The sequence below is a fragment of the Hylobates moloch genome, unplaced genomic scaffold (genome assembly GCF_009828535.3).
Source record: "Hylobates moloch isolate HMO894 unplaced genomic scaffold, HMol_V3 SCAFFOLD_13, whole genome shotgun sequence".
NCBI lineage: Eukaryota > Metazoa > Chordata > Mammalia > Primates > Hylobatidae > Hylobates > Hylobates moloch.
The window spans coordinates 102,556,417-102,628,505 of record NW_026652288.1 but is presented as its reverse complement, the minus strand read 5'-3'; the positions used below and the strand labels follow the sequence as shown (position 1 = coordinate 102,628,505).

At 45.7% G+C, this 72,089-nt stretch overlaps 1 long non-coding RNA gene across 3 annotated transcripts; it reads left to right on the top strand.

Annotated features, from left to right (window-relative positions):
- The first annotated feature begins 18,851 nt into the window (after positions 1-18,851).
- Positions 18,852-70,656, top strand: LOC131380993 (uncharacterized). 3 transcript variants are annotated; one of them, XR_009209370.1, is made up of 4 exons: positions 18,852-19,014; positions 20,479-20,565; positions 64,808-64,932; positions 70,110-70,656. It is a non-coding gene; the product is annotated as an uncharacterized LOC131380993 (long non-coding RNA). The 3 variants fall into 3 exon arrangements; XR_009209371.1 differs by lacking the exon at positions 64,808-64,932 and having other exon boundaries at positions 18,866-19,014; XR_009209369.1 differs by lacking the exons at positions 64,808-64,932; positions 70,110-70,656 and adding an exon at positions 31,593-31,772 and having other exon boundaries at positions 18,866-19,014.
- Positions 70,657-72,089: the final 1,433 nt, after the last annotated feature.

The following is a 72,089-nucleotide window of genomic DNA, read 5'->3' as shown; positions in this document are numbered from 1 at the left end:
GTAAATTCTGAAGTTCTAAAGATTTAATCCTACTGTCCAACTCCCCTGTTTGATGGAGTAGATAACCAGAGTCTGGAGAAGTTAAGAAACTTACATGAGAGCACACAGTATTGATCTAAGGTAGTAGCTGATAAGGCCTCCCATCTACAAGAGATAATACATTGATCCCTAGCAGCTCCAGGATAAAAGGCTTTTGGGGGGGCCTTGGGGCCATGACGCAGCCCCAACTTCCCACTGGAGTTTCATCTCACTCTTTATTTTCTGATTATGAAAATTATACATGCTCACTCTGTGGAACTTGTATAATACAAAAAGCACAAAGTAAAACACGTTAAAACATTTTAATAATTCTGCTATGTGGACATATCTACTGTTGAAATTAAGATATATAACCTTTTAGCCTTTTCTCTGTGCATGTACATATTTGAACATAATTGGAATATTTCATGCAAACTTTTGTATATTGACTCCTTTTTCACCTGATGGTTTGTTGTACACTTTGCCAGTTAAGTTCATGAAGCAGTATCAAATGCATAATTTTCCACTGTATAAGAACATCACAGCTTGTAACAAGTCCTGTACTGTTGGACACTGAGGGTCTTTCTTGTTTGCTCTAAACAAATGTGTTGAACATTCTTACCTGTGAGCTGTTTTCCTGGCCTGTCTTTAACTCCCAGCACCGTTCATTCAGTGCAGGTAGCTGTCCACCTGTTAAGAAGAGGGATCTGAAGGAAAACCTGCATAAGACTACATCAAATGCTGAAAGTGCTGCCCCACCAACAAGCAATGCTTCCTGTAGTTCCCTGGGGTGATTTTGGCCATTCTCTAAAACTCTGAGTTTCTTGTCTTCTGTAGAGACTCACAAATGTTTGTTTGCCCCAAAGTGTTATAGGTTTATCCTGATAATATGTGCAATATGATATATAGCTGAGGCCCTAAGCCCTATTAAAATATTTTAAGGTATTTTATTTAAACATATGTATTTTACATTAAGTTTTTATTTTTGCCCTGTGTTGCTTTCAGTGATGCTTAGAGTAATGAAGTTTCACTTGTCTTTCCTGATGTAATTGGACATGGGTCCATGTCCTTGTGAAGTCTCTTCCTCCTGAACCTGCCCTGCTCTGTGACTTGCTTTTGACCACTAGCATGCTGCAGAAGTGATGCCGTGTGACTTCTGAGCAGGTCACAGGAAGCCTTGCAGTGTGGCCTGGGTCTTCAGGAATGCTTGTTTGAGGAAAACCACTGTCATGTAAGAAGTATGGCTACCCTGAGACTGTCATGGTGTGGGGACTCCTAAATGAGCCATATGGGGAGGGCCACCTATTCAGGCCTCAGTTCTTCTAGCCATTGCAACTGTGGCCCATGCATGTGGGGAAGAGGCCATTTTTCACGCCCAATCCATTGTTGTATAAAGCCACTGCATTTGGAATGGTCTGTTGTATACTACATAATCAGAACAAGACTCAATCCTTTCTTCATAGCTGGTAGTCTTAAGCATTTATTAATTCATATTTTAGTCACATTATGAATTTTCTATCACAATAAGCATTTATTGAGCACTTTTTATAGAGGGACTATGCTAGGCTTGAAGAATAAAAGACACATAGGACACGGCCCTGCTTATGTTCAGGTAGCTGTGGTCTAAACGAGGATGCACACATAAGGTGAAGACCCCATGGGAAGGACACAGGGATAATGAGCCTCACAGTGGACTGGTGACTTTGCCAGGGGTGAGGCGATTCTGCCTATAAGGTAGGGAAGGACTTTCTGAAAGGGTGACACTGAGTTGCACCTTGAAAAATGCCCGAGAATTCACCCACAGACACAGTGGAAGAGGGGTGTTCTGAGGAAGGGAGATCAATGTGCAGAGAGACAGAAATCCCGGTACACTTATTTCCAACAAGGCAGAGAACAAATCTCTCCCAGTGATGCCCTCCCTTGTTCCCGTCCCCAATCTTTTGATAATAGTGGGAAGGGTTTCAAAGTGAGGGTTGAAAATGGGCTGGTTTTGCCACCCCTTAGTAAGTCTTGGGCAGGATTCTCAACTCTTGACACCCATTAAAATCACCTGGGAAGCTTTTGCAAAACTCCAGTGTGGTACAACTACTTTAGGAACTGGTGTTATCCATTAAAACTAAACATTTGCTTATCTTAGCAATTCCACTCCTAGGTATACAGAGTAAACAGAAACACATACGTGCCTGTGTCAAAAAACATGTATAGGTATGTTCAAGACCACACTGTTTGGCCAAGTGCCCTAGTTCACGCCTGTAATCCCAGCCTCTTGGGAGGCCAAGGCGGGAGTACTGCTTGAGGCCAGGACTTTGAGACTAGCCTGGGCATCATAGTGAGACTCCCACTCAACACACACACAATTTTTTTAATCAGCTGGGTGTGGTGGCGTGCACCTGTAGTCCTAGCTACTTGGGAGGCTGAGGTGATAGGATCCCTTGAGCCCCAAAGTTCAAGCCTGCAATGAGCTATGGTTGTGTCACAGCACTCCAGTATGGACAACAGAGGGATCCTATGTCCAAACCAAAAACAAAAACAGAACAAAAACACACATGCATACACACATTATTTGTAAGATGTAAAAAAAGGGAACAATCCATGCGTATCAATAGAATAGTTATGTGCTGTGTATGCATGGTCAGTGTCTTAATCTGTTCAGGCTGCTGAGTACCTCAACTGGGTAATTTGCAAACAACAGAACTGATGGCTCCTGGTTCTAGAGACTAGGTAGTCTAAGATGCAAACGTCAACAGATTTGATGTCTGGTAAGGGCCTGTTCATCACAGATGGCACCCTTTTGCTGTGTCCTCACGCGGCAAAAGGGACAAACAGGATTTTTCAAGCCTCTTTTATGAGGGTACTAATTCCATTTATGGCGGGAGAGCCTTTATAACCCATTCACTTCCTAAAGCCCCAACCACTTAATACTATTGGAGATTAGATTTCAATATATGAAATTTGGGTGGGACACAAACATTCATACCATAGCAGGCAGACAATGGAATACTGTACAGCAATGAAAAGAAATGAACAACAGTGACCCAGAACAACATGAATAACTTTTTTTTTTTTGACAGAGTCTCACTCTATTGCCCAGGCTGGAATGCAGAGACACAATCTTGGCCCACTGCAACCTCCACCTCTTGGGTTCAAGCAATTCTCCTGCCTCCGCCTCCCGAGTAGCTGGGATTACAGGCACACGCCACCATGCCCAGCCAATTTTTGTATTTCTAGTAGAGATGGGGTTTTGCCTTGTTGACCAGGCTGGTCTTGAACTCCTGACCTCAGGTGATCCGCCTGCCTCAGCCTGAGTGCTGGGATTGCAGGCGTGAGCCACTGCGCTGGGCCCATGAATGAATCTTAAAAATAAAATAGTGAATCAAAGAAGTCAGACACAAAGAGTACAAAATCTATGGCTGCATTTCTATAAATATCAAACAGAGGCAAAACGAATGTGTGGTGTTAGAAATCAGGAGTGTGTTACTATTCTGGGGAGGAAGGAGAGGACCTGAAAGAACCTGAGGGGGGCTTTGGCCTGCTGGTAGAGTTTTTTTTTTTCTCGATCTAGGTGGTAGTTACATACAGATATTCACGTTGTAAACATTTGCCAAGGCTTTAATGTAATTATCTGATGCACAGTATAATTAAAATGGAAAGTTTATTTTAAAAGTACCAGTGCTTGGTCTCCACCCCTATGGACTCTGGTTTTATTGCTCTGGGGAGGAGCTCAGCCTTCTTAGTGGTGTAAAAATTCTCCAGGTGATTCTGATGTGCAGTCAGGCTTGAGAAACACATGCTGTGCTTGATTAGTGGCCTCTCTCTTTGGACTTGGAGAATGCTGGCCTGCTGTTTTCACCTATTGGCCAGTCCCACTCAGCCTTTGGTTATGATTTACATTACAAATGTAGGAGAGAAGGGCTAGGTGCGGTGGCTCACGCCTGTAATCCCAGCACTTTGGGAGACTGAGGTGGGAGGATTGCCTAAGCCCAGGAGGTTGAGACCAGCTTGGGCAACATTGTGAGACCCTGTCCCTACAAAAAAAATTCAAAATTTAGCTGGGTGTGATGGTGGGTGCCTGTGATCCCAGCTACTCTGGAGGCTGAGGCAGGAGGATTGCTTGAGTTCTGGAGGTTGAGGCTGCAGTGAGCTATGATCATGCCACTGCTCTCCAGCCTGGGTGAAAGAGCAAGACCCTGTCTCAAAAAAAAAAAAGAAAAAAGAAAAAAAAAAAGAAACTTAGGAGAAAGGGCAGGGCTTGAGTCATCAGCATATAGACAGTCACTGTCTGAAGGTGACGGAGTTGGGGGATATTGGTTAGAGATTGGTTGGAGATGGATCCCAGAGTTTAGGGTGATATGAAAAGAAGTGAACTGGGAGAGAACTATAGACTAAGAAAAAATGGGGAAATCAAGAAACAAGAGCACTGGATGAGGCTTCTTGGCAGATACAATAAGGTGAAGGTGTGAGGCATGGGGAGAGTAGGAAGCCATGGTAATTGAATGGCTCCAGAGGTTCAAAAGCTGGCAAAGCAGTGCATCACAAATTGCCTTGCTGTCAGTGTGGCCTGCTCTCAGGGCTCCCCAAGCAAAATGCCTGATGTTGACGTAACTGCACGTGCTTTTTCATTGTCCTTCCTGGGCCAGCACAACCTTTGACCCTTTTCCTAACCACCTTATTGACTTACCAAGTCAGTGGCTGTGTTCTGAACGTGGGCTCCAAGGCTGCCACCCGTGATTGAGCTTGGTAAATGGCTCCCTTTATAGGACTCCAAGTGGAAAATTGGAGGAGTTGTGGTTAGATTAGAATCATTTCCAACTGTGCTCTGTGGAAGCCCTGGAGACCACCTGTTAGGTGGCCAGGACAGGTTGGGGGAGAAGGGAGAAGACAACTGCCACCCCCACTCCTCTGAATTTAACCAGAATGGAACTTTTCTGTTTTACACACTGGATTCTCCAGCTAGAAAAACCTGAAATTATGCATTTAATTATCACTAGGGTCCCTTCTACTGCTAAGAATCTGAACTTCCCCTAGCTCCTCAGTTGGACAACAAGTGAGTTAAGACTCCTGGCCCCACCTTGAACACTGCTGTCTTCCCAGGGTTCTTCCTTTTCACCTTCCAAAAGCTACCTCTCTTCCATCTTCTCCCCTCACCACCTCAGCTTTAGAAGGAAACATGTTCGCCGGTGCCTGAGAGGCTGTCTGAAGAAACCTGCTCTCAGAGCACGGGGAAGCCGCGTCAGCATGCTGCCCCGTGCACAGCTTCCTGGAAGGGGTCTGCTTACTTTTACTATTGCACAGAACAAATGGAAAAGAACTTGGGACCACTGCAAAGACCTACAACCAGGGCAGCAAGGATGGTGGTGGGAGCCCAGCTGAGGCTGGGGCTAAGATTAAAAACTGGGCTACTCTTTACTATATAAAAGGAAGCAAAGCCGGGACTTAGCAGAGTGCCTCAAAGTATCACCAAACTGAGGGAACAGAAAAGATTTTCAGCTACTCTCAGTAAAGGGTGTTGTTATTTCAACTTCCAAAAGCAAAATGAAGCTATAGCCTGCAGAGGAATGAAGTCACCTGTTCACAGACCTACAGGTGGAAAATTTTCTAAATAACATCGCTCAGCTTCCCACATTTGAGAACACAAACATTGAGGCCCAAGAGAAGTGACTTGCCCAAGGTTACAGAGATAGTTAGAGGCAGAATGTGTGGTTGGTGGAAGGAGCACTGTCTATAGGGTCAGACAAGCCTAAGACAGATCAGAACTCTATGTGACCATAAGCAAATTCAGTAACTGTATTAGTCTATTCTCACACTGCTAATTAAAGACATACCCAAGACTGAGTGTGTTATAAAGGAAAGAGGTTTAATTGACTTACAGCTCAGCATGGCTGGGAAGGCCTCAGGAAACTTACAATCACGGCAGAAGGGAAAGCAAACACGTCCTTCACACGGCGGCAGGAAGGAGACATGCCTACCCAAAGGGGAAAAGCCCCTTATAACACCATCAGCTCTCGTGAGAACTCATTCAGTATCACGAGAACAGCATGGAGGTAACCACGCCCATGATTAAATTACCTCCTGCTGGGTCCCTTCCACCACGTGTGGGGATTATGGGAACCATAATTCAAGATGAGATTTGGGTGGGAACACAGCCAAACCATATCAGTAACCTTTCATTTTCTCATCTGTAAAATGGGGGTAATAATACCTACCTAGCAATGTTACCATGAAGACTAAATGAGAAAATATTTGTGAAATGCCTGACACAAAATAGTGTTCACTAACTAGTAGGCATTATTAGAATAAGGTGTAAATGCCCATTGTGTACATTGTGTACATATGGTCCCTTTGAATGAGAGGGAGAAACTCACAATGACAGGGCTGTGTTGGGCACTGTCCGGATCTCCCTGGGTGTTTAGAGGAAATACTACCCTTGGGGTGAGATTTTTCTGCAGCTATCTTCATGGTTCAGGAGAGAGAGTCCTTCTTGTCCTTCATGAAGTTTTATGGTGACTTCTGTGCCAATTCAAGAAGAGCTTCTGAATACGTTTGGACAAAGACAACACACGAACCACTGCGGGGCCTCCATTCCCTGCTGAAAGACTGTGTTCGTTCATTCAACAAATACACATCTGAGCACCTATTCCATGTCAGACACTATTCTAGGTGCTGGGGATACAGCAGTGAACAAATAAAACCCCGTCCTCATGGAGCTTACATTCTAGCAGACCCTAACAACTCACAGCAAAGTGGCGGCAGGGCTGACGCCAGGCTCTGAGGCCCTTCTGTTCAGAAGGCTCTTCCCTTACATTGCCCCAGCCCCTTTCTCTTTTTCCTTCCCACAGCCTCGGCTCTCTTTCCTCCTCCATTCTCATAATTCTCCTTTTCTAAGCCACTCTCCATTTAACTGGCGGATTTAAAGCAAATAGCAATTGTGTTAAGAAGCAGGAAATACGATACTTTTTCCAATGATGGAGAAATCAGAAAAATTAAGGCTTGTGTAAATCTCTTCTCTAAATTGTGCCCACATGCCAAATAATTAAGTTGCTTTTGCTTTGTGTCTGTTGCAGCTGATACATTTCTTTCTGAAAATGGCCGGCCTGCATTAGAAGAGCCCTCCCCACTCCCAGGGCTCAGGTTTGGGGTGTGTCTTTTATAGTAAACATAGCACCCCTGACCCCACCTCCTTTATCACTTGGCTCTGGCTGTGAAAAGAAAGAGAAGAAAAGTAGGTTTGTTTAGTGTGAACTCTTTTTCTGAAGCCAACAGGGAGAACAAGATTTGAAACAAGAGGAGACTGAGTTGGGTTCAATGGTTAACCAGTCAGATTAATAAATGCCAGAAGGAGGAAATAGCCAGTAAGTAAAGAGGCAAGAAAAAATGTCTCCCTGTGGTTCAAAAGCCAACTAAAGTTTACCAAAAGCTGTGACCTGTGGTTAAAATGTCCTCAGAGGCCAGCTCTCATCTGATTCCAACGTGAAGCCCCATTTCCTATCAAGAGAGCCATTTGGCTCCTCTCTTAAGCTCAGCAGCCCTGAGGTGTGGTAGCCTCATGCTGACCCATACAGAGCTCAACAGAACTGTCCCTGCTGCAGAAGTCTCAGGGTTCTGCCCCAACTGCATAGACTTCTTTCATGAAACCGGCTCCTCTATCCCCACAAGGCTTCTCCCCAACACAGCTTCTACCTAGAATCAGATGGAGAGCTTTAGACCAGGTAAGAACTTTGGGCCAATGTAAATCAGGAGCACCAGGCTGTCCCAGCCTCTGCCCTGACTTGCTCTATGAGTTTGGCAAATTCCTTAATCTGCCCATGCCTCTCTTTCTGTGTTGTTAACATGATGATGTTGGCCTAGAGCAGGGGTTGGCAAACTTTTTATGTCAAGAGCCAAATATAATATTTTAGGCTTGTAGACCACATGGTCAGTATCTCTCTCAACTATCCAAAGCCATCACTGTAGCATGAAAGCAGCCATAGATGGGTTGTAAATGGAGGGGCGTGGTTGTATTCCAATAAAACTTTATTTAGAAAGACATGTGGTGAACAAGATTGGCCAGTGGACTGTATTTTGCCAACTCCTGGACTAAATCTCTAAGGATCTTTGCAACACTGAAACACTGTACTATCCTGGATTGTTTTACAGAGAAAACTGAGGCGTGGTGATACTAAGTGACATACTCCAAGCCACCGAACATGTTAGTGGCAGAGCTAGAACTCGACAACAAGTCTCCTAGCTTTAGTCCACCGTGGTTCTCAATCCTCCCACATGCAGAGCACAGACTATTTTTGGCACGAGGCTTACCCTGGGAACTGCTCTCCCTCTGTGACTTGGCGCAGGGGGTCAGGGGAAAGGGTAGGGAGGATGTGAGGGGTGGGGAGCAGTGCTCTCTCTGCCTGTTTCAGGAAGGCTTTCTGATTTGGTGAGAGCCCACACTTTGTTAAGTGAGATAAGGGACACTACAAGAAAAGGAGGGGGTGGGTGGCCAGAGGACATCATGCTGCTTCTTTTGAACCTGGGAAAAGTGTGGCTTAGGAGAGGGAAGTCCTGCATATTCCACACTGTGACTTCTTGCTTCCAAACTGCATATGCTGACCTCCTTTTCACCCAGATGGTGCTTCAGGGAGCAAGGCCCCACCAGTGTGTACTCTTCCTGTGTGTCTAAATTTCCACCAAAGAGGGCTCCTCCCAGGAGATTGGCTCCCGAGCCTGTTCTTCCATGGCAGAAGTGGCGCAGCTAGCCCAACACGACTCTGTTTATTGTTACGCTTCTGCCACATGTGTGTAAATTTGTATGGAACTTGCTGTTCCTGGCTGAAGACCCAGGGAGCTTTTACGCTGTTAATCTGTTTTCCTCTTTGCCCCCAGCCTTTGCTCTTCAGGGGAGAGGCCATGGATAAGGTCCAATGGGGTGGGGTGACACCTCTTGGGCTCAGAATCTCAAGGGTCCCAAGGTCCAGTCAGTGAGAGCCTTCTGTCTACATGCCACCCTGTCCCCTCTGTGTGGAGCCCTCAGCAGGACCCTGGCCACAGGGCTCTGGAGGAACACTACTACCCCATGACAACTGTTGTGACTGCTACCTCAAAAAGTAAGACAGTCCTGCCATCTACATTCATGGAGCTCCGAGGAGCAGCTCAGTTCTGTTTGTTGTGACAGGATTTTATAGCAAAATTTGCATGAAAGACATGAAGCTCAGGAATCAGTTTGCGACAGAGGCATTTTCTTGCCAAATGAGGAAGTGAGATGATCAGAACTGGCTTTATCATGAGCCCGGATTGGGGAACTCAGCTGGTTCTGGGTTCATACAACTTCACCTGTGAAGGTATATGGAGTTCATGGTCAGCCCACATCTTCTAGCTGCAGGTTCAGTTCAAGGTGATCCCCACCTGGAGTTCTAGACTACCAGGCCAGTTTCGGAGGGTGCTGAAGGTATGAATAAATGGTCCTGCAAACACCCCAGCCCACCCTCACATATCCTAAAAGAAACTATGGCAGTTGGAGCCTGAGTTTTCTGGGTGACTGCTTCTCTATTTTCGTCTCTCTCTCTCCCCCACACCCCCCATACTGTCAAACTCAGTTGCAAGGATTCCTGACCTATTTTTGCTCTCTAGCCCCTGCCTTTGCTGACAATGTCAGCCTCTGCTTTGAAAGCCCTTCCCTCTCTGGGCTGCTTCCATTAGTCCTTCAGTTTCTGAATCTTATGGCTCTCACCATCCCTTTCCTTTTGTTTCTGTTATTCATGTCCCAAAGCCCTTCCAAATAGTGATATTCTCCAGGGCAAGGATCCTCTCCAATTTATTATCATATCCCTGGATCCTCCTATGACCTTTGGCATATCTGTTGGAGGAGCGAGCAGATGAGTGAGTAAGTCACTGATCTTCTCCTCACCCGTCCTCATAGGAAGACCACGGGACAGGTGTGAGTGGTGCTTCCCAAAGATACTCCAAGTACCAACCCCTAGGACCTGTGGATGTGACTTTATTTGGAAATTGGGTCTTGGCAGATGTCATTAAGTTAAAGATCTTGAGATGAGATCATCCTGGATTTAGAGTGGGCCTTAAATCCTGATAAGGAGACAGAAAAAGAGAAGACACAGAGACATACACAGGAGAGAGCCATGTGAAGCCAGAGGCAGAGATTGGAACGATTTATTTATAAGAAAAGCCAAGAACTGCCAGAAGCTAGGAGAGAGGCATGGGATAAATTTTCCTATTCCTCACACCATTCACAAAAATTAACTTAAAATAGATCAAAGACTCAAATGTAAAGCTAAAATTATGAAAACCCCTAAAAGAAAAGATGGGATAAATCTTAATGACCTAGCATTAGGCAATGGTTTCTTAGATATGACTCCAAAAGCATGAGCAACAAAAGAAAAAATAGTTAAGTTGGATTTCATTTATACTAAAAATATCTGTATTTCTAAGAACACCACCAAGAAAGTATAAAAGACAGCCAAAAGAATGGGAGAAAAATTTTGCAAACCATATATCTGATAAGGGGTTTGTATCAAGAATATATAAATAACTCTTAAAACTCAGTAATAAAAAGACAATGAACACAGTCTGAAAACGGTCAAAAGACTGGGTGCAGTGGCTCACACCTGTAATCCCAGCCCTTCGGGAGGCTGAGGCGAGAGAACTGCTTGAGCCCAGGAGTCCTCACCAATTTCTTTTTAGGCAGGAATGTTGTTGCATGCCGATAATTCTAGTTACCCTGAAGGCTAAGGTAGGAGGATCGCTTGAGCCTAGGTGTTTGAGGTTACAGTGAGCTATGATTGTACCATTGCTCTCCAGCCTGAGCAACAGAGAGACACTTGTTCTCTCTCTTTTTTTTTTTTAATAAAGGCAAAAGATCTGAAAGCTATTTCTCCAAAGACTATATACAATGATCAATAAACACATAAAATGATGAGTCATTAGCTATCAGGGAAATGCAAATAAAAACCACAATGAAATTATATAACACTAGATGACTATCATAAAAAAGACAAATAATAAAAATTGTTGGTGAGGGTGTGGAGAAATCAGAATTCTCATACGCTGCTGGTGGAAATATAAAATAGTGGAGAGACTTTGGAAAACAGTCTGGCAATTCCTCAAAAGGTTAAACATAGAGTTACCACATAAGTCCATTCTATTCTATTTCTAGGTATATAACCAAGAGAAATGAAAACATACACCCATGCAAAAATTTGTGCTAAAAGTTCATATAACATTATTCATAATAGCCAAAAAGCGGAAACAACCCAAATGTCCCAAATGTCTATCGAGTGATGAATGGACTAAAAATTGTGTTAAACCCAAACACTGGACTGGTACTCAGCAATACAAAGAAGGTGCGGACTCACGTTACAACACAAATAAACCTTGAAAATATTACACTAAGTGAAAGAAGCTGGTTACCAAAAAAACCCCCTGTCGCCCAGGCTGGAGTGCAGTGGCGCGATCTCGGCTCACTGCAAGCTCCACCTCCCGGGTTCACGCCATTCTCCTGCCTCAGCCTCTCCGAGTAGCTGGGACTACAGGCGCCCGCCACCACGCCCGGCTAATTTTTTTGTATTTTTAGTAGAGACGGGGTTTCACCGTGGTCTCGATCTCCTCACCTCATGATCCGCCCGCCTCGGCCTCCCGAAGTGCTGGGATTACAAGTGTGAGCCACCGCGCCCGGCCAAAACCCCGCATATTATGTGATTCGATTTATATGAAAAGTCCAGAATAGGCAAATCCATACAAGCATAAAGTAGATTCTTGGTTTCCTACGGCTGGAGATGGAGGAGATGAGGGAAGTAAGGGGTGACAGCTAAAAGGGATGGAGGTTTCTTTGAGAGGCTGGGGAAGATATTTGAAATTGTATTGTGGCAATGGTTGGTTGCACAACTCTGTGAATATAGTAAAAGCCATTGAGTTGTACAATTGAAACCAGTGAATTGTGTGGTATGTGAATTATATTTCAACAAAGCTGTTACCAAAAAAGTACATATCTAATTGACATAAAAATACTGGACTGGAAATACATTTGCCAAAATGTGTGGTAGGTTATAGGTGGTATTTATTTTCCACTTCATGTTTTTCTCTAGTAACCAAATTTTCTCCATTGCACATGGTTTACAGTTTCTTCTCATAATCGTAAAAATTACTACTATAAAAATTAATAAGCAAAAGACTGGATGGTTCCCTTCCCTTCTCTTCCCTTCCCTTTCCTTTAGTGGAAGACTAATTACTTAAATGGCACATGAATTGTACTGAAGTGTAATTAAAAATGCAGATACATCTTAAAAGTAGAGACATCTTCATCAAGGAAACAGATCCTTTCTTTTTAAAAATTTTATTTTATTTTAAGTTCTGGGACACACGTGCGGAATGTGCAGGTTTGTTACATAGGTAAACGTGTGCCATGGTGGTTTGCTGCACCCATCAACCCATCACCTAGGAATTAAGCGCCACACGCAGTGGCTATTTATCCTGATGTTTTCCCTCCCCACTCCCCACAGGCCCTGGTGTGTGTTTTTCCCCTCCCTCTGTCCATGAATTCTCATTGTTCAGCTCCCGCTTATGAGTGAGAATATGCAGTGTTTGTTTTTCTGTTCCTGTGTTAGTTCGCTGAGGATGATGGCTTCCAGCTTCGTGTCCCTGCAAAGGACATGACTTTATTCCTTTTTATGGCTACATAGTATTTCATGGTATATGTACCTCATTTTCTTTATCCAGTCTATCATTGATGGGCATTTGGGTTGATTCCATGTCTTTGCTATTATGAATAGTATGGCAATAAAGATATGTGTGCATGTATCTTTTTAATAGGATGATTTATATTACTTTCGGTATATACCTAGTAATGGAATTGCTGGGTCAAATGATATTTCTGGTTCTAGATCCTTGAGGAATCATCACACTGTCTTCCACAATGGTTGAACTGATTTACATTCCCACCAACAGTGTAAAAGCATTCCTATTTCTCCACAGTGTTGCCAGCACCTGTTGTTTTTTGACTTTTTAATAATTGCCATTCTGACTGGCATGAGATGGTACCTCGTTGTGATTTTGATTTGCATTTCTCTAATGATCAATGATGTTGAGCTTTTTTTCATGTTTGTTGGCTACATAAATGTTTTATTTTGAGAAGTGTCTGTTCATGTCCTTGGCCCACTTTTTGATGGGGTTGTTTTTCTCTTGTAAATTTGTTTAAGTTCCTTGTAGATTCTGGATATTAGACCTTTGTGAGATGGGTAGATTGCAAAAATTTTCTTTTATTCTGTAGGTTGCCTGTTCACTCTTGATGATGGTTTCTTTTGCTGTGCAGAAGCTCTTTAGTTTAATTAAATGCTATTTGTCAATTTTTGCTTTTTTTGCAATTGCTTTTGGCAATTTCATCACAAAATCTTTGCCCATGCCTATGTCCTGAATGGTACTGCCTGGATTTTCTTCTAGGGTTTTTATGGTTTTGGGTTTTACATTTAAGTCTTTAATCCATCTTGAGTTAATTTTTGTATAATGTGTAAGGAAGGGGTCCAGTTTCAGTTTACTGAATATGGCTAGCCAGTTTTCCCAGCACCGTTTATGAAATAGGGAATCCTTTCCCCATTGTTTGTCTTTGTCAGGTTTGTCGAAGATCAGATGGTTGTAGATGTGTGGTCTTATTTCTGAGATCTCTACTCTGTTCTATTGGTCTATGTGTCAAAACAGACCCTTTCTATACAGCATCCTTGACAAAAAGGTCCAGCCTCCACTACCCCCCCACAGTGACAGGAGCAAGCTCACTTCATCCCTCAGCACCATGTTCCTGAGGACCAGCTCTGAAGCTTCTGTCTTGTGTTGAGTTGAAATAGTTCTCCCTAAAGCTCTCCTTGTGGGTCCAGTATTGCCTTCTGAAGCCACATAGAAGCAGCCTGTTTCTCTTCCATACGATAGCCATTTAGGTATCTGTAGATAAGCGGGCAACTCCTGGAGACTTCCCTGCTTCAGATGAAATACTTGCAGCGCCTTCAATCATTCCTTGCTTGATATATGTGTCAGCAAGACCTGAGTTGCAAGCAGTAGAAACCCATGCTAGCTGACTCAGGTAGAAAAGACATTTCATTTGAAGGAAATGGGAGTGGTCATAAGATTGGCAGAACAGTTGGAAATCCAGCTGGAGAAATAGACAGGAACAAGCCAGAAGCACACTGAAACCTATCCAAAAGCATCCCAGGAGGGCACACTGAGTGCCACATGGAGCCTGCACCACCATGGGGAGGATGCAGCCACCGCCTTCCTGAATTGTGAGTCTCAATCAACCATGCAATGGTGGGAGCAGCAGCTATTCTCAAGAACTTATTGGGGAAAATAGGTAATAGAATTTATCTGGACACCAATTTGCCTGTTAGGTCAGCTTGACTTTCTCTCAAGCCTCAGGCATAGACTTATTACGGACTGAGTGTTTGTGCTTCCCTAAAACTCATGCGGAAGCCCAAACCTCCAGTGTGCCTGTCTTTGGAGATAGGGCTTGTGAGGAGGTGGTGATAAAGGTTAAATGAGGTCGGAAGAGTAGGGCCCTAATCTGATACGACTGGGGCCCTTATAAGGTGAAGAAGAGACAGCAGAGCTCTCTTTCTTCCCAGTCGGGATACAGTAAGAAGGCCGCCGGCTGCAAGCCAGGAAGGAAGGCTTCACTCATTACCAAATTGACCACCACCTTGATCTTGGGTATCTCAGGCTTCAGAACTGTGAGCAATAAGTTTCTGTTTTTTAAGCCACCTGCTCTGTGGTGTTTTGTTAGGTCAACCTAAGCTAACTAACGTAAATGAGTTGGTTATCATTATGTGTTTCCAACCATCCGAAATTTCCACAAAACACAGTAGCCCTTTGAGAGACATGAGACCTAGTCATGATCCAGAGTTTTCTCATTCAACCACTGGAGTTGTACTCATGGTGGTGCTTTTGATGTAGTTTATTCTAGGCAGCATCAAACGAAGCAGAGAAAAGATCATTCAAGGAACCACAGGATTTTTGGAGGATTTTAGGAACCCTGTAGGTGCTACCCCTAGTTCTGAAAGGAGCACCAGGCAGACTATGTACAGGTGCTTGGGAAGATTTTTTTTTTTTTTTAGACAGGGGTTTCGCTCTTGTTTCCCGGACTGGAGTGCAATGGCACGATCTCAGCTCACTGCAACCTCCACCTCCCGGGTTCAAGTGATTCTCCTGTCTCAGCCTCCTGAGTAGCTGGGACTACAGGCATGTGCCAACATACCTGGCTAATTGTTTGTTTGTTTTTGTATTTTTAGAAGAGGGGGTTTCTCTGTGTTGGTTAGGCTGGTCTTGAACTCCTGACCTCAGGCGATCTGCCTGCCTCGGCCTCCCAAGTAGCTGGACCAGAGGCATGCACCACCATGCCCGGCTAATTTTTTGTATTTTAGTAGAGATGGGGTTTCACCATGTTGGCCAGGCTGGTCTCGAACTCCTGACCTTGTGATCTGGCTGCCTTGGCCTCCCAAACTGCTGGGATTATAGGTATGAGACACCGCGCCTGGCCTCGCTCCTGGTGCTTTTAATACACGTGAAGGAGAGGTCAAAAAAACACAAGGTGGAAGTGGGACCTTCCTGGGTGATTCAGAGCAGTGGCTGCAGCTTTGACTGTGCTGGGAGTCAGGTGAATAGAGCGTGCTTTACCCCTTCTTATCAGGAATCAGCCATTATGATACAGGCTTTTCCTGAGGGCACAGGCAGATGCCAAGTAGGCACAGAGTCAGATAAGTGCAGTCCCAGTTCATGCCAGAGGCTGTCCCAGGCCCCACCCGCGACCTGACACCACCTCTTGCACACTGCTCTTAGGTCCCAGGAAGGAGCATGGCCTCTTTTTAAGGTGACTGACTCAGGCAGCTTGCACTCTTGTGCATGTAATATGAGGTGGTTGCTGTGTTAGGGTCCTGGAGGATGTCAGGAAGGGAAGAGGTGCTGAGAGATGCTTAAAAACCTTTCACTCTGAAAGGTGGGATGGGCTGCTGCACAGACACATACTGAGTGGGGTGGGATTGCTCGGGGGTGCAGGAGATGCTAGGAACTGTTCTAAGGAAGTTCCCAGGTTCCAAAGGAGCAGCAGTGCTTTCCTGACTGGGTTGCTGAGAAGGCATTAGGGCAGGGTAGCTTTTGAGTTGGAACTTGAAGATGGAGATTTGGAAGTGACCGATGGGAAGAAGCAAGGGAATGGCCTGAAGAAAGGGAGAGAGAACGAACATTCCAGGCCTAACCACCAGTCCTCGGGCCCAGTTCGTCTGCCTCCTGCAGGGACATGAGACAGAGCCCATGAAATGCTTTCAGCATCTCTGAGCATCCAAGCTGTTCAGATCACAGTTCTAGGCGCTGACCTATTTATAAGCTGAGTAGTGGCTAGACCCTGCCTTGTAGGAGCTCAGACGCTTAGGTATTACCAGGATAGCTCTGATTGAAACCAGAGTGGTATTTTTCTCTGAAGGGCCCTGTCCCTCACCTCATCAGGCTTGCCTCTCACGATCCCACACCCAGGAGTCCTCCCCTCATACAATCAACTCCCCTAGCCCTGTAGAAAGCTGTGCTTTCCTTGCCTCATGGCGTTGGCTCCTGCTGTTGCCTGCATCTAGGGTGCCCTTCCTGCCATGTGTGATTGTCCATATCTGCCCATGAGGCCTGAGTTCAGTCCTGGCTTCACTGTGACATGACCATGCTGATCTTCATCCCTCTCCAGCCCACCAGGCAGAAGCATCTCTCCCTTCTTTGAACTTCACCACGCCGTGCATCTTCCTCTGGGTGTGCAATCGTCACCAGTTTACAGGATTGATTCTGCCCCTAACACTAGACTGTGAGTGCCTTGCAGCAGAGCTATGTGTCCTTATCACCAGAGTCTTGCACAGCACCTGGCACTTAATAGACGCTCAGGAAACATCTTTGTCAGCATAGCATAGCTGGATGTAGAAATCTCTGAAAACATAGAGGCCAGAGTTCATCAGAAAGGGTCAGAAGGACTTCACAAGTTTCATTGGAAAGAAGTAAAGTTTAGAGCTCTGTGGACGGAGGCAAAGGGCCATTTGAAAGCAGAGAACAGGTGAGGGGCCGTGCATTAGGAGTGAAAGAGCCCACCGGAGGCCTGTGGACTTGGAATGAAAGGGCCTTTCACTACATATCCCATCCACCCACCCGGGAAGCCCTTCTCCCTGCCCCCAACCCAGACACATGTCCCAACTGGATGCTGGACTGAGGCCTTGAATATGAGGCAGAAAAACTTTGGCTCGGAATAGGAAGGCCCTGCTGGCTCCTGGAAAGGTTTCTAGCAGTATGAAAACTATTTTTAAAAGATAGCCTGGATCATGTCACTCTTTCACTTAAAATGCTTCAGAAGTTTCTCATTTCTCTTAGCATGCAGAAAGAACTCAAAGCTCCGATGGTCTGGGTCTTATTGGTTCATCAAGCTCAGCCTGCCTGGAGGCAGCCAGTGTGTTGTTCCCTCTCTTCGTCCTCCCTCTGCACTCTCTCTTGCCACGGGACATTTGCACAGGCGGTTCCCTCTAACTGGAACACTAAGAAATATGGAAGTAAAGGGGGCTGGGAGAAAAGGCAGGAGTCACAGGTGACTGTGGGATGAGGAGAGTTGTGAAAACTTTTTTTTTTTTTTTTTTTGAGACGGAGTCTCGCTTTGTTACCCAGGCTGGAATGCAGTGGTGCCAATCTCGGCTCACTGCAACTTGCACCTCCCGGGTTCAAGCAGTTCTCCTGCCTCAGCCTCCTGAGTAGCTGGGATTACAGGCGCCTGCCACCGTGCCTGGCTAATATTTGTATTTTTAGTAGAGAAGAGGTTTCACCATGTTGGCCAGGCTGGTCTCGAACTCCTGACCTCAGATGATTCCGCCTGCCTCAGCCTCCCAAAGTGCTGGGATTACAGGCACGACCCACTGCACCCGGCCGAAAACATTAAGAGTAGGTGGATGTTACTTTGGACAGCAAATGAAGAAGTGTGCCGAGCTGAAAGAGAAAAGGAGAAGGAAATGGACATGACATTTACGGGGTTCCTCTTGCAGAGAGAGAACCGTGTAGAAGGTAAGCTCTCACTACTGGGTTCAAGTCCCAGACATAATACTTGCTGGCTGTGCGGCCTTGGGAAGGCACATGACCACTCTCAGTGAAAGTGAAACCGGGAGGTTTCTGCTTTGGAGAGATTTTCTCACCAATGAGATGAGTTATCATATACCAAGCCCTTAGAGCACAGCCTGGCTCACAGGAAGCCCACAGTAAGTGTGAATCGTTATTAGCACTGTTGGTAACTGGGAGGGATAACAGGGGCCGGGGCCGAGAGGCTTTATCTAGCCCTATTTTAGAGGCAAAGAAATGAGGGTGAAAAAGTTCAGGGGCCTGCCTGCAGTCACACAGCAGAGCCAGATATGAACATCGCCGTTTCGGCTTTCAAGGCCCACACGCGCTGTATCCTACCGCACGGTGCCGGAAGGCACATGAAAGACTATTGCAGCCTAACTGCAGCCCAATCTTCTCATGACAAAGACACGGAAATGGAGGCCTCTAAGAGAAAGTGACTTGATCACCCTTATGCTCTTAAATGGTAAGCATCCAGGGATCATCCAAGTTAAGGTGGCCCATACGCAGCTGGCAAGGCAGGACCCGAGGCTGAATGAGAGGTACAGTTGGCTCCACGGTATTGGCAGAACCCACAGCTAGTTTTCAATGCTGAGAACTGTCCATCCTGGCAGAGGCTCACTGCCCTCTGTGCCCTCCCTGGTTGCCTGGGCAGATGGTGAGCTGTGGTTGCCAAGGAGCCTGCGTTGGCAGTTCTGAAATGGGACGCGTCAGCAGCCTCGCTCCAGCGGCTTCCCACATCCTTGAGTAACCGCCACACAAAGGTGCTGGGCATGAGACCAAGGGTGCGGCGGAGATCGAATTAGTAATACACACTCGGTGACCCTCCCCAGCCAGGTTTCACTGTGCGCTTATGACCAACACTCATCCCTTCCTTAGCATATGTGGTGTCTTTAAGAGCCAAGTAAAAAGGTAAAACTGCAGGGAGTCAGGAGGGGGAAACTGGCCTGGGGTACAGATTCCCTCAAAATGAAAATATACGTAATTGGCTACTTGTAGGTCATGAGGCATTAAGTGAAACTGTCAAAGCTTGAAAGTGGGCTACAGTGGGATGGGCAATGCCCAGAGGGAGGCAGAAAGGTGTAAGTAATCCGAGGTGAATGTGGGTCTTGTTGGCATGGTAGATTTATGCCCTGTCTTCATAATGTACCCTTTCATCTTGGGAGCCTGGATTCCAAAAATCTAGTCTAGACAGGAATTGATGGCGCTACCTCTCAGCTTACATCGTTCAAGGTTTCTCAACACCAAAGACTCCTGAATATTGATGGGAACAACCCACTCAGCCAGGGGATGTGGCTCAGAACTCAGGAGGCCAAAGGCATCATTCTTCCAGGCACGGAGGCCCTGCTCCCTGCTCAGGCACAGCCCTACAGGGGCAGAGTCACTCATTCTGGGGGATGACGCTGCCTTTTGTCTTCATCTCCCCAAGTGGGAGACAAGTCCCAGCACGCCTGCCACCTGGCAGTCAGCCTTGCGGCTTCTCTTTCGTCCTTTTCATGTGTGCTCGGTGCCGGTTTCAGCGGCTTTCATCAGAGACTGAAACTACCCCCACTCCCATCACCTCCCAGGGCCATAGGCAGGCCCTGGCTGACAGAGCCAGGCCTAGGAGCCTGGGCAACGATAAATAGGTGGCTGGGAGGACCTCTCCGAGCCCCCTTCTCTGCCCAGGCAGGCTTTCTCCTTGGGTGGCCAGAGCCAGGGCCCAGGAGCCCCTGCTGCACGGACTGAGAGGCTGAGGGGCTTCACTCCTGAGGAAGGCCCCTTCTTCCTAATCCCTGTGCTTTGGACCCAGCAAATTCAGCCTGGGAACTGGGGGCTGCTGTGGAAGAGAGATGCAGCTAGGGAGCATTTATAGTGCAGCACGTGAGGCTGAGCAGTGACAGAGCTGCGGGCCTGAGAATTACAAAACAGACTTGAACAGATGAAATATTGCCCAGGCATGGTGGCTCATGCCTGTAATCCTAGCACTTTGGGAGGCCGAGGCAGGCGGATCCCTTGAGGTCAGGAGTTTGAGACCAGCCTGGCCAACATGGTGAAACCCCATCTCTACTAAATATTAGCTGGGCGTGGTGGCGGGCACCTGTAATCCCAGCTACTTGAGAGGCTGAGGCAGGAGAATCGCTTGAATCCAGGTGGCAGAGGTTGCAGTGATCCAAGATCATGCCACTGCACTCCAGCCTGGGTGACAGAGCCAGACTCTGTCTAAACAAACAAAAAAAAACATTCAATATTAACTGATGCAGGGAAAACAGAGAAAAGCTATACATGCTCAAAACAAAATGAAAAAGAGCACAGGGCTCAGAAACCAGTTTGTCAGTCTTTGTGAACAGCTGGGATCTCTGACTCATGCACTGTCCCCTGTTCTCTATGCCACAGGAACGAGGCAGCGAGAAGCCAGATTCTGCCGGAGACAGAGCAGAGAGCCAAACCATCGCCACTTACTGGTGTATGAACCGGGGCAAGGTAGGGGGCATCCCTGAGCCTCAGCTTCCTCGTTTGCAAAATGGTGACATGCCTGCTTCCCAGGGCTGTTGTTAAGGTTAAATGATGACACAGTTTACCATATGCCAGGCACATAGTAGGCACTAAATAGTCACAGTTATTAGCCCTGAGCAAATATTGCTCAGCCATTCCCTTGTAAAGCCTATTCTCAAACCAACTTTCCATGTGGACGTTCAATCATCTTTCTGGATGACCTCGCCTTACCCATTGCCTCAGATTCTGTGTGTGTGTGTATAGAAGAAACAAAGAAAAAAAGTGCTTTTCACATAGTGAGGACATTTCCCTGTCCTATGAGTCTGTGTATATGTGTGCATATGTATATGTATGTACACACACACACACACACACAAACACACAGCCCCGTGGAATAGGCAGGACAGAGTTGCATTTCCCCCCTTTTAAAGATGAGGATGCTGAGCCTCAGAAACGTCAAGTGACCTGAACAAAGTCACACAGCCAATGTGTTTCTCCAAAAGAAGTGACCAGGAGTCAGTGTTTCTTTAAACAAGGGTGTCCAATCTTTTGGCTTCTCTGGGCCACACTGGAAGAAGAATTGTCTTGGGCCACACATAAAATACACTAGCACTAATGATAGCTGATGAGCTAAAAAAAAAATAAAAATAAAAATCACACAAAAAAACCAATGTTTTAAGAAAGTTTACAAATTTGTGTTGGGCTACATTCAAAGCCGTCCTGGGCCATGGGTTGGACAAGCTTGCTCCACCGTAAACACGTGATGAAGAGACATTGAAATCGTACCTTTAGGGCTGTTTTAGGAACGGAAGAGGCATCACCTGGCTATCTTGAGAAAGCAGATTTCAATTTTCTATTCATTAATGTGCTTCCATCTACCTTGAAATCATTCTGATGATTTCCAGATCCAAGTCCCTTGAATAAATTCCAGGGAAAGTCAAGTCACAGGACAGAATGGCCGTCACCTTGAAAAAAAATTACTTTCTCCTGGAGGCACTACTGAGGCTCAGTGATCCCACCTCTGCCACTCCACCCTACTGCATGTGGCATCCCTGAGCCTCCGCTCCGGGGAAAACAGACAAAACTAAACATGCTCAAAACAAAACAAAAATGGAAACAGGGCTCAGAAACCAGTTTGTCCGGTTCCCGTCATTTCTACTGCAATGACAGATCCAGTGACCTTGGCAGCCCTCATCCGTTCACGACATCTTCCCATTACCATCTAACGTGCCCCTCCCAATAGCTCCATGAGGTAGAGGCTGCACACAGGCTCAGGATCCCCACTTCACAGGTGGCAATGTCAAGGCGCAGTGACATGCAGCTTCTTGTCCCAGGTCAGGTGTCTCATGATTGTTGAGCCACTGTCTTCTGACCTGGCCAGTGATCTTCCCTTTGGACCACAACCCCTCTGAAAGGCACTGTGCTGAGAAACATGGATTTACTTTACCTATTGCTATTTTGTACATTTGAAATGATCTTTCCAAAACAGATTTAATAATTGAAAGTTTGGCTTTCTGTTCCTTGGAGAAAAGGGACATGCTTTGAAGAAGGAATTGGAACATGAACAGTCATGTTTTGTAGGCATTCATGTTTATTTCTCTGATATTGTGGCTTCCTCTGGAAAAATCCAACGAACACATCCGTTTCAAGTCTTGAGAAACTCCCAAATGTTGACCATGTGTCTGATTCCTGTGTGGTCAAAACAGTGATGTTTCTCAATGTCCACAACTTATTTCCATGTTAAAATAATTCCACGCTCAGCTAAATCCCACTTACACACAAGTGTGCACCTGTTAAAATAGGTCATTTTTCACTGTTAATCTTCCAGATTCCATGAGTATGTGTGGGAACCGCAGACAAATGCAACTTGAATGTCACGAAAGGCATTTTTCTTCACTGAGTGACCCTGGTTGGCCCAGACACCTCAGGTCCCTTGCTCCCACAGATCTGTAAAACTAAGGAAGATCCCTTTCTGCTGAGAGAATGGATTGTAATTAAATCTTAGCATAGAAGGCCTTGTGTGAAACTGTATGGACTTTTGTCTTACAACTGGGTTATTTTTTAATTACATTTTTGTCGATCTTTTCTAAACTCTGAAGTATGTCGGCATGGAAACTCAGTAACTTTTCTCAATGCTCCCCATAAAGCTAAAAATTGAGAAGAAGAGAAAGAAAAAGGGAAAAAATTAAAATTTCAGAGCAAGAAGCTCTAGCCTCTGAGATTTTGTTACTGTTGCAAAAGTAATAGGTCAACTTTGCCACAACCACAATGCTAAAAACTAGATGCACAAAAGAGCAATTTTTATCCCAAAGTCTTCTTGGTGATGAGATTTTTTTTTTCCTGCTTCAGATTGGGCGTACTTCCAGAAACCCAAGGGCCCTAAATCAATATCAAGTGACTGCTTCCAACTCATAAGAGCCTCTAGGCCTCATTGCAAATGTGGGCACTGAGTTCCAGAGAGACAGGCTTAAAGAAATTGATGGCAAAAATGGGAAGCTCTGTGGCTGACCTCAGTTGCAGGATCCGTGCTGGGACAGCTGTCCTCCACTCCATGATTTGTGAGGGCCTGCCTGGTATTGCTAATCTTCCTGACAGTTTATTTTGAAGAGAAAAGGGGCCAGTGGCACTGTAGGCAGCATCAGACAAGCCACAGATCTCCTGGGAGATCTACGCTCTCCGGGAGGCAGAGAACAACATTTTGCCTTTCCATAGGGTTGTTAATATACATATGAATCCCAAATCCAAGAATGGGCTCTTCAAACTGGTGTATTTAAACACTTTTTCGGCTGGGCCCGGTGGCTCACGCTTGTAATCCCAGCACTTTGGGAGGCCGAGGCGGGCGGATCACGAGGTCAGGAGATCGAGACCACGGTGAAACCCCGTCTCTATTAAAAATACAAAAAAAAAATTAGCCGGGCGTGGTGGTGGGCGCCTGTAGTCCCAGCTACTCGGAGAGGCTGAGGCAGGAGAATGGCGTGAACCCGGGAGGCGGAGCTCGCAGTGAGCCGAGATTGCGCCACTGCACTCCAACCTGGGCGACAGAGCGAGACTCCGTCTCAAAAAAAAAAATAAATAAATAAAAAATAAACACTTTTTCAGGGACACATGTTTCAAGAAGGGGATAAACAGGGCATGATGTGGATCCTGTGCTGTCCTCAAAGAAGGGAAGGTGGACTGCCATGTTTCTAGTGTAGAATCTGGCACAGAAACCACCCATAGCACGTGCACCACAGACCTGCTTTAGCTGAAAGGATCCTTTCTACATTCCTTCCACCACCTGGTGAGTGGCCACGTTGATGATGAGACCTGGGGCCTTTAAAAATCCTCTTTCAGGTCTCCAGCCAACCCTCTCCATTCAACTCAGTTTCACAAACCTTTTCTTAGCAGCTACCCATTCCCAAGGACTGTAGTGGGTGCCACAGGGGAGACAGAGGTGAAGGAGACACAGTCCTTTCTGCTGATTCTGCAGCTGAGTCAGCTGATAGCCTATGTCTATTTGCCAAGAATATGACCGAATGAGTGAAAACAACAAAACAAAAAAAGCTGAGTCGGTGAGATGACTAGACTCGGGAGGGTACTGAGAATGTCGAAGCTATGAGTCCCCTGGAGGCCAAGGCAAGTTTGCAGATGGCATGGTAACAGCAGGGTGGTTGCTGAGGGAACCTGAAACCATGTCACATGGAAAAGATTTGTAGGAGTGGAGGACCTTTGGCCTGGAGAAGAAAAGCTTTGGAGAACAGAAAGGCTGGTTTCACATACCTGAGAGACTGTCATGGGGAAGACCCATACTTTGTTCTCTGGGGCCCCAGAGGATAGAACAGGACTGTGGTGGGGATAAGTAGGGGGACCGATTGCAGCTCGAAATTGTGAAGTCCTGTCCTTGTCAGAGCTGTCCCAGGTGGAGTGGGATGTACCGGGAGGTGGTGAGTTCCTGTCATTGCAGGGATTTCAGTCGGGGTGGAGAGTCCACTAGACAAAGACACTGTGGAGAAGAACCACGCATGGAGGAGGGTGGAGGGCCTGATCCTCTAAGCTTCACTCTCTGCCTGGGAGTCTTGGATTCCTCCCTCCTCTTACTATAACTTAACGAGCCGCTAACGCCAACACCTGGCTTCTTATTCAAACATGCTTAACTGTGAACGGGGAAGACTGGCATCACAGGTGGGCAAATTAACAACAAACTCCCTCAGGGGTCTCCAGAATGAGAGAGAAGGGACAAAGACAGAATCGTTCTGCGTGCCTGCAAGTTGGATTTGGAGTCTCCACACTGTGCCTCTGGGCGTTGACCAGAAGAGGGGTCTCTTTGCTGTGTCTTTAGCAAGGTGACAAGCAGGAGAGCTGGGTAGCACAGCCTGGGGCTCACAGGCAGCAGATCACCTTCAGCTCCCCAGGCCCCTCTGTCATGGACTCAGGCCACAGCTGGGACTCAGTCACCAGGACAGGCAGAGCCCAGAGGGCATTGCTCCACCAGGTGGGCACAGCAAACAGCCCTTCTCCACACTCCCACTCTTCCCAGTAGACAGGGTGCCTGGGGAGTGACTCAAGGGAACTCAGCCTGTTCATCTCACCCGCTTCTGCCTACCTCTCCACACACACTTTTGTCCTTGTTAAAACCATGAGCAGTTTTTTCCTGATATCACAGCCTAGGAAATCGATGCCTCGTTCAGTGAGCCAGCACTTGCTGTGCTCTTGCCACAGGTTGGGACTGTGTGGATGGATGCCCCGTTGCTAAGGGAGAACAGAGAAGGGACCTAGCTCAGGCTGGGGCTTTACAGAAGGCTTCCGAGAAGGGATGTCATTGGCCTGACTCTTAGAGGAAGGAAAAGAAGAGCAGCAAGTACAAATGATTAGTGCTATTCATCAGCAAATCAGGAGACTGGGCGTGTAGGGAGATGGGGCTGAGGAAGTCACTCTGAACACAGACAAGGGGCCTGATTGTCATCTGAAATGCCTGATGTTTTCCTGTTGGTTATGGGAAACAGAGGGATGACATAGATTGACTTATAGAGATTTTTCTGTCTGCATCAAAGGCATCATAAACAAGAGGGTAAGACTAGTGGCAAAGAAATGAGTCAGAATTCTGTAATAGTTTAGTCGAGACATGAGAAGACCCTGAGCTAGCTCAGTGGTAGCAGGGTGGAAAGGAGGGGGACCAAAAAGAGAAATATTTTGGATTTAAAAAGTAACAAGACTGTCCAACAAATAGAAGATACAGAGACAAATGATTCGATAAGGCAAGGGTCAAAAGACTTGAACAGGCACCTCACAAAAGAAGATAATGCCCAATTAAGCACATGAAAGAGTGTTCAACATCATTAAATATCAGGGAAATGCGAGTTAAAACTATAACAAGATAGCAGTTCATACCCCTTAGAATGGCTAAAATCAAAACGAATGATCATACCAAGTGCTGGTGGGAATGTGAGGAGCCTGGAACTCTCATGCACTGCTGGTGGGAGAGGCCAATGGTAGAAACTCTTTGAAGGACTCTGAGAGTGTCTTATTAATGTACATCTACCCTATGAGCAAGCAATTCCACTGCTAGGTATTTGCCCAAGAATACTATGTTTATACAAACTTGTATAAGAAAAATATGTTCCCAATAAAATTGTAAAGAATGTTTATGGCAGTCTTATTCAAATATTGAAGAACTGGCAGAAACCCAGATGTCCATCAGGAAGTACATGGATAAACAACCTATGGTATGTCCATATAATGGAATATCACTAAGCAATAGAAAGGAACAAAGTATTTATATGTTCAGTGTAACATGGATGACTAGCAAAACCATTATGGTAAGTGAAGGAAACCAGACCCAGAACAGCACACACTGTATGATTCCATTTACATGAAATCCAAATGTAGACAAACGAATACATAATATTAGACACCAGTTTGTGGGTTTATGTGTTTTGGGGTGTTAGGTGGGGGGTTGTTGACCAGTTAGAGGCATGAGGGAACTTCCTCAAAGAATAGAAATGTCTTATATTTTATTTTGAGGATTATGACATGAATGTGTAGGATTGTCAAAATTAATCATACTAAACATTAAAACCTGAGCATTTTTTTTCTAGGTAAACTTTATTTTAAAACAAAAACAAAATAAAAACCAGGTCTGGGCCGGGCGTGGTGGCTCACACCTGTAATCCCAGCACTTTGGGAAGCTGAGGTGGGCAGATCACAAACTCAGGAGTTTGAGAACAGCCTGGCCAACATGGTGAAAACCCATCTCTACTAAAAATGCAGAAATTAGCCAGACATGGTGGTGGTGCATGCCTATAATCCCAGCTACTCAGGAGACTGAGGCATGAGAATCGCTTGAACCTAGGAGGCGGAGGTTGCAGTCAGCCGAGATCGCGCCACTGCACTCCAGCCTGGCGACAGAGCGAGACTCCGTCTCAAAAAAACAAAACAAAACAAAACCCAGGTCTGGTGATTGATATATATTTGACCCTCACATTTCTAGCTTGAATGTTTGTGTGGATGGTGGTGACACTAAGACAGATGAAGGATGTGAGAGGAAGAGAAGGTAAAGGAGGAAAAAGATGAGTTAAATGTTGTATAAATGGAGTATGTGGTATCCATTATCACAGGCACCAGCTAGTGATATCCTGAAGGAAAAAAAAAAAAACACAACACCAACAACAAAAACAAAACCACCTGAATCAATGAGTCTGAAGCTCAGAGAAGAGGTCAGGATAGGAACATACCCCTGACAGTCACTTGGTCATTGTGAAAAGCAGGAGTATGAGTGAAATGATGCAGAGAGGAGCTCTGGCATTAGAAAGCAGTGGCCAGAGGCTGGATCCTGAGAGGCAGCACTCATTACTGGGTTAGCAGAAGAGAGCGTTCCATGATGGAGACTGCAACTCATCCCGGAGGCATGAGGAGAACCAGGAAAGGGCAGAACCACAGTCATTCAAAGCCAAGAGTTTTGTGGGGTTTTTTTTTTTTTTTTTTAAATTCATTTGTTTTAGTAGGTGTTTCATGTATTAAAAGACTTTTCTAAACAAATTTACTGTGGCATAAATTACATACCATAAAATTCATTCATTTGAAGCATATGGGTCACTGAGTTTTAGTGAATTTATACAGTCCTGTAACCACTACCACACTCAAGTTTTAAAACATTTTCATTGCCACAAAAATTTCCCTCACACCCCTTTGCTGTTGATCCCTGATCCCAAGCCCAGCCCCAGACAACCACAGATATGCTTTTGTCATTAGAGTTTTGCCATTTTTAGAAATTTCATACAAATGGAATCATGTAGTCCTTTGTGTCTGGCTTCTTTCTTTTAATGTGTTTTTGAGATTTCTTCACGTTGTTGCCTGAATTTGTAATATATTTCTTTGTTATGGAGCGTAGTTTTTCACTGTATGAATAGACCATATTTTGTTTATCCATTCGTCAACTGACGGACATTGGCATTGCTTCCATTTTGTGTTATGATGGATAATCCTGCAATGGATATTGACTTACAACTCTTCGGTAGGACGCAGATTTTCATTTCTCTCGGGTGAATACCTAAGGGCAGAATTGCTGGGTTGCATGGCAAGCATGCGTTTACTTTTAAAGGAAACTGCCAAACTTTTGCAAAAAGGCTCTACCATTTTACCTTTCCACTAGCAACTTACAAGGGTCCCAGTTTCTCTATGCCTTTATCAACACTCGATATTGTTTTGTTTTGTTTTTTAATTTTCCTAGTAGGCATATAATTGGATCTTATTGTGGTTTTAATTTTAATTTGTATTGCCCTAATACCAGTGGTGTTGAACATTTTTTATGTGCTTTTGGAATATTCATATATCTTCTTTGGTGAAACATTTGTTCATATCTTTTGCCAATCTTTTAATTGGGTAGTTTCTCTTGCTATTGAGTTATAAGGGTTCTTTATATATTCTTAATTCAAATCAGATAGTTTGCAAATATTTTCTCCCAATCTGTGACCTTTCATTTCCTGTCACTGAACAAATTTTTAAATTTCGATGAAGCCTAATGACTACGTTTTTTTCTTTTATAATTTGTACTTTTTGCTTCCTAAGGAATCTGCTTAACCCAAAATTATATATAAAAAAAATTTCTTCATTTTCTCCTAGAAGTTTTTTAGTTTTAGTCCTGTAATTCATTTTGAATTAATTTTTGTATATGGTATAAGGAAAGGGTCAATAGTAATATCTTTTATAACTATTCAGTGATTTCAAGATCATTTATAAAAATAGACTATGTTTATCACTATCGAATTACCCTGGTCTGGTATCTTTATCAAAATTAGTTGACCATATAAAAGTGAGGATCTATTTCTAGACTCTCAATTCCACTCTATTGATCCATTGTTATCTAATACCACACTGTTAATTACTGTAGTTTTATAGTAAGTCTTATAATCAGGTAGCATATATTTTTAACTTGATTATTTAAAAAAAATTGTTTTGTGTCACAGTACAAATAGATGTTTTTCCAAAGAAGATATACAAATGTCCAATAAGCACATTAAAGATGCTCAAATGTTACTAACCAGTAGAGAAATGCAAATCAGAACCACAGCAAGATACCACCTCACACCCATTAGGATGGCTACTATCAAAAATAATCATAATAACATGTCGGTGAGGATATAGAGAAACTAGATCCCTTGTATACTGTTGGTGAAAATTTAAATGGTGCAGCCACTTTGAAAAATAGTATGATGTTTCCTCAAGTATTAATAATAGAATTACCATATGACTCAGCAATTCTACTTCTGCGTATATACCTAAAAGAATCGAAGGGGCTGGAAGAGATATTTGTATACCCATGTACATAGCAGCATTATTCACAATAGCCAAAAGGTGGAGGCAACTCAAGTGTCCATTGACAAATGAATAAACAAAATGTGGTATGTATCCATATACACACATACATACATACATACATAGATACACACACAGTGGACTATAAAATGAAGGAAATTTCGACACATACTACAATGTGGTTAAATATTGAGGTCATGTGAAATGAAGTAAGTCCATCACAAAAAGACAAATGTATAATTCCACTTATGTGAGTTAACTAGAGTTGTCATTTCCTTAGAGACAGAAATTAGAATGGTGGTTGCCAGGAGTTGTGAGTCGAGGGGAATGGGAAGTTATTTAAAGGATATTGAATTTAGGCTGGGTGTGGTGGCTTACACCTATAATCCCAGTGCTTTGGGAGGCTGAGGTGGGTAGATCTCTGCAGATCTCTTGAGCCCAGGAGGCAGGCGGATTCCTTAAGCCCAGGAGACCAGTCTGCGTAACATGGCAAAACCCAGTCTCTACAAAAAAGTACAAAAATTAGCTGGGCATGATGGTGCATGCCTGTAGTCCCAGCTACTCAGGAGGCTGAGGTGGGAGGACTGCTTGAGCCTGGGAAGTGAAGGTTGCAGTGAGCTGAGATCATGCCACCGCGCTCCGGCCTGGGCAATAGAGTAAGACTCTGTCTCAAAAAATAAAATGAAGTTTATTAAACATAGTTTGGGAAGATGAGAAGTTCTGGAGATTAGTTGCATGCCAATGTTAATATACTTAACATTGCTAAACTATAAGCTTAAAAATTATTAAGTTGGTAAATTTTATGTGTATTTTACCTCAATTAAAAAACATTTTTTAAATTGTTTTGTTTAATCTAGGTTATTTGTCTTTTCAAATGAATTTTAAGATCAGCTTGTCAATTCCTACAAAAATGTCCACTGGGATTTTTATTGTGATTTCATTAAATATATAGATTAATTTAAAAATAATTACCATCTTTAATTAAAAATATTGAGACCTCCAAGTGATAACATGGCATATCTCTCTGTTTATTCAGGTATTCTTTTAATTTCTCTCAGCAATATGTTGTAGTTTTCAGTGTATAAGTCTTAAATGGCTTTTATTAAATTTATTCCTAAATATTTTTATGCTACTGTCAGTGGAATTTCTAAAGTTTTATTTTTGGGGTTGTTCTTTGCTGGCATATACAAATACAATTGATTTCTACATATTAACCTTATATTCTGTGACACTGTTGAATTCATTTATCAGTTCTAGTAGCTTTTTGAAAATTCCTTAGAATTTTCTACATATATGATCACATTGTTCACAAAAAAAAATGGTTTTATTTCTTCTGTTCCAATGTGTATGCCTTGTTTTTTGCATGACTTATTAAACTGGCTAGGACCTCCATACGATGTTGAATAGAAGTGGTGAGACAGAATTTTTAAATGAGGTTATTTTACTCTATGAGGAGCCCAGGTGGCCTCTGGCAGAGCAGTTCCAATAGAACTGCAGGGCAAAACCAGGCTGCTGCAGATGGATGCATGAGTGGGAATTGAGAGAATTACAGCTGCTGGGTGTTACCACTCATGAAGCTTGACTGAAGAAGGCAGGCAAATGGGTAAAGCACATTCCCTAGTCTCAAGCGGTCCCAGAGTATAAACAGGGGAGTTCTAGACATGCATTTCTTCAGCTCTGCTGCTGCCTTCCTCAGTCCAGCCACCTTCTCCCACCTGGAACTTCAACAGCCACTTACCTCCCCTTCCTGTTTCTATTCCACCTGTCCCATTTTCCAGCCCATTCTAACAAAAGTCAGAGAATATCTCTCAAAGTAAAAGTCAGATTATATTACTCCTGCACTCAAAACTCGGCAACCATGGCCATCCAGGCACTGCGCGGCATGGCCCACCAGTCCCCCGTTCCTCGCTGTGCCCCTGGCACACCATCTCGCCTCCTCTTCCTGGCAATTCTTTAGCCAGCTCAGGCTTTTTACAAAGCCTGGCTTCAGGGATTTAGGACAAAAATGTACCTGAGCAGAGGTGCAGGTGCAGAGATGTGAATGTGGGTGCAGCCTGACAACAGATGGGCTCATTTGAAAGAGAAGCCTAGTGAGGCTGGTCCAGACTCCCCCCGGGGATGAGGTTGCAGTACTTACCTGCCCGTGGCGCTGTTTAGAGTGTAGATGCATTGCATGAATGGCTATTTGGTCTCCAGTCTTCAGGTTAATTTGGTGTGTCTCACAGGCTCTCTACAACCTTGCACCTCGACGTGTGGTCTGTGGACCAGGAACATTGTCATTACCTGGAAGCTTCTTGGAAATGGAAAATCCTAGGCCACCTCCCAGACCGATGGAAGCCACATCAGCATTTTAACAAGACACCCCGGTGATTCCATGGTGCATTCTTACCCACATTAAATTTTGACACCCCATAAAAATTCACTCTTCTGAAGCAGAATTCACCTCTCTCTAGTAAAGAACTTCAATTTTTATAATGTGTCAATGAATGAAAATGTAAAACCTAGTAAGAGAAAATGGAAGGACTTGTTCATGCAACTGGTAATTAAACAAATGGGAATGAAACTTGGCTAAGGAGAGAGGATGAAGAGGATTAAACTCATCAAAGCAAGTTGGGGGTTCAAATGAGATTTCTGGGAAGGCATCAGTTGAACTCTGCAGTGAATGGCTGACCTGTTTTCATTTAATAGCTGTTCTCATGGTTACTTCCCTCTCAGGGATGCCCCGTCCCTATAGTCATGCACATATTAGGTCAGTATGCTCAGCAAAAAACACCCAAGGACCAAAAAGCTTTGTGGACATCAGGTTACAAGCTGTATGCTGCCCCTCCCTGCCCCCCAGCCTCTCACCATCTTAGAAAGGCAGGACCTGTGTCATCACTGAAAGCAACGGCATGTTGATATTTTTTTTTTTTTTTTTTTTTTTGAGAAGGAGTCTCGCTCTGTCGCCCAGGCTGGAGTGCAGTGGCACAATCTCGGCTCACTGCAAGCTCCGCCTCCTGGGTTCACGCCATTCTCCTGCCTCAGCCTCTCCGAGTAGCTGGGACAGGCGCCCGCCACCACGCCCGGCTAATTTTTTGTATTTTTACTACAGACGGGGTTTCACCTTGTTAGCCAGGATGGTCTCGATATCCTTACCTCGTGATCCGCCCGCCTTGGCCTCCCAAAGTGCTGGGATTACAGGCGTGAGCCACCGCGCTCGGCCGGCATGTAGATATTTCAACCCAACCCAACACTACTGTTGGGCGAAGGCCTCGGGTGTCCAGGGAACAGAAGCCTTTGCAAGCTGGAGGGTGCAGGCCCCGCACGTTCTGCACCACCAAGAGAACATCGGGGGTTCTCTTGTTCAGTGGTTTTACAATCTTGTTTTGTAGCCCAGTTCTGGCAATGCTGCCGGGACCATTCTCCTCTCAGGACTTCTTCTACAGTCTGCCCAGAAGCAGAGCCCCGCAGGGCGATGATCGGTGCTTCTGACTTTGGCTTATGAAATCAGCCAGTATTGTCCAAGATAAACTCTGATCTAAACAACAACAACAAAAAAACTCAAAGTATAAAATGTGTGTCTCTACAAGCAACACCACTGTTAGAATGTCAGGGCTGAGAGACCTCATTTATTGGAACAGGCCTTCACCTGTGATCAATTACCGACAGGAGGCAGAATAGCAACGTGGTTAAAGAGCTCACGTTTTGGCACCAGGCTGCCTGACTTTGAATCTTCGCAGCTGTGTGATCTTGGATTAAATGTTAACATATCTTTTCTCGGTTTCCTCATCTATAAAATAGAAATAATCATAATGCTTGCTTCATAAGGTTATTCTGAGGGTTAAATAGAACCATCAACCTACCCTGCTTAGGAGAATGCCTGGCACCCAGGACCCGCTCAGTAAATGTAGCTATTGCAATCATCAAATCCGCTGTTAGCATGGACTCTCAAGGAGGGGAAGCACGAGGGGCTCGTGGGAGCTACAGCCTGGAGGAAGGTGGGGGTCAGAGAAGGCTTCAGGGGTAACTTGAAGTCTAGTAAGAATAGGCAACCTCCTGGGCTCCACATTCTACCTCTTATTTGTTCTGCTTATTATTCTTATTTGTTCTGCTGGAGTCCACGCTCGCATGTGGACACACACACACACATGCAACACGTCAGCAGATTTGCAGCTGTCAGGGACATAACATGGGAACAACTGCCAGCAGCTGAGATCCCAGCCCCAGCGCGCTCACTCTGGCTGCTCCAGCTCCAGCTGTGAGGGCGGAGGAAGACTGGAGCCAAAAGTCAGCCTCCCCCACCCTTGAGAAAATCTCTAGATTAGGCAGCTGCCTGCTCTCCCTCCTCCTCCCCCTAGGCTCTCAGCTGGAGGATGGGAAGATGGATAGGGAGGCCAGGAGCCTGAGGCCAGGAAATTGGCTCTCTTTATTCCCATCTTCCTGGAGAGTGAGCAGGAGACCCCCGCCCCAGGATCCCAGAGCCTAGCCTTGCCTACAGCTGTTCTGCTTTTGCAGCCAGGCATCTGTCCGGCTCCATTGTTCCTGGATGTGGGTGAGGAGTGGGAGGAGGCAAGAGCTGCCGTCCAACTCTAACAGTGCTTCTCAGCCGCGGCTTCACTTCGGAGTCACTGGGGAGCTTTGGCTTGGGCCACGCCTCAGAAGAACTGAAGGAGAATCTCTGGGGGTAGGGCCTGGGCTCTGGTATTTTTTCGTAAAGCTTCCTGGGTCATTGTACTGAGTACCTAGGGTTGAGAAAGATGGACAGATAAGGAAAACTAGCTTGCAGGAGTCATCAACCACAGCCCTTCAGATCCGAATGGAACTTTGGAAACTGTCGGCCTAACACCCTTCTTTTCTTTCCTTCTTTCTTTCTTTTTCTTTCTTTCTTTCTTTCTTTCTTTCTTTTTCTTCCTTCCTTCCTTTTTCTTTCTTTTTCTTCCTTCCTTCCTTCCTTCCTTTCTTTTTCTTTCTTTCTTTCTTTCTTTTTTCTGAGACAGACTTTTTTTGCTCTTGTTGCCCAGGCTGGAGTGCAGTGGCGCTATCTCGGCTCACCACACCTCTGTCTCCTGTGTTCAAGCGATTCTCCTGCCTCAGCCTCCCGAGTAGCTGGGATTACAAGCATGTGCCACCACGCCTGGCTAATTTGGTATTTTTAGTAGAGATGGAGTTTCTCCATGTTGGTCAGGCTGGTCTCAAACTCCCAACCTCAGGTGATCCGCCCGCCTCGGCCTCCCAAAGTGCTGGGATTACAGGCGTGAGCCACCCAGCCCGGCCACCAACACCCTTATTTTCCAGATGGGAAAATATAAGGCCCGGGGAGGAAACATGATAAGCCTAAGCTGAGTGAGCTGTGGCAGAGCAGAGAGAGAACACACGCGTCCTGATTCCAAGTCCAGTGTTATTTTCATGATGTGTATCACGACAAATTTTAGAAATGCCCCTTGAACACTTATGTCTTGAAGGACAGTGCTATTAATAGTTGCTACCAAGAGTACAAAAATGACATGGCACCTGACATCAAAGAGCTGGATAGAGTGGCAGACATGAGCCACTGAATGTCACCACCTGGCCTTGGGCAGACAAGGGTTGCTAGATGAAGGCCTACGCTTGCCAGATCATTCTCCCCACCTACCCAGCTGTGGAACTTAACTCTTACAGCTGCTACCAGTACAGCAATCCCACACCTAGGCCTGTGCAAGAGGAGTCCAGCACTTTCTAGGACCATGCCCGTGCCCATGGGCAAGGAGCCCAACAAGTCAAGGGCACGCGGCTACCAGGAGCCTGCATTCCTCAGTCTAGTCCTTGCCCCGAGCATCTGGAACCCTTAAATTCCCTGTCACTAGCCAGGTCTGCGGCCTACATGGGTCTTTCCTCAGGTTTGTTCTCCCAAGTATGGATTGCACAGCCAGTGTGTGTACCCCTAGGCCCAGGATATGCTGCCAGTGTGTGCACCTCAAAGCCTAGGGCCCACCAAGGGATATATAACCAGCATGTGCACCCAACCCTAAGCCCAGGGGCCACCAAGGGATACACAGCCAGTGTGTGCACCCCTAGGTCCAGGGGCCACCAAGGAATACACAGCCAGTGTGTGCACCCCTAGGTCCAGGGGCCACCAAGGAATACACAGCCAGTGCGTGCACCCCTAGGTCCAGGGGTCACCAAGGGATACACAGCCAGTGTGTGCACCCCTAGGTCCAGGGGCTACCAAAGGATACACAGCCAGTGTGTGCACCCCTAGGTCCAGGGGTCACCAAGGAATACACAGCCAGTGTGTGCACCGCTAGTCCCTGGGCCACCAAGGGATACGCAGCCAGCGTGTGCACCCCTAGTCCCTGGGCCACCAAGGGATACACAGCCATTGTGTGCACCCCTAGGTCCAGGGGCCACCACAGGATAGTTGCATTCAAGGGATTTGGAAGAGGACCTGGGCTTCTGAACTGGCTGCCCTGCTGTGTCCAGATGGGGCTGCATAAGGCTCCTTGTGGACAACGGCATTGCTAGGGAAGGAAAGGGAAGGGGGGTGGGCATGGGCTAGGGGTAAGCTCCTCTTTTGAGAATTCTAAATTAGAACATGGGCTTCAGTTAGTATAAAGATCTATTTGTCATGGCAGAAGGATAAAATATATTTTAGTTAATAGTTTTAAGCTTATTTTATAACTTTTAAATAATAGATTGATTAATTTGCATTCTTGCCCCAGACTCTGCAAATGTTAGGGCAGGCCTCTAACCCACACTTTATCATTGTGTGTATTAGAAAACAGTGGCCCCTTTTGCTGTCTGGGTAACCCCATCCAAGCATACAGCTTAGGATGTGAAGGGTAGTTGGGATTCCATCCCCATTTGGCCCCATGGCCAGGTGTCCTTGTGCTGTGCAAACCCTGTACACCCTTACCTGGCTGTTGTGGAAGAAAATCAATCCACACTCTATTAGCATAAGGAACAATTCCCGGGACAAGGGCATGGGAGAGCCACAGTGGGACATTCTCAGTCCTTTAGGATCTCACACTACCCTGGCCTGCAGCCTCTCTCCACATCTCCTGAATTACTAGCACCTTGTCTTCATCTCAATCAGTGATCCAAACACATGAAGAACCAAAGTACCCAGGGCCCCTTTCCCTGAAGCAAATCAGCTGGTCCACATACATGTCTGGAGTCCACGGGCTCGCCAGTCTGTGTGGGCTCTGTTGGCTCCACTGCATGCACAGAGCCTCCAACTCACAGAGCTACACTCACCATACCCCATTAATAAAGTGGAGAGAGGTCCCTCTCAAGTGGAGGGACTGGGGGAAACTTCATTTGGTGAGGACTTCTGTCGGGGGCTAAAGACTAAGCAGGCAGAGATCCTGGAAGTCCACCCATGAGCCAAGTCTAGGCGGTGGGGAACATGGGCGCAGCTGAGAAGAGCGTGCCAAGGTCAAGTGAGCTGTGTGTGAAGAAGAGCAGTGGGCGAGGTGGGTTCTGAGTGTCGGGTAGGAAGAGGCAGGCAGGGGCAAGGTCATAGTGGTCCTGAACGCTAAGACAAGCAGTTCAGAGGCCACCTGGTCTTCACGCTGACAATCTCAGCTGCACTCTCTGAGGAGACCTAAAAGGCAGATCTTTTTGTGCTGTTGGTAATTTTTGACACCAGAAAAGTGTGAGTTCAAGAATGTGAGTTACACTCTCGCCCAATCAAGATGCTGGTCTTTCTCCTCAATGTGGGCCTTGTTCTGAGTGAAGCCAGTACAGTGCCCGGAAGAAAGCATTGATCTTGAATCTGCTCAAGCAGGTGGCTAATTGTGTGATTGAGAACTCTGAATTTTGCCCCGTAGAGTCCCTCTGCAGCAGGGCCGTGATATGCTCATCTGTGTATCATTATTCATTCATTTGTTCATTCTTCATACGTCAGCCTCCAACTGAGGTTTTCCTTCAAGTCAGGTCACCACGAGAGCCAAGGACAAATCAAAGCAGCAGCAGACAAGGTCCCTCATGCCTTTCTTTATTCTCTTAGAGCCTCCATCGTAGTAAATTGCCTCTGAGAGAAGGATGAAAGGCATAAATATATTCTTCTTATCTCTCGGGCAGGTGCTAGTTTTGTTTTCTCTTCTGGACTAGGGTATGTTACTTAGGAAGTCTTGCAGGTAAGTGGCTGGAATGTCTGTAAAAGCCTGAGGCTAGAAATGTGAGGACCAGTGGCCTGGAATGCAGCCTTGTATTGCTGGGACAAAAACACCTGTGAACTTCTCTTTGGGTGCTTGTATTTAGCTTTGCAGTGTAGCTATGCATAGCCCTTTATTCCTCTATAGACTCTGTTTCTTGAAGCAAAAGGCCCCAGTCCGCTATTGCCTCTCCCTCAGCTCCGCCTGTGTCTAGCATCCGGCTAGGTGCAAAGTAGGTGATAAGTTAATGAATGTTTAACTGAATAACCCTTTCCTGCTCTGGGGTAATACCCAATACAAAGTCCTCTCTGCCTTCACGCCTCTATCCTCCAAACACACATTGACACCCTCACCCCAGACTGCAGGTGGCACTGGAAGAGCTGGGAGGGGTCTGAGGTAGTGGGGGTGAGGGGCTGGGGCCTTGATTCAAACACAGACATCTTCCTGCTAGATTTCACACTGGAAAACAAATACCAGCTTTTGTTCAAACCCTGGTTCATTGGAAGTAGTGCCCCACCCCGGGAAGCTGAGGAGCAGGCAAACAGGATTCATGCTTATCCAAAAGGCTGATCCACACTTGAGACCTGTCCTCATCAGAGCACTGCAGTCTCACCATTAACAAGAGTCCCCACGAAAGTTTCCTGCAGCAAACCTGACAGACGTGCTGTTTTGCAAGTTGTAGCCTGCATTTGCCTAATCCCCCAGCCTGGGCAGATGCATATGAAAGGCCTCCCCAAGGCTGCAGGAAGAAACAAGGGAGGCCTCCCTTCCCCCACCACAGTCAGAGGAACCCAAGCTGGCCATGGCCCGTTCCCGCCCACTGGTAGCTTCCCCTTGGTTTGGAAAAGTGGAGGTGATTGAAAAATAATGTTTCTATAGAGGTCACTAAATTTTACTGGCCACAACCTGTGCCAGGTCCTATATTCTTTCACTTCATTCTCACTATCAGTTCCCAGGGGTGCTGGTACTATTCCTGTTTTGCAGATGAAGAGACCAAGAGAGGCTAAGTTGGGGTTAAGTAACTCTCCGAGGTCCTCTATTGCGTAGGTAACAGAGTCAGGACTCCAGTCAGATCATGCGGAGCATCCAATTTGTGGTCTCTCCACTACAATGTACTCAAGCCCAGGTAGAATGCAAGAGGCAATTTGGTCTCCTCTCCAGGCTCTATCCGTGAGCCTGCTGGGGACCTAAGCTCCATAGCCATATGGACCTCTGTCTTCCTGCACTCAATCTCCTTAATCATAACACAGGCAGGAGTGAGCCCCTCAGCCCTTCCCTCAACCTACTCCTTCTGGAACCGGTGACCGACATTACCTTCCACACAAGAGGGCCAACAAGAAACCATGGGGTCTTAGCCATACACAGTCCCTGCCCACAATCATTTCCCCTCCCCTGTATTCCTTCTGTTTCTCCCTTGGGGCGCACTTTCATATTGTGTTGGAATGATTGCAATAACCTCCTGATGAGCCTTGTAACCCTCACTTTAGCACCATCATTATCCTCACGCCACACTCCCACCCTCACCAAATCCACCCTCCACATTGCTCCAAGAACAGGTTAAGAACACATATTTGTTTCTGTCACTGCTTTGCCTCTTTTAAATCCTTCAGTGACTTTCCACTGCCTTCGGAATGCATTTTCGATCTTGTGGCAATGGTTATGCTGTTACAATTATCTGTCTTCTGTCTTCCACATTGAGAGGTGAGCTCCTTGAGGCAGGCACTGTTGACACATAGAAGGTATTCTGTAAATGACTTAAATGAATCGATGAGTAGTAAATAAACACCAAATGAATAGATGAAAGGATGGAGAGTCCACCACTAGGCAGGAAGCCCCATTTTCCACAGTAGAGGCAAATCGGGTGCCCTGGAGATTAGACTCAAAGAAGGAAATATGAGACTGGAGAGAGGCAGGAGTGTTTTATGACCTTGAAGGTAGATTTAGGATTTAGACAGGTAGAGAGGGAAGCACGGAGATGAGGGGAGAAAGAGAGGAGAGGGAATCCCAAGAAAAGAAGAATAGACAGTACAAGTACAGTATGCAGTGAAGGAATTCGTGTCCGTGAGGCGAGGCCTAGGAATGGAAGTGGAAGGGCAGGTGAGCAGCAAGCTGTGGTGGGGGCCTTGGAGCTAGACTGAAGAACGTGAGCTTCCATCTATCACAGCATTAGGGCCCATGCTGGCCAATGGTGGAGAGAGGAATAGCTGAAGAAAAGTGGTGACAGAACCGACTCCCACAAATGTGAGACTGTTGGTGTTTTGTTTGGCTCTCGTTGACTTGAATTTAAAGGCATCTAAATATCCTTTTCCCCCTTATTTTTTTAAGACACTAATTGAACACTTGGGCGCTATAAATAAGTGGTGAAGAATGAACCAGTTTTTGTTTTAATGAAAGGTTAAAACACATTTAACCTTTGTTTTTGGGGGTTTTTTTTTGAGACGGAGTCGTGCTCCGTCACCCAAGCTGGAGTGTAATGGCACAATCTCGGCTCCCTGCAACCTCCGCCTCCCGGGTTCAAGTGATTCTCCTGCCTCAGCCTCTTGAGCAGCTGGGATACAGGCATGTGCCACCACCTCTGGCTAATTTTTTGTATTTTTAGTAGAGACAGGGTTTCACCATGTTGGTCAGGCTGGCCTCGAACTCCCGAGCTCAGGCAATTCGCCCGCCTTGGCCTCCCAAAATGCTGGGATTACAGGCGTGAGCCACTGCGCCCAGCCACATTTAACCTTTTATTGAATGTGCAGTCAACATCCAAGTCCATTTTTATCTCTGTAGTATTCCTGAGCTGTGACCTCCAGGAACGGTGATGCATCGATATCATAGCCCTGGACAGCAAACACTGTCTCCTCTCTGTCCTGTCGCTGAGCGTGGAGTCAGTACCTCTTTGAATAATTAACACTTTTACGTAGACGGAGTCAGGGAAAGGGTTTAGGTGAAGTTCTTACATAGTTTGTTCTGCTGTCAAATGTCAATTAAGCCTTCACTCTCTTCCTTCTTGGAAGAGACAGGCGGAGGCAATGTGGATGAAGCAAAGAGCCCCTGTCTGGGATTGGGGAACTAGGCTCTATCTCTCTCTCTTGCCAGTTTTCTGCATGGTCTTAGGCAAGTCTCTCTCTCATCCCAGGCTTCAGTTTCCCCACCTATGAGAAGGGGTTGGTTTAAACCTTCTTTTGAGAAGAGTTTTGTGCTCTGAAATGCCACTGACGTCTGTGCCGTGTCTCCTCTGACCTCTGCTCTGTATACTTGCTGGTGAGCGCATTGGAGGGGCAGGAGCCCCAGGTGGAGAAAAGGAAGGGCTTCTTTTAAGGAGACATAACTAGGAAGAAAACCTCTAGCCAGGGGAGAAAGAAGGCCAAAGAACTCTGTCCTTTGCACAGGCCTGACATTTTTATGGGCCTTTGCTGGCCTTGGACCATGAGCTGCCCACACACACACAGGGGAACCCCCCAGCAGCCACTGAATGTGGCATTGTGGCACTGGACCCCACCAGCCAACAGCCCTTGCTTACAGCCTCCGTTAGAGCAGACTGGGGAGCAACCAGCCCAGCCTGTCAGCTCACATCAGGCTTGGCCTGACAGGGTCCAGCACAGAGACCTCCCACAGAGATGCAACGGAGAGGAAATTAGGTTGGAAATTCACTGACAGCCCACGCTTGACCCCATGGAAAGTGTTGGTTTGGGCTAGAAGAAATGGCACAATTTAGCTTGACCAGACTGGCCTGTTCAAACAGACTCCAATGCCACAGAGCATTGAGTTAAGCCTCCTACCAAATTCTGACTCTTAAGCAGTTGGATATCCACTGTGTAGCAGGCACAGAGAATGCAGAGGTAAAATGTATGACTACTGTCTTCACAAAGCTTGCAGTCTAGTGAAAAGAGAAGGCATGTCAACAATTTGTCATAATCTATCTTGCTAAATGTCACACTCAAGGTACACAGAGGGGTTTAGGGGGAGCTGAAAATCCAGCAAGTGATTCTGAGAAATAGTGAGAGGGAGGAAAATCTTCCTAGAAAAGGGGAAATATCCCCTGAGTTTTAAAAGATAACATCCCAATTAGTTTCCCAGTGGAAGAGAAGGGGCTGAAAGGAGCACGCCTGGGAAAAGGCCCAGCATGTCTGCAGGCATGGGGAGAGGTGAGAATATAGCAAGACTGAATCACTGCACACAGCTCTCAGAGGCCAGGGAATAGCGTGCAAGGGTGGAAGGGCAGCAGGAGCACCTGGAAGTTTTGTAGGTTGAACTGTGTCCCTCAAAACAATATGTCAATGTTCTAACCCCCCAGGACTTGTGCATGTGACTCATTTGGAAATAGGGTCTGTGTAAATGTAATCAAGTAAAGATGAGGTCATACTACATTGAGGGGAGGCCCTAATCCAATGACCGGTGTCCTTATAAAAAGAGGAAGATTTGGACGCAGAGACACATAGTGGGGAAGCGTCATGTGAAGACAGAGGTGGAGACCGGAGTGATGCCTGTAAAAGCCAAGAAACGCGCAGGATTGCCAGCAGCCGCCAGAAGCTAGGAGAGAGGCAAGGCACAGATTCTCCCTCCGAGTCCCCAGGAAAGAACTATCCCTGCCAATACTTTGATATCAGACTTCGGGCCTCCAGAATTGTGAGGCCATGCATTTTTTACCCAGTTTGTGATCGTTTGCTACGGGAGCCGTGGGAAACTAACATGGTGGGCGTGTGAGCCACTGTGGGCTCTCACTTGACGGTGGCCCAGGATGGCCCTGGCTTCAGAGATTCTTCTTATGGAGCTCTTAAAATGGCTTAAAAATCCCCATACCCTGACATTCAAGCTGTTACCCTTCCAGATTCTCTTTCATACCTGGTGCCTGCTCACAATCCTTCATTAGACTATGTATCCTGATTTTTATAGTTTTTCTTTTTCTTCTTGATTCAGAAAGGTATACTCTCCATAATTATAGAGTCATATTGTGTAAGTTTGGGTGAATCAGTGAACTAACAAGTTGCACCACGTGTCGTCCTCAGTTTCTCTGATTCATCATCCTTTCTTTGAGATTTACAGAATCAGATTGATTGCAAACTTTAAAAAATGACCTTCAGCTCTTTGCAGGCCCATGTGAGCACACAACTATCTTGCTTTCAGACCTGCACCTCCAATTTCATCTCATAGAAGAAATCTTCCCATGAGTATCTCTAAGGCAGGGCCCACCTCCAGTGCTTCCTTCTGATTCTGCATAAGCTAGGTGACCTCCAGGATGTCTGCTCTGTGTTGGCTGATGGGGAAACTAAGTTGAATAAGACATCCTTAAGAAGCTGGCAGTCTGGTGAAGGCTGGGATTGGGAGACAGTTATAAAGACCAAGTTGTTTCAGTAAGTTGTAATCAGTGACACAGGAGATGGATGTATAAGGTACTTTAGAGACCAGAAGGGGAGTACCTGGCCCGTAATAATGGCTTTCATTCTTTATGAGCCAGACACCATGGTAGAAGTTTTACATGCATTATCTTTAATCCTCAACAAGCAAGGTGTGTAGTACTATCCTCATTTTATAGGTGAAGCAACTGAAAAGGTTAATTAAGTAACTTGCTCAAGGTCTCTCACTTGGCAAGTGACAGAGCCACTGTTTGATCTTAGGTTTGCCTGACACCCAAGATCACACGTGGATTCTTCACAGTACCAGGGTGACTGATGCTCAGGGCGTGTTTCATCAAAGCACGTACTTTAAAATATTCACTGATTTTTCCATATTGCTTTTGTGCTATCCAAAACATTTAGTTGAAAGATAGTGATTAATTTAAACTCACCAAATTTGCCAACAACTCGCTAATTGCTGTTCTTATCTTTCTTGACCTTTCTGTATATTGGTCTTGCCTCTGTCTTGAAAATCTTTCCTCCCTTTGGCCTTCCTAACATCGTACTTGGCTGGTGTTCCCTCTGCCTCTTTGGATTCATTTTTTCCACTTATTCTTTCTCTGTCGAGCTCCTTTAAGGCTCTGACTGCTACTCATTTTTTATTTATCATTCTCTAACCCTCCTCAGAAGAAGTCCATGCATCTCACTTATTTCTATTACTGTCATAGTCATGGTTTCCTCATTTGTTCCTTGTTGATTTCCAGATCTTTATATCTAGTATCGACCCCCACTTCTGAGCCCCAGACCTAGATATTCAATGCTTTTCCAGCCTTCTCCAGATGAAGCTCCCACAAGCACATCAAAGTCACCACATCTATGTCTGATCTCACCATCCTTCCTCCCAGACCCTGCCTCTTCTAGCCCAGGGAGTCGTGCCCCATATCCCACTGTTGGCCAGAGCACCCCTCTCCTTCATCCTTCCACACTTGAACAATTCCTCAATTCTCTTCATTCTACCTCCTAAATCTCTCAAAAATACCTGGCTCAGCTATCCCCACAGTCACTACCTTGGGTCTCTCCCTTGTCTTCTCTATCTAAATGATAATTTTTAAAAACTTGTTTAAAAATTTAAACTTATAGATGATTTGCAAGGATAATGGATAATACAGAGTGTTCCCGTATACCCTTCACCCAGCTTTCCTAATGTTGGCATCTTGTATAACCATGGTCCACTTATGAACTAAGAAATTAACATGGTTTACTGAATGATTGTGATGGCCTTGTTGACAGATACCTTGGGTTGTCTATTTGCCTCCCCAGAAATTTTTTTTATTTTTCAGCTTGAAGTGGAAATGTGCTCATCCCTAGGGGATGGATCATGATAGTTCCTTCTAGATGCTCCCCTAATACTTTGCTCTTTCTCCGTAATCATTGGGTCGTAAATCTGTGTACGTGCCTGCTGTTGTCGCTGGACTTAAAAGCAGAACTGACCACTGCATTCTCAGTAGGCACTCAGTAAATATTTGTGATACAAATGAATGAATGAATGAGATCAGTGTGGCTAGAGCTGTAGGTTTGTAGATGGCAACTAGAAAAGTGTCACTTATGAATTAAAAAGTTTGAACAACGATTGAGGACCCAAAGTCCTTTCTAACACAGAGGCCCAGTCCCAGTACAGATGGACCTAATGCCATTTTTATCCTCACGCTGACCATCCTTAGTGATGAAGGACAGGGATAAGCCTGGAATCACAGGCTCCTTGAATGTCATGTCTGGGAAAGCGCCTTAAATCCAGCGGTTCCCAGACCGAGTTGGCTGACTCAGAACCTCCAGGGATGCGGCCTGGCAATCTGCCTGGTTAATAAGTTTGCAAGGTGATGCAACACGCAGCGGGAGCTGGCCCCGGTCCAAGAATCAGCGTTTGGAAACCCCTGCTGAAGGCCAACCTGCTTATTTACAGACAGTGTGGACCATCTACACATAAAGGCTCCATCCGGCTCTGACTTTGTCTGATAGATTTTTCTTTTTCTTTCATTTTAAATTAAGCCTGTGAATTTGGATGCTGTAATATGCATCATAGATATACAGATTATACTTTAAAAATGCCTTTTAGAAAGTCATATAAACCAGAAAATGTCTCCAGTTTCTTCTTCTTTCTTTTTTTTATTATTATACTTTAAGTTTTAGGGTACATGTGCACAACGTGCAGGTTTGTTACATATGCATACATGTGCCATGTTGGTGTGCTGCACCCATTAACTCATCATTTACATTAGGTATATCTCCTAATGCTATCCCTCCCCCCTCCCCCCACCCCACAACAATTTTAACCTTAAAAATTTTTATTATAAACCTCATTTTGTATAATGTAACATCAGAGATTTTTATCTTAGGAGTCCTGTGTTAGCATTTCATTAGGATCTGATGGGTAAATGATATACATAGGAATCCAGATTTAAGTCTGCAATCTTCATCTATTTCTACCCTGTCTTTTGGACACTTGCTAGCCTTTATTTCTCCATATAGGATTTACTCATTTTTATTACTAGAATATAGTACAGGTTTATAGACCAAAATAAGTCAATCCTGATGTTCACACCTCTCCAGAATTATATATCACTATCTAAGGAAGCCAAATTGCAGATTTTCCACAATTTGAAATATTCAATATTCTGTAATGGTTTGGCTGGTTACTTACTTCATGGAATCAGAACTACCATATGTCAAAACCTGACCTAACCCCGGCTCTCCTTCTCATTCTGGACAAAGTGAATGAAGCTGAGGAGAAACTTGGGCAGCCCCACCATGGATCTGCACAGCCATCGTTGGTGCAGGTGGGCTGCGGGGAGCAGGGGATGGTGGACCACAAAGGTTGATTGACCACCTCAATATTTATCCACCTCAGGCGAGAACAATGCAGCTTCCAAGTCTGCATTTTTTCAACTCAGAGCCCACTTGCTAAGTGCAACCTAGGGTCAAGCCTGTGGCTAGGCATGGGAGGAGAGAGTGAATAAGCTGTCACAGACAAAGCTCGCAGTGCAGTGGAGGAGAACTTCTGGGAGTTCTAATGAACTCAGTGTTTCATGCAACAGTGACAAAACTTCTATAAGTCCCAGGTTAATTTGAATCCTTTAAAGGAAAAGACACTGGATGTTCAACGATCAGAGCAGAAATGATTTCATGGTCTGCAGTGCACAGTTTTTGTTCTTTCTTCTTCACTAGAAAGTATTTTTTTCCAACAAACATTTAAGAAACAATTAAGCCTTCACGGCTTATCAGATGTACATGAAAATGCTTTGGTCACAGTTTTTCTGGGCACTGCTGTGACATCTGTTCTATACTACAGGGCTATAGGGAAATAAACCATTTCTATAGCCCTGCTTCCTTTGCCTGTGATGGGAGCATCCCACACCCGGTAAGTGTAACATCCACTGAGGAACTGCAGTTCTTCTGACTTCTCAAAGTAACTAACGGGCAAGGAGACCCTTTCTAACATTTTGATCTTGGGGCCCCAGACTTGAAATTTGCAGCTAATGCTTTCGTCAGAGCTGTGATAGGTTTCTTCCTACCCTCTTTTCTTTTCTTTCTTTCTTTCTTTTTTTTTTTTTTTTTTTAGCAGAGTATCGCTTTGTTGCCCAGGCTGAGTGCAGTAGCTCAATCTCGGCTCACCACAACCTCCGCCTCCCAGGTTCAAGCAATTCCCCTGCCTCAGCCTCCCAAGTAGCTGGGACCACAGGCATGCACCACCCTGCCTGGTTAATTTTTTTTGTATTTTTTGCAGAGATGGGGTTTCACCGTGTTGCCCAGGCTAGATTAGATTTTATTCTAAACACGCTAAGATGACTTTGAGGAATTTACACTGGGAAGGCCATCTTCTGATTTATGCTTTAAAAAACTTGCTCTGAACCCCTCTCTTGGTAATTAATAGGACAAGTATACAAAAAAGTAAAGATATAGATCCAAACAATACAACTTAATTGATATTTATAGAACTTTCCACACCCAGTAATTATAAATACACATCATTTTCAGCTGCAAATAGAACATTCACTGAGGTCAAACATTTGCTGAGGCATAAAATACATCTCAAAATGTTTCCAATAATTGAAGTCTTATAGAATGTGTTCTTCCAGCAAACAAAACTAAGCTAGAAACCAATTACAATAAGATACCTAGAAAATCCTCCAAATATTTAGAAATTAAATAACATGCTTCACACTTTGACCTGGGTCAAAGAATAAATTAAAAGGGAAGTTAGAAAATATTTTGAGGCCAGGCGTGGTGGCTCACACCTGTAATCCAAGCACTCTGGGAGGCCGAGATGGGCGGATCACTTGAAGCCAAGAGTTTTAGATCAGCCTGACCAACATGGTGAAACTCTACTAAAAACACAAAAATTGGCCAGGCTTGGTGGAGCACGCCTGTAATGCCAGTTATATGGGTGGCTGAGGCATAAGAATCACTTGAACCTGGGAGGCAGAGGTTGCAGTGAGCCGAGATTGTGCCACTGCGCTCCAGCCTGGGCAACAGAAGGAGACTGTGTCTTTTTTAAAAAAAAAGAAAGAAAGAAAGAAAGAAAAAAGAAAATATTTTGAACTGACCGATAATGAATATACAATATACCAAAATGTATGGTATGCAACTAAAGCATTGCTTAGATGGTAATTTATAGCTTAAATGCTTATATTAAAAAGAAGAAAGGTTTAAAATCAATGATCTAAGTATCTACCTTAGAAAGCTGGGAAAAGAACACATTAAATCTAAAACAGAGAAAAAAAATTATGAACATAAGAAAAAAGAAATAAACGAAAGACCAGAAAGCAATGAAATAAAAACCAAACTCCAGATAGAAACAATTGGCAAAGCCACACTTTATTCTTTGACAAGATTAATAAACTTTACAAATCCTCATTAATTAATGAAGAAAAAATAAACATAAATGACTCATTTCAAGGATGAAAGAGGGGATATCCTATAGATCCTACAGACATTAAAAGGATAATAAAAGAATACTATGAACTCTGTCAACAAAATCAATAATTTATTTCAAGGAACAAATGTCTCGAAAACCATAACTTACCAACGCTGACTCAACAAGAAACAGAAAATCTAAGCAGCCCAATTTCTATTTAAAAATTTCAATTCATCATCTTATTCAAAAACATTCCCACAAAGAAAACTTCAGACCCAGATGGTCTCACAGGTGACTTCTATCAAATACTTATAGACCCATTTTACAGAAGCTGTCAGGAAAAAAGAAAGGAAATGGCCATTTCCCATCTCATTTTATGAGGCCAACATAATCCTAACTTTAAAAACCTGAGAAAGACATTTTTAGGACAAGGACTCTCTCATCCCCACTGCGTGGATGAGCACACTGAGGCTTGGAGTGCTGACACGACTTGTCCCAAATCTCGGGACATAAAACGGCAGCACTGGGGCCCAGGTTCCCATCCCAAGAGGTTTTCGCTACCATGCTGTCCTCTACAAAGTGGCCCCTTCACAATCTGCAGATCACATCCTGTAGGCAACAGCTCGCACCTGCCGGGGCCAGGAGACGAGACCTGAGGTAATGCCCCTTCTCCACTTCCTACTCCTAAAGGAATGTGGATGGTGGGTTTTGCACCCCATCTCGCCCATTGTGTGAATCTTCCTATTTACAATGAACAGCTGTGTGAGGCCAAAGATGTATGTGTGGTTATAGGGAAAAAAACTTCCATATCACATCTGGTTTTGTCATTTGGGCCAATAATCCTGTCTAGTCCATTATGCATTGCTCTGTGTAACAGATACGGCACAGAAGGAATGCTTAAAAGTTTTAACAGGAAAGCAAGTCCCTGCCAGATGAAGATAATGGCGGCATCACAGCATGGTAAGAGCAAAACTCTGCTCAGTTTTTACTTATGCGGAGGCCCAAGTTGTATTTAAACTGAAGCTGGAGTGTTATTGATTAATATTCAAATCAGCAACGTCTTGTGTTTTACCCACGGTCAGAACTTGAAATAACTGCCTCAGTCCCTCTGTGACCCTGCGGTTTTGATGTCCTGGGCATGATTTTAGAAGGGGGCCATTGGCTAGCATGCGGGAATTTATTTCACAGTGTCTGTTGTAACGGGTTGCCGATCTTCGTGGCCTGCTGGGGAACATGGCTTAGCTTCATCTCTCGGCCTTGACCTCAGCCACGCCATGCTGAGGCCTCCCCGTCAACCCCAGGGCCGTGGTTTCCTAGTGTGTCTTCTGCCTCTAATTTCCTCTCCTGCAGTCCACCTTTCCCGGCTTCACTGGATGTTGTATTTCTAGGTTGCCTTTGGGTTAAACTACACATTTCTTAGTACGTCTCTCTAAATTCTAGCCTCAGTATGTGTTACTGACTTCTCCAATGGAAATTCTCTACACTGAGCTCCCAATGCATCCTCCCTATCTCCAGAGTCCTTCCTGTCTCAGCTAAAAGACAGTTCCATTCATCCAGTTGCAAAAAACAAAAACTTGGTAGCTTTTATTGGTTGGCTGTACCTTTTCTCTCTGTCCCACATCCAATCCACCAGCAAATCCTGTTGTCTCTAACTTTGGAAGAGACTGGGAGTTCTTCCTGCTTACCACTTCTATGGCTGTCACCCTAAGCAAACCTCCTGAGCTCTCATCCAGATTATTGCCAAGCCTCCTGACCGGGCTTGGTGGTTTCTCCCCTGCTCTGCTACTATTTTCTTTTTCTTTCTTTCTTTCTTTTTTTTTTTTTTTTTTTTTTGAGACAGAGTCTTGCTCTGCCACCCAGGCTGGAGTGCAGTGGTGCAATCTTGGTTCACTGCAACCTCGATCTCTCAGATTCAAGCGATTCTCTGGCGTCAGCCTCCCAAGTAGCTGGGATTACAGGTGCCTGCCACCATGCCTGGCTAAGTTTTGTACTTTTAGTAGAGACGGGGGTTTCACCATCTTGGCCAGGCTGGTCTTGAACTCTTGACCTCGCGATCCACCTGCCTTGGCCTCCCAAAGTCCTGGGATTACAGGCATGAGCCACTGCGCCCGGCTACTATTATTTTAAAATAGCAGCCAGAGTGCTCCTCTTAGAACTTGGAAGTCAGACCATATAATCCCTGTGCGCAAAATCTGTAATTACCACCTTGCTCAGAGTAAAAGCACCATTCATTATAGTGGCCTACAAGGCCCTATGCTAGCTGTCCCTTCTCTATCTCCCTCAACTCATCTCTACTCTTCGCTCTGGTGCCTCTTCCATTCAGCCACACTGGGCCCCTGCATACTGGAGGCAAGTTCCTATCTCAGGGCCTTTGCACCTGCCCTTCCCTCTGCCTGGAGTGCCCTCATGTCTGCAGGGCCCATTCTCTTGTTTCTTTTAGATTCCTTAGCATGGAGGCCTTCCCTGACTACCCAAAATAAAATAGTCCCTTCTGCTCTGACTCCCCCTACCCTCTGTTCTTGCTTCATTTTTTTTTTTAACAGCACATATAATAGTCTGATGTCCTGTTTGCTTATCTAATGACACTTATAGTTTGCCTTCCCCAGTGGACTACAAGCTCCATGAGGGCTTGAACTTATTTATGTTATTCGCTGCTGTCTCCCAGTGCCTAGAACAGTGACTGAGACATAATAGGTACTCAATAAATACATTTTAAATGAGCAAATAAATGAACATATTCCTCTAGCCTCATCTTCCAGAGAACCCCTCCCATTGAGCACTAGCTTTTAAATAATTTTGATAATGATGATGACAAGTATTCCCGGAAAAAAACTTTGGCAGGTACAAAAGAATATTTAAAAAATAAAGATAATGGTTGTCAACATATATATGTGTGTGTGTGTGTCTGTGTGCGTGTGTGTGTATGTGTGTACCACATTGACTAAAGCAAGCAAACAGAAAAATAATATGGCCAAAGCATGCACAGAAGACATCAGCACAGTGTGAGGAAAGAGTTGATTGGGTTCCAAGTTCTGTGCATCTACAGCAATAGGTCCCTGGTCTCCACAGCATCCCAGTGGTAATCACACAGACAAGAAACCAGATGTTGGGTTTATTGTGTGAAACTTTGTGGTGACATGGGTGGGGTTGTGTTCGGACACCCCCTCCTGGTTCTACCTCCTCAGTGTTTTGATTATTTGGCAAGAATAGAAAGCATTCCTGGGAATTGTACAGTGCCTATTGGAGTCCTTATTAGGAGAGGGATCGCTCAGGCACAAACGGATCACTCAGGCCCCGGATGTTTCCGGGGAAAGGAAATAGTGAAGTCTCTTCAGTGCTGTTTGACTCTCCCTGTGTCTGGGATTGCCAGATGTTTCAGGACACAGGTGCACGAGATGGTCCCATTTCCCAGGGCCTTGTCCTGTTTCATGCTGTGTTGGGACATCTCATGAAATCAGGACGTGAGTTTCTCCCTGATTGTAACTTCCCATATATCCCTCGTAAAAGTGAGTTTTCTGTCTGTAGATGACCTACATAAAATCCCTACCCCGAACCCCCAGTGCCCTACAGACAGCTCCTACAAGTCAGGGAGTCAATACTATTAGGAGACAGGCAAGTCAAGCTCTGAGTGCCAGCTGGCTACACTTCCTCTTCTGCCCTCAACATTTCCTTCTCCCTCACCCTCAGCCTCCAAACTAGTGGTTCTCAAACTTGAGCATGCCTCAGAACCTACTGGAGGGCTTTTTTTTTCTTTTTTTTTTGAGACAGAGTCTTGATCCGTCGCCAGGCTGATCGCGGCTCACGGCATCCTCCACCTCCCAGGTTCAAGTGATTCCCCTACCTCAGCCTCCCAAGTAGCTGGAACTACAGGTGTGCACCACCATGCCCGGCTAATTTTTTTTTTTTTTTTCCTGGGACCCATCCTCGTAGTTTCTAACTCAGTAGATCTGGGGTGGGTCTGTGGACTTTACACTTCCAGCAAGTTCCCAAAGTTCCCAGGGGATGTTCATGCTGCTGATCTGGGATCCTGCTTTAAGAACCACTGGTTTACTTCATCCCTTAATGTGAAATCTCTTTTTTATCCATCTCCTCTCCATTCTTACTGCTACTGGTATAGTGCAGGTCCTCACAGATTTCTCAACTTTTAGAACTTGGAGAGACTTTAAGCGTAAGAATTTTTCAGAGAAGTAAAATAGGCTCAAAATCATACAGCCAGACAGTGGGAGCTAGGATTCAACTTCAGGTCCTTCAGACCCCTGGTGGGCAGCAGAGTGGCACACCCCTGCATGCTGGTTAGGAGGCCCTGATGCTTCAAGAAGGACAGGCCACTGAGCAGGTCAGCAGAGCATCAGGGACTAGGACCCAGCTTTCTTCTTGTTGCTGTTTTGAGACCAAGTCTCGATCTGTCACCCAGACTGGAGTTCAGTGGCATGATCTCAGCTCACTGCAACCTCCGCCTCCCAAGTTCAAGTGATTCTTGTTCCTCAGCCTCCTAAGTAGCTGGGACTACAGGCAAGCGCCACCATGCCTGGCTAATTTTTTTTTTTTTTTTTGAGACAAAATCTCGCTTTGTCACCCAGGCTAGAGTGCAGTAGCATGATCTTGACTCACTACGACTTCCGCCTCCTGGGTTTAAGTGATTCTCCTGCCTCAGCCTCCTGTGTAGCTTGGATTACAGGTGCCCACCACCATGCCTGGCTAATTTTTGTATTTTTAGTAGAGACAGCATTTCACCATGTTGGCCAGGCTGGTCTCGAACTCCTGGCCTCAGGTGATCCCACCTCAGTCCCCAAAGTGCTGGGACCCAGCTTTCTTAATTACTATTGCTTCTTTTCTTCCCATATTCATCCGGTTACTTTAATGAACACCTACTAGGGGCCAAGCATGAGATCATCCTTCATTCTGTCAAAATATATTAGAGAGTCACTACCGTATGACACAGTCATTTGTCCTGTTCTCATGAGTTCACAGTCTAATAGGAGAGCTGGGCATTAATCAAATAACTGCACACAAAATTAAAGTTGAAGTGTCTTTAGGGCTGTAAAGAAGATGCACATGAAGCTCTAGTTGCATGTAAGTGGAAAATTTAATGCAGACACAGGGGTGGAGGACATTTTTCCCAGGAGAATGACAAGTAGTTTGATACTTAAAGGATGAGTCAGCAGTAGCCAGATGAAGAGGGGAAGAAGGGGATTTGTTGGTGGGAGTTGAATGTGCAAAGGCCCTGTGAGAGGAGGGACCCATGAGTATGGGGGGTGGAAGAACATCAGCGTGGCTGGAGCAAAGAGGGTCAGGGTCAGCCGGGCGCGGTGGCTCACGCCTGTAATCCCAGCACTTTGGGAGGCCTAGGCGGGTGGATCACTTGAGGTCAGGAGTCCAAGATCAGCCTAGCCAACATGGTGAAACCCCATGTCTACTAAAAGCACAAAAGTTAGTCAGGCCTGGTGGTGTGCACTTGTAATCCCAGCTACTTGGGAGGCTGAGGCAGGAGAATCGCTTGAACCTGGGAGGCGGAGGTTGCTGTGAGCCAAGATCACGCCACTGCACTCCAGCCTGGGTGGAAGAGGGAGACTCCATCTCAAAAAAAAAAAAAAATGAGGGTCAGGGTCCAGGTGGCAGGGAGACACCAGGTTGTGCAGGGCTTCACGGGCCACTTTAAGACGTTTTAACTTTAAGAACAATAGAAGCCACTGCGGGGAGAGGTGGCATAAAGGTCAGATTTGCTTTCCTGGAAGATCCAGGAGGCTGCCATGTGGAAGAGGCAGGAGTGGACACAGGTGGGCAGTGAGGGGGCTGTAGTGATGAGAGATGATGACTCAGCCTCAAATGGCAGTGGGAGACACAAAGAAGCAGACAGAGTCAGGGACCATGAGGACACCATCATCTCCAGGGCTTGGTGAAGGGTTAGTTCCCAGCAGAGAGGGCAGTGCTGTGGCTGACAGCTGGGCTTCTGGAGCGTGTGTGTCAAGGGAGGAGACCAGGATTTTCTCATTCAAAGCATATTGTATCCACGGTTTTGCCGCGAGCATTTTCTATCTCATTAAATACTTGTTGAGATGTGATGGTTAGAACGCTAGTCATTGGGGCGAAGAACTCACTTTCCAACTTCTCTACCAGATTCTGTGTAGTAAGGACTACTTACTACTTGGTGTGGGGACCGTGTGTTTGGCCGTCCTCCCACACCCGGAGCCGCTCCTCCCGTGCCTTTCCTGGTGCCTCGCTTGCCCTCGGTGATGAATAAGTGTTTGTGGAATGAGGGGATAAAGAAAAGGAATTAGGAGTGATGTCGGGGTTCAAAGAGCCACTTAGGCTTCCAAATGACTTTAGATCTTCAAAAAGTAAGCCTAAGTGATGGCTTACAGTCCACCTATTTCTAGTCAAAAGTTATGTGTGACTATTAAGTTTATCCAGTTGGAATCACAGTACGTCAACTTCATTGGAAGAAAGCAGGGAGAGGATAGAATCTTAAATCTGTGGAAACTGAAGGGACCAACTGCCTGAAGAAATCCAAACCAGACATTTCATTAAATTGTGATAGCCCCCAAACCAGAAACAGCCATTGCGTGTTCCAAATGCAATCATTAGATGCTGCTGAATGAAGCATCTACAGCCTTCCCGAATGGAAATATACGGCCCCTCAGCCATTGTGAAACTAAATTCATCTTATCTAATTTTCCCAGAATTCTTGCGCCCTAGTTTTGGCTATTTACCAATAACCTTGAGGAAGATGTCCCAACTAAATACCTTTCTTCAACAGCTCACAACTTTGAGTCCCTCTGTTTGGAAAACCTAGATTTATCCATCTGCTCCTTTTACAGACAGGAGCTGTTTCTTACGTATCCCACTCCCTTATTTACTGACCTCCGTAAGATAAATTTACCCCTTCATTTCCTCAGCGACCCCTGACGGTCACGTCTCCCCATCTCACGGATGAGATGCCAGTCCGATATGTCATCTGTGTTTTGCTTCAGGCTGAATTCTGGGAAGTGTTGCCATTTCTCTTCCTGAACATTTGCTTTGAAGATAAAGAGAGGATGTTCTTCTCCCCCGAGGACCTCCCCGGGCGCTCCTGCCTGTCAGTCTTGTCCTTGCCTTGGGAAATTACATCAGCCAGACATGAGCTGGACCAACAACCCATCAGGGGACTGCACTCAAATGAACAGAGGCCCAAGGAAAAGTCCTCGGCAGCATCCTTCTTGCCTTTGATACCCAGGCAGTGACTTTAGGAAGGTGACTTGTTTTCACTAACACCTCCAGATCAATGTAGTCAATTTTAAAACCAGGCTCACGAGCACTGAGGCAGTAAAAAGCCCCGTGGCCTGGTGACCTGGGCTCTGGGTCTGGCTTTGTCACTGACCAGCTCTGACCTCAGAAGTGTCTTTACTTCCCTGGCCTCTGGGTCTTCAACTGGAAAATGGGAGTGTTGGGTTGAAATGGTGCTAACGTTTTCAATTATATGTTTACTCTTTATTGTATCTCCAACTGATCTGTGCTCTATGTTTGAAAGAATTTTGACTTCTCAACACATTGAACTTGTTAAGCAACAGCCTTTATTTTATTTCTCTTTTTTATTCATCAAAGCATACGCCGGAGCCTCTGATCAACATGACTGGTTAATCTCCTTCTAGCCAAATAAAACCTCATTGTAAGGACACATGGTTTCTTATGGGATGTTTGAAATTTTGAAAATATGTCACAAGTCCCTACTCCAATCCTTATGGACCCCTAAAAATTCTACGGATCCCAAATGAGCAACAAATGGGCTAAAACATGGTTAGAGAAGCCTTCTGTGTCCAGCGTTGTGGCAAAGATGATAGAGCCCCAAAACCTCTATATATAAAAGAAAAAAGAAAAGAAAAGAAAAACGTTACAACACTGGTTTAAATAGCCCAAGCTCAGGCTGTGAAAGCTCAAGCCTTTGTCTTTCTTCTCTGTTGGAGGAGATGGCTTCTTTCCATGCTTCCCCTCCATTTAATCTTGCCAGTACCACAGTTCACTGAATAGCTCACTTCTCTCTACCAACGAATACCCAAAATGATGAATAACAACTCACCTATCTTTTTGACGGTTTCATTTACCAACTTCCCTAATACCTAGGGATTACTCTAGACCTCAAATAATGCATTTTCTATCTGACTTTATATTTTTAATATAGTGATAGAGTACTTACTATTTTCCAGGCAAACAGTAGGCACATAACACACGCTTGCTCAATGTATGAATGGACTCTGCTAAGCATTTCCACATATTCCATGTAATTTAACCCTCTCAGCAGCTCTGTAAGGTAGGGAGCATTCTTCCCATTTCCCCACTGAGGAAACTGAGTCTGAGGCAGGTGCTATTAATTGTTCAGAGTCATACAGCTAGTAAATGGTGAGGCTGGCTTGAACCCAGATCTTTTGTCCATACATCCCTGGGCAGGTGCCCTACAGGGCAACCCCTTGTGGATTCCTGGTGCTCTTTCCTTGGGTGTTTCTGAATGAGCTGACCCTCTCTCTCCTCCTCGCCATCACCAGCCCCACCCAGTTCATAAGTCTAACCTCCAGCCATCTTCTGTCTTGCTTCAGCATCCTTTTGGACATATCTTGCCACCCCGATGTTGTCATTCTGCAGCTTCTTATTTGAAACTGTGGACAGCAATTCCCCCAAACTCTGTAGCAAGTTCTTTGCAATGTTTTGGTGGGATCACACAGCAGCCCTGTTAGGAGCGGTCTCTGCAGTCTCCTCATGCATCCCCTCACCGGGCAGACAAGCACAGCCCCAGGGCCGCCTGGAGGTTCTCTGTCTTTGGCAAATGGACATGCATGAATCTATTCCTTCATCACTACACCTGGGTCACAGTCAATTTTGAAACCACGTTACATTTTTTTCCCTCTTTCAGAACCTAGAAGGGGCTGGGCGTGGTGGCTTAGGCCTGTAATCCCAGCACTTTGGGAGGCTGAGGTGGCGGATCACTGGGTCAGGAGTTCAAGACCAGCCTGGCCAACATGGCAAAACCCCATCTCTACTAAAAATACAAAAATTAGCTGGGCGTGGTGGCAGGTGCCTGTAATCCCAGCTCCTCGGGAGGCTGAGGCAGAAGAATCGCTTGATCCTGGGAGGTGGAGGTTGAAGCGAGCCGAGATCGTGCCATTGTACTCCAGCCTGGGTGACAAAAGCAAGACTCCATCTCAAAACAAAACAAAACAAAACAAAACAAAAACCTAGAACTGAGAAGGTCCCTTTTGAACAACTGGTCCAATGCTTCCATGTTTACCCCCCTCACCCCTCCCACACACACATATGCCCATTTTACAAATAAAGAAACTGAGGTCCCTGAACTCCTGGATAAAACGTTACATCAGAGGACACAAAAAACAATGAATAACAAATGTTTGTTTCTTGATGATTGATAGTGGAGGTATTTGAAAACATTCCTTTTTCTAGGATAGACGAGCAAAGGACTCATGGGCTGATGGCCCTCAGTATTCATCCTGTTATCAACGACAAGGCCTGTGTCATCCCTGCCTCTGTCAGCGTGCTAGCTCAATTGCTCAGCATGTGGTGCCAATGAGAGTGCTCTGGCTCCACCACTTTGGGGCTGAGTGCCCTGAGACAGAGCCATGGTGAGACTTCTAGAAGAGAAACAGGAAGAGGAAACCTGTTAGTCAAACCTGTTAGTCAAGTATTTCAGCTTAGTATAAAGGACCTCCATGGGCATGTCCATGGCCTTGCATGCATGCACACACAAATGCACACACAAACACACACACACACACCATCCTGCCCTTTTGATTCAAATAATTATATCCATAATATGTTGTTTAATGAAAAAAATAATATCCCAAAGCTAGTGTTTGGGGACAGACCTCCCTCCTTACCTGGTTTGCTGAGAAGATTCCAAGATTTAGAGTCAGAAGAAATGGGAGTAGGATCCTGGCTTTGACCTTGACACAATGTTCAACCTGGGTGAGTTCCCTTTGGAGTTGTTTCCTGATACATAAAATGGAAATGCCACAGCATTGTTCACAGTGGTGTTATGGGCACTAGAACAATAAAGCCTGTGAAAGCCGTTTGCAAACTCTAAAGTGCTGCTCAAACAGGAGTAAAATTAATACCAGATTTTTACTCCAGGGACCTTCTGGGAAATTCATGTGCTCTGGGGTAAGGGGATCTCTCTCTCTGAGGGCTATTCAACACACGTGGACAGATGCCTTGTCACAGTGCTAGCCGGCGAGGGTGAGGCAGAAATGGGGATGGTGCAGGCTCTGTCCATTCTATTAGTGAGTCCAGGACTACCCTGAGTATGGACTGCCTCTTGAAGTAGTGAGTTCACCATCACTGGAGACATTTAAGCATGGAACAGACAACACTTTGCAGAGAAGCAATGGAGGAAATCTAAGCATCAACTGGATGTCGGAATTGATGACCTTCGAGGTTTCTACAAACTTCTCTGGTTTTATGGAAAGGAAGAAGAGAGTTCCATTCAGCAGGGCGTGTGGTTTGAGTTCTGCCAGGGGATCATCATTCAAACATAAGACACTGCAGGTCTTTCTTGGGGTCTATGGATTCATGCTGGGGGAGTGGGAGAGATGGACACACAGCAGAACTCTGAGTGACTGCAGGACAGAGAGGTGCCCCGGGGCAAGGCAGTCACAGCGTGAGCATGCCCAGCCAGTCCACGCTGCTGCTGCTCACCCTTCTCAAGGGTAGTGATGCCCCCGCGCTTCGCCCACTCAGGAAGCCATGGTGGTTTCCCCATGCCTGATGCCCAAACTTCTCCACTTGATCTCCATCACCATCCAAGGACTGCCTCCAGTTGACCAGCCTAATCAGCCAAACTGACCCTCTCATGATTACTAGACAAGCCATGGCTCTCCTTCCTGTTTGCCTTCCCCCACCTAAAATACCTTGCCCCACTTCTTCCACCTCCCCAGTCTCTGCACAACAGAAGCACTCATCCTTCTAGGCATTGCTTTAATGCCACCACCTCCAGGAATTCCTCCCTGATTGCTGTCCCACCTATTCTCCAAGTGATTCTTCCCTCTGAGCTCACTTCATCTTTCCTTCTCTTGTAGGGCTTATTCTCTATATTAGAGCTAATTGTGGGTACGTTCTGTCTCCCTCTACCAAAATTTAAATCCCTTAAAACCAAGTTCTCTGTCCCTCTATTCCCCAACTCCTACCCCAGCACCTGGCACCTTTCCCAGCACCAGCAAGTGTTTGATGTTGAATAAGTAAATAAACAAATACACTTCTACTTCCAAACACAAAAATCATCAGCAGAACGAACTGATGGATTCATTCTTCTCTCCCTGAGTGCTAGTCTGCAAAATGCTGCATCTGGAACACAGATAGAAGATCTAAGGGATGTCAGCAAGAGGAGATCACTGGAAAACGGGGACAACAGGGATAAAACATCAATTGGTAATGTGAAATCATCTAATAAATGGATCGGTGATTAATCACAATTAACCACAAGTCCCAGGACAGATTTTCAAAAGGTGCTCAGAGTTATTGGGCCTACCTAATAAAAAATTATAGTAATCATGACCTGATTTAATTTTTTAACAGTTTTACACTATTCTCATGGGATATTCAGGCCAAATGCAACCTCAAAGGGAGGAGTTGGGAGTGGTGGTGTGATGGTGTTGAAAACACTGTAGTCTGCGAAACAGAAGACGTGGGCTCTCTCTTAAGCTCTGCAACCAATTTGGTATGTAGACATGTCAGAATGATGACCCTTTCCTTCCCCTTCTAGCCTTCTGTAAATCACAGTGGAACTAGGTGCTCCCTCAGATTAGAGAACGTGTCCGGTTTTTCCATCTGCCTTTGCAATACTTTGGCTGTTTCCCACTGACTTCTAACAAAAGGCCCTCTGGGTCTACTTGAACGCTGGCCAATTTAACAGCAGCACTTGTTGGCCAAAGCAAGTTTGACGGGTGACAACTGTGAAATGGGAGCCCTGAGAAAGAGAGGGCTCCATCAACTCATGAGCCAGGGCCTGCCCTTCAGTTTTGATGTTACAGTCACTGGAGATCATTGAACGGGTTAATCAAAGTCAGTGGTCCTGGGTTGGAGTTCCTTGCTCTGCCATTTTGTCTTTTGGTGCCTCAGGGCTCCCACAGATAAACTGAGGCAACACCTTTCAGCCAGGCTCCTGGACTGCATATTTGCTAAGCTGGCCACAAACGCTGCTTGGCCTTCCTCAGAACCCAGTGGTGGGAAGCAGCCCTCTGCAGTGCAAGGAAGAAAACCAGGGATGTCCCCCACCCTCTGCCACCCACTGTCCAGTGCAAATACAGTGCCCATCCCTCAGCGGCAAGTAATTAAATGTTCCCAGGGTGGCCTGTAAATTCTTCACTTCTCTCTTTGGGAGGTAGAAAAGAAAGGAATTCCTACTGAATATTTCTCTATTTTTCTATCTGTGGGTGAATGTGGGTTGAGAGACTGTGTGTGTGTAAGCATGGCCCCCCAACCCTGTGCCTTACACAACTAGGTATTTACACACCAGATGATCCCTGCAGGGAGAGGCAAGTCCCCAGCTGCTGTGGAATTTTAAGAGATCTTTCTGGAATGCCCTTATGGGATGTCTGTTTCTAATTGCCTCCATCAGCCAGAGCTGGCGAGCTGGCAGGAGCAATGAGAGGTGAAATTGAACAGATTCCAGTTCACATCAGACCCCCAGCCCTGCCAGAGTCCCCCCAGGGCCAGAAAAGAGAAGAAACGTGGCCAAGACGCTGGGTGTGGTGTGGTGGAAAGAACACTCTGCTGGAAGTTGGAAGGCCCAGCCTGAAGCCCAACCCTGCTGCTAACGCCCTGCCTCGCTTTGGATCCATCACTTTCCTTCTCGGGCCTCCAGTTTCTCATCTGCTAAATGAATAGTGAGGACTGGCTGATCTCCAAGGCCCCTTTCTAGTCTAAGATTCAGGGACAGAAATGTCAAGCTCTCATTGTGGAGGGGAGACATTTTCTGCTGAACTTTAAAATCAGGTGCTCTGCATTTTACATCTTTAAGAAGAATGGGGAACGGGTGATTTCATTTCTACCCATTATAACCTACCCTTGTCCCAGCCCCAGCCCCATTCCTTCCTCTTGCTGGCTAGGGGTGGCTGGAGGTCTGAGCGCTGACCCCGCCGGAGAGGCAACAAGATCCCGTAGTTCCTTAGTGCCCCCTATAGGCCCCAAAGGCAGTCACACTGAAACGGGAGTGTCCGTGAAGCCACCTTCTCCCCAGCAACACAGGGCTTCTGCTGCAGAGCCTCCGACTTTAGAGGCAGGTGACACAAATGGGCCCCTAATTTGTGATGAATTTCTTCTCTTTTGAGCCTGTTGTTGTTTTAAGGCTCAGACTAAAACCATTTAACCAATAGCCCCAGGAGGCTGGGATTTGAACACCTCACAGAGGGTCACCAAATATCAAATACTGAAGACTTCTAGTCCTGCACTTGCCCACCCAGCCCCTGCCAGGCCCCTCGCCCCACTAATCCCTGCCACTGATGCTTGCACATCTCCAGTGACTGGGAGCTCTTTTCTCTCCAAGTCCATCTGGATCAGCTAGGAATTCTGTTTAGCTGGTAGTAAAAGTCCTAACTGGAGTGACTTTGCCAAATTGGGAGTGTATTTGCCCATCTAAAAGATATCTGTAGATAGGCTGCAGCCTACAAAATGATCAATCATTACTAGAGCACAAGTCTCGCATCAGCCCTGTAACCTCATGGGCTACTACAGAGTCCTCGGCAGAGGAATACAGGGAATGCCAAAGGCCAACACAGTGCTCTCCCCACCAAGTCGGCCCCCTTGGAGACCCACCTCATGACTTGTGCTTGCGTCTCGCTGGCCATCCTTGCTGCAAGGAGGGCTGGAAATGTAGTCTCATCACCACTCCAAATAAAACTGGAATCTGATACTAAGGAAGAAAGGGGGAATGGACACTGGTCAGCAAGGAACAGGCTCTGCCACACCGCCCATGTGCCTTGAGAGAAGTACCGAATGGGGTGGCAGCTGTGTAGTTGCCTCTTGCGGATGCTAACTTCCCTCTGTCTGCAGAGCAGGCATGGAGCTCTTGTGTGCTGCCTCACTTGGGTGTGCTTACCTGATCCAAGAGAATTCCTTGCCTCCTCACACAGGACCAGACCCTTGCCAAGTTCGTTGGGAGAGATAGTATCTGCCAGATCACTCTTGACTGCAGATGATGCCAGGGAGTAAAACCTCCAACTTCCCCAGAGCCAGGCCTCTCTGGTACTTTCCCTAGAGAGAACCACGCCAGCTCACCTACAATGACCCAAGCCCAACTCCAACACGCTCCCCAACCCCCACCTCCCCACCCACCTCCAGCGCTCTCCGCCAGGTCTAGAACCAGTGGGTATCTCTTGCCAGCAGCCTCTGGCAGCTTTGTCTCAGTCTCCCCGCCCCATGGGGGAGATCCTCAGTCCATGTTTTAATGCACACTCACTCCACAGACAGTTCATTGCTTTCTCTCCATTTGTTCTGCTGGGAGCCAAAGCCACTCACCAGTTCAAAGGGAAAAAAAATTCTTCAGTGTGTACATTTGATATTTAAAATTGTAGATGTAAAACACAGACAAAACTGACTTGGCGTTCTTAGTTTGGCCCAGCTAACACCACAGCTAACTTTCTTTCTTTCTTTCTTTCTTTCTTTCTTTCTTTCTTTCCTTCCTTCCTTCCTTTCATCCTTCCTTCCTTCCTTTTTTCTTTTCTTTCTTTCTTTCTTTTTTTCTTTCTTTCCTTCCTTCCTTCCTTTCTTTTTTCTTTTCTTTCTTTCTTTCTTTCTTTCTTTCTTTCTTTCTTTCTTTCTTTCCTTTCTTTCTCTTTTTATAGACCGAATCTCACTCTGTCGCCCAGGCTACAGTGCAATGGCACAATCTCGGCTTACTGCAACCTCCATCTCCCGGGTTCAAGCGATTCTCCTGCCTCAGCCTCCCGAGTAGCTGGGATTACAGGGATGTGCCACCATGCCCAGCTAATTTTTATATTTTTAGTAGAGACAGGGTTTCACCATGTTGGCCAGGATGGTCTCGATTTCTTGACCTCATGATCCGCCTGCCTCAGGCTCCCAAAGTGCTGGGATTACAGGATTTTTTTTTTTTTTTTTTTAATGAAGTCTTGCTTTCTTACCAAGGCTGGAATGCAGTGGCACAATCATAGCTCACTGCAGCCTCAACTTCCTGAGCTCAAGTGATCCTCCCGTCTTAGCCTCCTGAGTAGCTGGGACGACAGGCACGTGCCCAGCTAACTTATTTTACTATTTGTAGATATGGGGTCTCCATATGTTTCCCAGGCTGGTCTTGAACTCTTTCAAGAGACCTTCTCATACCAGCTAACTATTAATATTTAATCAGCTGGCCTCTGGTTTTCTGGTCCGAGATGTCCCAGGTCCATCAGGCTTAGAAGGGAGGCCATTTCTTCCATCAGGCTTGGAAGGGAGGCGGTTGGTTCCCAGACTCTGCAACATTTGGCAAATGTCCTTGGACTGCTGCATGGCCACTTTCCTGTGAAGAAAACTGAGGCACAGAAAGGCTCTCTATGACAGTTGTCCCTTACCCTGGACCAAGATATTCAGGGTAGAAGAAGGGCCCAGGTGAAGGGAAGAGAAAGCTGGGGGCAGCACAGTGGGCTCCATTTGGGGAACCATTTTCTTTTTCTTTCTTTCTTTTTTTTTTTTAGACAGAGTCTTGCTCTGTCGCCAGGCTGGAGTGCAGTGGTGCGAACTCAGCTCACTGCAACCTCCGACTCCCTGGTTCAAGCGATTCTCCTGCCTCAGCCTCCCAAGTAGCTGGAATTACAGGCATGCACCACCACACCCAGCTAATTTTTGTATTTTTAGTAGAGACGGGGTTTCACCATGTTGGCCAGGATGGTCTCGATCTCCTGACCTCGTGATCCACCCACCTCGGCCTCCCAAAGTGCTGGGATTACAGGCGTGAGCCACCGCGCCCGGCCTGGGGAACCATTTTCTAAATCTCCCAGGCATGCGTCAGGTCTTACTGTGTCTCCATCTGTACTTTTTTACTTCAACGGCCATCTACATTATTCAATAACTGCACCAATTGTTCGTTATACGAAACTGCATTCTCTTTACAGAGCATCATTTCAAGCAGGCTTCAGTGTTTGCCACCCTTGTTTGACGTGGTCTAAATGTGCCTATTCTTCCATCCTGTCACTTTCATCCATTCAGTTGTCTCATGAGACTGAGCATGTTTGAAGAGAGAGACCCTTAACTATACAATCAGACTAGGATTTCCCTTTAAGATGGAGTTTCCAGGAATGAACTCTGCTTAAAAGCAGAGACCACCTCTTTGGGAATGTGAGGGGGAGAAATAATCAGCTTCAATTTGTGAAGAACAATTTATCACGAATGCTCTGAAACCATGTCTGTTTTAGATCTTTTCTCCAGCATAATTCAGTGATTGCACATATATCATCGAAGGTTCCTAGACTCCTGGGCTCAGCAGATGGCCCCCCAGAGGCCAGCTTTTCCATTTCTCATAGTATACTTAGGCAAAGACGGAGTGTCATTTTAGCACTTTCCTAGTTGGTATTTTTAAAAATATATTTTTGTACTGTTTAATGCTAGGTATTTAATACCTTGGAGTACTTAAAACCCTAATAGCAAGTTGAATTATCACTGCTTTGCAGCCATGGAAGCTAAAAGAAAGCTTAGAAAAAAATGATTTGGTGCACGTCTCATCTTCAGTTCAAGGTGGAAGGAGAAACCTGAGTCCTTTGACCGAATCATATTGACAGCGTGACTTCTTCCTAGCACATCTGTGTATATTGAAGTTATTATTTAGAAAACTCAGCCAAGTCTCTCTGTTCTCAGATGCTCAACTCTAATGCCTCCAAAGCACAAAATCAGAGTAGCTCAAATAGGGCAGCAGCTTAGTTTGGATAAATCATGTCAGTTCCTGGATGATTGCTGTCCTTATAAAGTAGGGGTCACATCCCCCAAAGAGCAGTGCAAAATCTCTTGGAAAATGTACATGGGAGATGCAAAAAAGAATGTATCTGCAGTCGTCTCTTTATATCTATGTGGAGATTATCTGTATAACAAGCATTAAATGAGAGTTTCATCTCTTTTTTTTTTTTTGACAGTCCACTCTGTAGTCCAGGAATGCAGTGGTGTGATTACGGCTCGCTGCAACCTCTACCTCCTGGGCCAACGTCGTCCTCCCATCTCAATCTCCTGAGTAGCTGCGACTGCAAGCACACAACACTAGGTCTGTTTTTTTTTTTTTTTTTTCTTTTGTCTTGTAGAGATAAGGTCTCACTGTATTGCCCAGGCTTGTCTTGAACTCCTGGGCTCAAGCCCTCTGCGTGTCTCAGCCTCCCAAAGTGCTGGGATTACAGGTGTGAGCCACCATGCCCAGCCTGCATTGTGTTTTGTCTTGGGTGCACAATGTAGGGTTCACATTTGGACCACTGGTGCAGAAGAGGGTGAATTTAAACCCCTCCAAGTCACAAACTTGAAGGAATATGTGCTAAGTGAAAAAAAGGAGGGAGTTCAAGTGGCTCACAACTATAATCCCAGCACTTTGGGAGGCCGAGGTGAAAGATCGCTTGAGGCCAGGAATTCAAGATAGCCTGGGCAACATCTCAAGATCCAATCTCTACAAAAAATCTAAAAAACTTTTTAAAGGGGAGGGCAGTGGTGAACAGTATAATATACTGATTTTGTATTTAAAAAGGAAAAAGGAATAGGGATACACATATACCTACTTATTTGCATTGTATCCATGATGACTACATCTGAAGGAATGCACCAGAAGCTAGAAACATTGTTCCTAGAAGTGGAAGATGGGTGATGGGAGGAAGGAGTAGGAGGGAGACTTTCTACTCTATATCGTTGGTACCATTTTCAACTTTAAACCATGAGAACGTATTACCTATTCACCAAAGAATAAATACAATTTGATTTAAAACATCATGCAACCTGTTCCATGGCAGGGCCCGTGGCTCTGGGTCCTGGGAGTAGGAGAGCAGTAGGTTGGAGAGGGTTGTTTTAGAACCTGTCTCAGCCAGCCTGGCTGAGAGTTGTGACATCCTTTGACCTCAGACTGTGCTCCTCCTGCTTCCAGAGTGTGGCCAGGAGTCACAAGCTCATGTTATTTCTTCAAGCAAATGATGATGGACATCGGTTGCTGGCTGGCATATCATGCTTTCCCAGCAAAGCAACAAGAATGCTTATGTCCCTGTCTGGGATCTCACTGAAGAGGGTTGCGGACCAAACAGAGGGCACCCCAGAAGCTGGTCATGATGGGCTGGGAAAGTGTATCCTGTATGGGAGGGCTGAAGCCCGGAGACCAGAGGGCTCGAGGATTCAGGAGCCGTGTTTCCAGCCGTCTGAAGGGAAACCAGAAGACAGGCTAGACAAGAGCTGGGTGGACCTGTGTCCTGGGCAAGGTGCAGACTTCCCGGAGCCCCTTTCCTCATCTGCAACGTGGGACAGTAATATCCACAGCAAAGATCTCTCCGGGGTTTTCTGGTTTACAACTTAATGCATGCAACATGTCTAGCACTTACTAGGCACCCTGCAGAGGTTTCTGAGTCCCATCCCCACCACAAATCATTCCTGTCAAACCACTAAATTTGTTCAGAATTGCCCCAGTGGGTGAAAGCTGCAGGAAAACAGACTTGGGCGCCTATTAGAAAAGACTTTCCTATAGATAGAACCATTCAAAGATGGAGCAATTCTGTCCTGATGGGCATTTTTCAGGTTAACAGTGCTTTACTGGAAGAAACTCAAGGCTCTTTTTTCTGGGTCTCTAAACTCACGGCAAACGAAGTAGGATCAAAGACCCCTGGGCCCCATCTCAGACATGGCCCTTCACGGCCCCTTCCACCTCACTCTCCCCTCCATTCCTGTCCCTCCTCCAGGCAGCCTGTGCAGCTCCCAGAAAGGCTCAATTAAGAAGGCATTTCCAGACCTCGCTGCGGCTGGCACCGCCACATTTTTTGCATTCTCTGCCTCTGCAGCTCCTGGAGCCATGAGGTGTGTATCTGCCTGTGTGTGTGTCTCTTATCTACCTCAGGAGAAAAGGACACGAGTCTTGTGACTCAGTCTAAGAACAATTTCCTCCTTTGACTTCACATTTCCAACTGGAGGGACTCTGGGTCCCAGCGATGACCGTGAGAGTGTCTTCTCAGGGCGAATGTTTTTAACTGTGCTCTGACTTTCCAGGGCTTCTGAGCAGGTGCTGTTCGGAGTCCATGAGAACTCCAGAATAAGTGAGGTCTGATCCATGCTCCAAACGCAACTACAGTCAAATGGAGGGGATACACACTTAGGTTCAGTGTAACTCTCACACCAAACGAACCACGACAAATGCCACAGGGAGCTAAGTGCCATAAAGAACGATTGTAAATGTTAGATATAATAATGGCAAGTGGTTATGTTAAAGGGAAAGCAGTCCTTCTCAGTTAGAGATGCATGCAGATGCCTAGGTTATTTTAAAATACTCTAGGGAAAGCCAGGCATGGTGGCTCATGCCTGTAATCCCAGCACTTTGAAAGTCCAAAGCAGGTGGATCACCTGAGGTCAGGAGTTCGAGACCAGCCTGGCAAACATGGAAAAACCCTGTCTCTACTAAAAATACAAAAATTAACCAGGCAGGGTGGCAGGGGCCTGTAATCACAGCTACTCAGGAGGCTGAGACAGGAGAATCACTTGAATCTGGGAGGCGGAGGTTGCTGTGAGCCAAGTTCACACCACTGTACTCCAGCCTGGGCGACAGAGCAAGACTCCATCTCAAAATATATAAATAAAGTAACTCTAGGGAAAAAAATCTTAAGTGTTTTGGGGTGAGATGATATGATGTCTGGGATTTGCTTTAAAATATTCCAGAAAAAAGGCTGGAGAATAGATGAACAATTTGGCAAAACATTGATAATTGTCATTATTAAAGCTGGCGATGGGTATAAGAGAGTTTGTTATATCATATTCTCTATTTTTGTATATGCTTGGAAAATTGCAGAATAAAAAGTTAAAAGGAAATGAATGGTTAATGCTGACAGGAGGTGTGTGGGTCAGGGACAGCTTCACACAGTAGGTGAAGTTGAAACTGGGCTTAGAAGATGAGTCAGAGATTGGAAGTGGGAGGGATAGACATGATTTGGAAGCTCTTGTTGGCTTTATTTTTTGTCTGTAAATCCTTCTGTTCTCGTGGGTTTTCATACCAGTGAGAGCACTTCCCCCTCCAGGGTGTGACCTGCCCTTGTTTCAGACACCCCTTTGGATGGGGCCTTGCAGTGAGGCCTTCTATGGCTGGCAGAGCTGGAGCTGTCGTGGCCCTGACCAGGTCTGCAGCCCCCACCCCGCTTCCTTCCTCCTCTCTCCCCCTCCATGCTCCGTCTGGGGAAAATTATCCCAGCTCCAAGTAGTAAATTTAAGGCCTTGGCAGCCCTCCCACAGATGACTCCCAAATTATCCCCTTCCAAGGGTGGGAGTGGGGAGGCCAGAAGTTCAGGCCCGAGGCATTCACCCAGTCGTTTGAGAGCTCCGGGCGCCATCTGCTGACGGCACCCGGAGCTCCAGCTTGGAATGAAGGCAGGGGGTGTGCTGGAATTCACCAACTCCAGAACAAGGCCGGTCTCAGATCTCTGAGAATGAAGGGGATACACTGTTTGACAGACACCAGGCAGAAAAGGGGAAGAAAGAGGACGTGTGTGCATGTGCATATGTGTGTGCCCGAGTCTGTGTTTGTGGATTTCTGCATTTTATGCATGGCGACTGGCTGCTGGGCTGGGGGTGTTTTGGAGGGTGTGTTGGGATGGTCTGCATGCTTCTGTCATTGTTCCTTAGGGTGAGTATGTGGGCCATCTCCAGAGTAAAAAGGCAGTAAATAAGAGGTAATCGGGCCCAGCTGTATCCCTCCGAGGGACGTCTCCAGATGTCCTCTCATCGTTAATCCTCAGCCCAAACATGGGTGATAGGTGACTCGGTTGATTGCATTTTCAGCTGGGGAAAATGAGGCACGTGGCATAATCAGAGTCCTTAGTGAGAAGACTGGCTTCACCACGAGCATCAAATAACCTGGAGGCAAAGCCCCTGAAGGTCATTTAGTTCAACCTTCTTATTTTGCAGAGAAGGAATCATGAGTTCAATGAAGGGAAAAGCAAAAGAGAGATCCTATTAGATTATCCTTCAAGTCCTTCTCAGCCATGAGTTCTGATGGGCAACTCCCCAACCCAACCAAGCCCAATATTTGTGCCAGGAGGGTCCTGGGCAGCTGCTCTCCTGCCTTGCCCCATCTCTGCTTTACCTCTTCTCTATTTTCTCTCCTGAAAGAATTTCCTGACCCATAAATCCTGAGAGATTTATTATTTCCTGAGGCATCCCTTAGTTGGAAAATGTAGCTTTACAGTCGCCGACTCAGGACCACACTGGGGTCCCAGCTGTTAGCGTGGGAGCACAATTTCTCCTGCGTGGTAGTGGGGAGGACGCCAGCCTTCCATCCATCCCAGAGGGGCCACCAGTATCGCTACTTACATTTCCTGGCTTCTAACTAAAGTTGCTGAAACACCAGCTCAGAAGTTTCTCTCAGCAAGTGGTAAGAGCAGCCACAAAGTCTAAGAAGAACCAACGAGCTTGGTTTCTCTCCTCACCAGCTGGAAGGAGGGGGCCTGGGATCTTCCTGTCGTCACGATTATTTCTTCTCTCTAAAATGATGCTTCTGACTCTAGTCTTTTCCCCTCCAATGTGAAAAAAAAATTCCTAAAGCATAGCTCACCTCAAAATCCTGCAGGCAACACCTCCTTTTTGCATATAGGATAAGTCCAGATACTTTTATGGGTTCTTCAAGCACCTCCAACCATGACCCCACATCCCTCCAACACCTTCTCTTCATATTTTCCTATGTGCACTGAGTTCCAGCCACACTGGCCCCTTACCTGTTTCTAGTTCCACCCCCAAGGCTGTTCTGCATCTACCTTGACCATACTGTCACTCACAGCTCCCTCAACCTCAAATGCCCCTTTCTCTGTCTCTAAATGTTGAGATCCTATTTCCCAAAGACCTATCTCAAACGCCATCCTTTCCAGGAAGCCTTTGGGGACCTCCTCCCTCCAAACTAAACAATCTCTGTCGAGTCGGCTGCGCTGTATTTGGCTTGTACCTTTTCACATTCTTCTAGGCTGCCTTATTTTACAGCTCCTTCTTCCCATTGACTATTCCCCCACTCAGACTCTGAGACCCTGGAGGGCAGTGGCAGTGTCTACAGCATCTTCCTCTTCCCTTTCATCACCCTCCTTCCTCCCAAAGATCCAGCAGTGAGGACAGTTCCCAGCAGTGAGGACATTCTCAGGGGATAGTGGTAGAATTGAATTTCCAAGTAACTTATAAGTGATCTTCACATAATCTAATATTTTGACTTTTCCAATCTCTGCTCTCCTCCCTTAGGGCAAATTAACCCAGAAGAGTACTTCAGAGAACACAGACAAACTGCCATGCAGTGAAGAGAACGTGGCAGGAAGCCCTGGTATTCTGGAAGAAGCTCTGCCCACTCCAGACAGACAGGATCCGCAGGCCTAGTGCCATGTCCATCTCCAAGGAGATCACATTCCAGAGCCAAAGACCGCCATCGAGAAGAAAGTAACGTGAGCCATCAGAATGCACACCTAGAGCGCTCCAGGAAGGAAATCTCAGCCACGGCATCCTCCATGGTCACACGGAGAGGGTGGGTGTCCTTGTAGCTTTGGCCCTGAGACGGGAGCTGGAGCTGGACACAGGGTTCTAGTCCTGGCTTTGCTGTAAACAGTTCCCAGACCTGGAGCAAGTGCCTTTCCTGTCTGTATAATGTGGGGGCTGATGTGGATCATCTTTAAGCCCTCTGCAAGATGGACACGCTGGGATCATAGTAAGGACACATGCCAGTCAAGCCAGGTTCTTCATTTGAAAACCTTTATACATTTTTTCTCTTCAGCCTTAATAAAATTAACTCACCTAGCATTGTATATATTGCAAACTGTTTTGATCATCCACATTTTTTATTGTTGGCTGACCTCGAGCCAACCAATCATTTATTTTCTGACCTTTTAAGATGGTTCGTAGCTGCCATTTCATGTATCTGAAAAATGAGATGTGAAAAGAATACACATATTTCAGACCAAAATTTTGTTTCTTTTAAATAATTTTTTTCTAAGAATGATACACATTCATTTTAAGTAAATTTCCAAGAATGATACACATTTGTATTTTTTCTAAGAATGATACACGTTCATTTTCTGTATTGGAAATACAGAAAATTATAAAAAAGACAAATATCTCCTAAAACCCTACTACCCAAAGATAGATATTAACAGTTTGGTGTAGATCCCCTCAGATCTCTTTCTAGGCATATTTTTTGGATATATTTTTGCAAAACTATTATCCTGTGTGAAGTCTTTTTTAAAAGCCCTGGATTTTTGCATAACAAAATATTATGAATGTCTTTCCATGCCTGTACTATTCTATGGTGTTATTTTTAATGGTTTCACAGGATTGTGTCATATAGATAAACTATATTTTATTTAGCCAGTCTTTTATAATCTCATAAATACCTTATTTTCATGTGTACATCTAATTATCTTCTTGGGTTATGTTTCTAAAAATAGGTTTGCCCAAAGAGATAGACTTTCTCTTTCACCCAGTCTGCCCCTGGCATTCCCAACATGCTGAATGATGGAATGTCAAAACCGGAAGGGACCTTAGACATGAGATTTACAGATTGTTTAACAGACGGGAGGGCAGAGGTCCGAAAGGGCAAGTGCCTTTCCGCAGTTCCCAAGGGTGTTGGCGGCAGAGTCAGAGCAGAGTCCCTGCTCCCTGCCCAGCAAACTTCTCCACATTTCTCTGCCTCCGTCAAAACACAGGGTGCTGGATTGCATCAACTTGAAGCATCCTTTGCAGGGTTTTAAACGTACCTGCAGCAAACCTGGGCATTTACTGAGCTGGCATCTATTCCAGGTAAATATCTAGGCTAAATGCCTGTGCTGAATACGACCTGAATCAGCTAGGACACCAACAGTTCGCTATCCCAACCAACAGAAATCCCCTCCTAGGGTTAAGTTTTCATTTTTTGGTTTGAGGGGTAGGACTGAGATGCTGAAAAGCAGCTGCACAGACTGAGCCTTCTGTAAGATGAGGACTGGTGTGAAGCGGCTTGAAGCCTTCAGGATTTAAATGTTCTCATTAAAATGAGAGACAGGTCTGATGTTTGAATCCCCCAGGGTGGGTAGGGCAAGCCCCTACCTTGGCTATAGCCTCTCAGACACCAGAGCCAAATATTGCATTCCTGTGCTAGATAAGTTCCCCACAGCTCCGGAGAAACCTTCCATGGGGAATGGCTGGGGGGAGCTGGGGAGGCCCTGCTTATGCTAACGAGGCACTAAATTAATGCAT